This window comes from Vidua macroura, chromosome 1, assembly GCF_024509145.1.
Source record: "Vidua macroura isolate BioBank_ID:100142 chromosome 1, ASM2450914v1, whole genome shotgun sequence".
Classification (NCBI taxonomy): Eukaryota; Metazoa; Chordata; class Aves; order Passeriformes; family Viduidae; genus Vidua; species Vidua macroura.
Window position 1 is genome coordinate 49,229,152 of NC_071571.1, and position 72,089 is coordinate 49,301,240.

Here is a 72,089-nt window from a genome sequence, read left to right on the forward strand (position 1 = left end):
CTCTACATGGCTTTCTCCACCCTGGGTGTCCCCAGAGCTCTGAAAACTGACAATGGACCAGGGTGTGTGTCCAGGTAGTTCATGGAGTTTCTGCAACAGTGGGGCATTACCCATACCACCGGGATTCTGCACAACCCTACAGGGCAATTGACTGTGGAAAGAACCCATCAAGAAATCAAAAAATTATTAGAACAACAAAATGATTCGGCCCTAACAACGAGCCCTGTAGAGAGGTTGTGCAAAGCCCTATATGTTCTGAATTTCATGAACTGTTCGGACCGCGAGCCAAATCCCCCCATACTGCGCCACTTCCATAATAACACTCAGGCGAAGTTGAAAGAAAGACCACCAGTGCTCGTCAAAGACCCTGAGTCCAGGAACATCTAAGGTCCATACCTGTCGAGCTGGTCAGGCTTTCATCCCCTCAGCACAAATGCTCGGATAGCTGGAAAATCTGAGGGTCCACCAGAAGAATGGGAGGGACACCCGGGCTGCTGAAATCCTGCTCGTTTATTCAAGGGATCGCAGAAGGGAAGAAAACGAGGCAGAAGGGAGGCAGGCTCCGAGAGCCCTGAGGGGCGGGGTAAGGGTTCTTTTAACTGCGGGATGGTAGGAAGGTCCAGGGTACAAGGAACCAACAGGGAAAGGGCTAGAGAGTGGGGAAATATAACATCAACCAATGAGGAAAGGGGGAAGGAGTGGTCTTGGTGGGGGAACCAATGGGGAAACAGGGAACAGAGAAGATTCTGGGCAAAGGGGCAGACTGAACAATAACTGACAGAACAGGGGGAGGATACAATTCTCTTACAAGGGGTGGGGAACTCATACAACTGCTGTTTCCCATGGCAACCCTAGACTGCCTTCCTCAACCCCTCCTCCTACAGATACCCTCTAATAATGTGGGGGAGAGGGTATGGATGTGTTTCAACAGAGCAGGGCCCCAGGTGGATTCCCAGCAAATACATCAAGCTGTACCTCGAAGAAGCTAAGAAGGAAAGCCATCCCCCGGACCACTCCCGTGAGACGTCAGCCCCAGCGAAAACCACCGTGGCCTGGAGCTGGAGGAAGCGTAAGAAAGGCGAGCCTGTCAACACCGCGGTCCGAACGATGATAACCTGCCGATACTTCCCACCAGCTGTGACAACCTACCCCATGACTCCATCCCCTACCATCCCTTATCCTTTCCCATCCTACCACTTTCCTCACCCCTCTAACCTTTACACCTGACCCGAAGTTTTGTTTATGTATAACGTTAACTAAAACGGGGGAGGAGGGGACTACCAAGAACTGTTATTCTTGATTTCTGTTCTATTATGTTTGAACTGCCAGAGTACCAACTGTCCAGATGGCACCACCAGCCAGAACACCCCGCTGCGACCAGCTTCCTGCAGCCGTCATCATCTTCATCATATGGCTCCAAATGGCAGGAAGCTGGATTGTTCCACTGCCCAAGGAGAATGTCTGGATCATGCTGGCGAAGTCCATCAGCCAGAACATTTCTGCATGGCCATGGGCAGTGTAGACAACCTGTTGTCTACATGCCTGGTGGGAGTCCCCCTGAAATCTGAAAATGACTACCCATTCACAGGGATGAAACCCAACCCAGCGGACTCGTGGATGGGTTGGATAAGGACACTTCCACAGGCACCACAGGAACCCCAGAAACTGGATCTACTGGGGTCCACTAAAGCACACTTTTGCATTCGGTTCTATACCAAGGCCCCACAGACAAGACCAAATTATAACATCAGAGACATACACCGGCCAACAAAAAATACATAAATGAGTGGTGCAATTACACAAGTCCTGTGCTGTCCAAGTCCTACCCATACCCTAAGGAGCTCCCTCGGGGGTGTGTTTCTCATCTGTGGGGACAGGGTGTGGGCTGGGATCCCCTCTAAGATCAAAGGGGGTCCCTGTAGCCTTGGCAGGCTTACGATTCTGACCCCCAACAAAACTCAAATTCTCAATTGGAAGAAGGATAGTCAATTGGCCCACCAAAAGCATTCATATGGCGAATTCGATCCAAATTGTGATTCAGAAATTTATGACTAGAGCAAAGGTAAGAGGGTCGCTGCATCCATCTTCCTGCCATGGTATGCAGCAGCAAAGGCCCTCGGTGAGATCTCTCACCTGGGGTGTTGGCTAAGCAAGCATGCCAACGCTATATCCGCCACACTATCAGATCTGCTGGCGGACGAAGAAACCACCAGGCACGCCACACTACAAAACAGAGCAGCCATAGACTTCCTGCTGCTTGCCCGTGGTCATAGCTGCGAGGACTTTGAGGGGATGTGCTGCTTCAATTTATCATCGAAGAGCACATCCATTCAGGCCAACATCCAGCGGATCCAGACGCAAGTTCAAGATCTAAAGACTGAAACCCGGGCTGTGGACGCGGTGAACAAGATATTCACGCAATGGGGTGTTCCTGGGTGGGCAGTTTCAATTGTAAAAGGATTAATTTGGATTTTAATTATTATTTTCCTGATTTCTGTAGCCCAGACCATTTTTAAGAGAACTTTGACTAAAATTTTAGGGAACGTTTATTTAGTAAATAAGAAAGGGGGAGTTGTGGGAGGGGTCCCTGCACTCCCTTGGGAGACAACAGCAGTTTAGAAGAACCTGTCAATTACTTGGTTTCACCTGCCTCGGTTAGCTGTCAATCAAAGTTAATGTATTCCTCAGTTCCAGAAAGTTCTCTGTTTCTGTTACCCCCATTGGTTCCTGTTATAGAACCACTCCTCCTCTGTACCCCTATTGGTTTATGGTATATCACCCCATCCTGTCTCCTCCCCTCTACCCTTTTCCCATTGGGTAGTTTGTACCCTAACCACTCCTACTCCCTTTCCCTTATATACCCATTCCCACCTTCCCTCGGTGCTCTTGGAGCCTGCTCCCTCCTCGAGTGCTTGTCTCCCTGTCTCCTCTGCCCGCTCCTATACCTCCCTCACAATAAAGCCTCAAGGATCATAGCAGCACAGGAGTCCTCTCGTCATTACCGGTGGAGCTATCCGGATACCATCGGCCCCTCCCCACGGACCAGTCAGCCGAGGATTTCCCCAGACTGACTGGGCACCCGGGCAGCCCCCGTGGCGGAGTATTACAACTTGAGGTCACAGGACAGGTTACTCTAGGTGAAAGGTCACCTGAAGTCAAATCTGGTTTCACTATAAATCTCATCAGTGCCCACAATGATGCCAGAGCCAAGTCTCAGCACGTTTTTGTCACCTGGATGCTGTCAGCTGTTGTGTGCATGTGTCCCAGGAGCACAGTCCAAGACCAGCTGAGTTGCCAGGTCCATATCCATGTGGTTGCTCACCACCTCAGCCTCCAAGGAAAGGGACTGCAGGCAAGCTGCCCACTTGGAATGGCCCTTCCACTGCTCTGCCTTCCCAGCAACACACTCCACCTGGCTAGAAAACATGCTGTTAGCAACAGGCTACCTTCACACCAGCAAACACTCCAGCAGTTTACCAGCACCGAGAACAGCATTCCAGCACCCAGGAGTGCTTGAACTTGGAAGTGCAAACGCAAACAGGCGTTGCCATACAGAACTGCTGAATGGATTAAAGGTGAAAGGACTGAAGGGACCAAAAGTAGTATTTTGTGGTGAAGCCTTGGTGCTGATTTTGCAATGGCAGTTGCCTCTTCCTTTTCATGCTTGATAGTAAACAGTTTTTCTTCACAACTTGGTTAATAAAATTGGTGGCCAGCCTCTCACAAGGATTTAGAAACATAAAAAAAAAAAAAAAAAAAAAAAAACAAAAAAAAAAAAAAAACAGGAAAAAAAAAAAGCACAGTATAATAACTGAGATACAGTTGTTGGCACCAGGGACTATTATACTCAATTAGGGGAATTAGATGCAAGATTAAACTCATAACTTGAGATTAGCATTAACTCTATGCTTGCCAGTAAGTTACCAGAGTTCCAAATTTGAGTCCAAATCAGAAAAATCTCAACTTTTGACTGTCAGAACACAAAAGCATAAGGGAAAGTACTTAGAGCACTGCAATTAAAAAAATGAATACATTTTTTTTAATCTAGCAGTACTTAACTATCATGATGAACAAGAAGTCATTTATTTTGTAAAAAAAGAAACACTGACCATTTCAAGTATACCTTTCAAAAGTTATAGTAAACCTAAAAAGTTAGTATATTGGGTAATGTTAGTCAAAAGCAGCAAGAATCTCAAATCTTTTCCCATAAACAATACAAAAAAGCAATTTTGACTTTTGCTCTGCTGTAATAGCTCATCTTTTCAGGCACTGAAACTTTCGAAATAGTTTCTTTTAAATGATACATAGTGAACTCTTGAAAATTCAGGCAGTTTCGCTTAATAGTATACAACCAAGACTCAAACCCATAATTGCTCAACTTAGTCTATTTTTATGTTCTGCCAGGATAAATGCATGCCAGAAAACAGCTTCTGAGATGCAAGTCATTTCAGAACTGAACGCTTTTTAGCAACAAGCAAGCACATCTCTCAGGTAATGCAGAGGGGGGAAAAAGTGTTTTCCAAAGGATTTTCTTGTGATTTTCAGCTACCTGACAATGGGTGAGGTTGCTACAGTATGTCAAGGTTCAAATATTGCTTCAAGGTACTTGGAAATAGCAAAGGACTTCATTCAGTCTAATTCAAACTTAATCTCACAAATCAGTTCTAAAAGCACTCAAAACAGTGGGACAATAGTAAAAGAATCACCATTAGCTGGCAGTGTCATATTAGTGGTCAGGAAAGAAGACACTTTTTCCATATGGGCTGAAACCATGTTAATAAAGAAAAAAATTGCAGAAAGACCTGCCAGCCCTGCAACAGTCTGGTATTTCACTGATGATCTGCTATTAGCTTGCTTCCTAAAACTTGCTTTTCTTACTAATTGCATTGAAAGCCTTTATGCAAGATGAAATAAATTCTTGACTGTCACCAGAGGACACAAGCAAAAATGACACATCACAGCTATGGTCACGATGAAAAGACTAATTTATTTCCTCTGACTCCAGCATTTATAGTTCTCAAAAGGTGCCAGTGGATTGGAGGGTGAACATGCCACCTCTCCAACAAAACTGGACAAACTACCAGTACATCAAAGTTCTCTGCCTCTATGAAGGAATGCAAAACAATAGGTTGTTTACAGAAAGTTGTGTGAGAAAGTTTTCTACAAGAATGTAAACTCAGAAGGCTTTAGAAAATCTTAAAAAATCAGGGCAACATTTCACCCTTCTCAGTTTAAAAACAAAAAAAAAGGAAAAGAAAAATGAACAATGTTCAGTGTCCATTCATGGAGGAATCATCAGAGTGATCACTCGCGTCGTCTGCATCCGAGTCATCACTCAATGATTCACCCACTTGATGCCTTTCAGGTTGGTCACGGTTTCCACGTTGCCCGTTGGCCGGATTCTGTCTCTGCAGTTGCAGGTCAGGGCGAACACACTTCGAAGGTACCCAGCATGCCCCAGTATCTGTGGACACACAAGCATACCCGCGCCCCGAAGCGATAAGGTCATAAGGACCTTCCCACTGTTTGGTGACTAAATTCTGCACTCGAACCTTCACTCGAGGCTGATGTGCCTCGTCCACAGCCTGCAACGAGAAATAATGATTCAAAATGACAGGGTTATTTGAATTCTGCTGCACCGTAAGATGATTGATGGTGTACAATGCTTTTTCCGACCAACTGTGCGGGGTTTTACCCTGCATTCCCCATTTTTGTTTTTGAAGAACCCACTTCAGAGTACCATGAGTGCGTTCTACAATAGCTTGACCAGTTGGAGAATGAGGGATACGAAACTTGTGTGACACACCCCACAACTGCAAGAACTGCTGCACCTTTTGTGAAGCGTAAGCAGGACCATTGTCGGTTTTCACAGCAGAAGGTATGCCCAGAATAGCAAAGGCCTGCCTCCAGTGGGCAATGACATCACGGGCCTTCTCTCCAGTGTGAGCAGAAGCCCACATTGCAGAGGTGAACGTGTCCACCATGACACGCACATATTTGAACCGGCCAAACTCGGCAATCTGTGTGACATCGGTCTGCCAAAGCTCCAAGGCCCTAAGACCTCTGGGGTTTACCCCTGGCTGGTAAAGGTGGAGCAAGCGCATGGCAGTCGTCACAGGACTCAACAATGTCACAAGCCTCAGTTGGCGTTAGCTGAAACTGCTTCTGCAAGGTATGTGCGTTCTGATGGAAAAACCCATGCGATGCCTCGGCCTGCACGAGTGTGTCAGGCTGAGGTGCTACCCACTCTGGGTTAGCCAACTTGTCAGCCCTTGTGTTACCTTCTGCCACAAACCCTGGCAAACTGGTGTGACTCCTCACATGCAGAACGTAAAATGGATGAACCCAGGCCTGAATGGCACACCACAAGGTCTTCAGTAAATTAAACAAGGCAGGATTACTGACCTCCTTCAAGACCGAATGACCCAATCGCTGTGCAATGTCGGCCACATAGGCGGAATCTGTGACCAAATTGAAAGGTTCCTGGGAAAATCTCTCAAATGCCATGACAGCAACCCACAATTCAACCACTTGGGCTGAGCCATCCTGATGACCTTCCAGAACCTGCCACTCAGATCCATCCTTTCAAGTAGCAATGGCCTTTCCCATCTTCCCCACACCATCAGTAAAGACGGTGGGCCCTTGTCCTGACTATTTTTGGGCCGCAAAGAAATTTGTGTGGATTTCGCCACCTGCAGTAGCTTGTGGCTGAGCAGATGATAAGTGATCTGCCCTAAAAAGTTTTCCAGATCACATCGCAGGGACACACGTGCAAAGCTCCAGTCAAAGTCCTGCCGGGATACCAGGAGTATAATCTTTGCGGGATCCGCACCCATCAATTGCAAACACCGTTGCCGGCATTTGATTATCAAGCGAGCAAGCAACTCAGCCAATTCAGTTGCCATCATCTGTGGCTGATGGGGCAGGAAAACCCATTCCAAGATGTGCAAGGGATCGGACCATTTGTCACTCCATTGGCCAATGATACCTGTGGGATGCGAATCTGGAGTGGTAACGAACACAGTGACATCAACAGAGAGATCAATGCGATAAACTTGGCGGGCAGAAACAGCCCGCTGAACCTCCTCCAGCACCTGACGCGCCTCAGGGGTCAATGTGCGAGGCGATTTTAGATCAGAGTCTCCTTTCCACAAATCATACAGAGGAGACAGCTGTGCGTCAGTTAGTCCCAGGTACAGATGTAACCAAGTGATGACACCCATCAATTTCTGGGCATCATTCAGCGTCTTCATCGAATGCCCAAATTGCAACTCCTGGTGTTGGATTGTCCGTTCCAGAATTTTGACCCCAAAATACTTCCAAGGAGGTTGTCATTGAACCTTTTCTGGAGCCACCTGCAGTCCATGCGCATGCAAAGCATCAAGCAACCGAGGCTGAATCCTCAACAGCTCATCCTGGGTGGAAGCAGCCACCAAAATGTCATCCATATAATGATGCAGATGTGCACCAGGAAACTGCTTGCGAACTCCAGACAAGGCACAAGCCACATACCATTGGCATATGGCCAGGGAATTGCACATCCCCTGGGGCAAAACTCTCCATTGATATCGCTGTGCAGGCTCAGCATTGTCGATTGCTGGCATCGAGAAGGCAAATTTTGGTCTGTCATAGGTATGCAAAGAAATTGTGAAGAAACAATCCTTCAAATCCACAATGAAGATCGGCCAATCTGCAGGAAGCATGGTAGATGATGGCATGCCCACCTGCAATGCTCCCATGCTTTCCATCATGGTATTGACCTTTTGGAGGTCTTGTAACAACCTCAATTTCCCAGATTTCTTCTTGATGCAGAAGACAGGAGTGTTCCAGGGACTGGTAGAAGGCTCCAGATGACCCTGGTCCAACTGCTCCTGCACTAGATCTCGAAGGGCACTCAATTTATCTTGAGGGAGGGGCCACTGGTTCTCCCAAACAGCTGTGTCCACCAGCCACCATATAGGAGGCGTAGGACACAGCCACCATATAGGAGGCGAAGGACTGCGCCCTTCATCGCAGTGGCCCCCATCAAAAACCCGTCCCAGTGCGCACCCCCCATGCAGACAGAACATCCCTTCCCCCAGACGTTAGCAGGAGTAGAAGTAACATGCGGCCTAACCCAGGCCGTCTGTCCCTCTGGGTTCGTGACTGGCACGGACCGCTGGCTCACGTAATATCGCGCCGTTCCCCCCAGTCCTGCGACAGACGTCTCCACTGTATTCAGGGGCCAGTCCAGAGGCCAGGTGGCAAGGGAGAGACCGTGACGTCAGCGCCGCTATCGAGAAGCCCACGGAGGCAAATCTCTGACGGCGTCACACCAGGGATGGACAGAGTACATGACATCTCGGGACGGTCTTTGGTCAGGACAGCGGTCCATTGAACTTGAGGCAGCCCAGTGGACCCAAAACCGCTGGCCCCACGCGGCCGGTCAGCCGTCCTGTGAACAGAAGACTTAAAAGGTACAAGTTGAGCAAGCCGTGTCCCCTTCGGGATCGTGACAGGGGGGGTGGGTGTGGAAACCATTGCACAAATCTGCCCTGTGAAGTCTGCATCAATGAGACCCAGGTGCACAATGATGCCCTGAAGGGTGGCACTAGACCTCCCCATAAGGAAAGCACTCATACCTTCACCCAAGGGACCAAAGGCATCCAGGGGAACCTTGTGTATTTTACAAGATTCTAAAACAACTGTTGCTGCTGTGCAGACATCCACACCTGCTGAGCCGCAGGTGCTGGCTGCAAGCTGGCTGAGCAAACCTCTATGGGCTCTGGGGTCTGGAGAGGAACTTGTGTCTGGGCATGCTTCCCCTTCGCGCTCCACTTGCCGTTTCCCCTTTTTGGTGCTGGCCCGAGCATTCCCCCACTGCTGCTGCCAGCCCTGCGGCACCACCCAGACCGGCTGTGCAGCAGTATCCCAGGCAGCCATCTTTTGAACCGAGGGGCTGAGGTCTGCACAGGCCTTTGCCATCTGCGAGACAGTAGCTGCACCAGGAAGAGCACGTATGACTCTCTTACAGTCCGCGTTACGGTTGCTCCTGGCCAGGTTCGCAAGCACAAGTCTCCTTGCCTCAGGATCTGCTAACTGCCTCTCCACAGAGGCAGTCAGTCTCCCTGCAAATTTCATGAAAGGCTCATCGACCCCCTGGACAATGGTCGCAAACGGCTCCAGCGGAGCAGCCATTCCCAGGGTCTGAACCAGTGCTGCCAAGCCTAGCGTCTGGCACTGGTCAAGCACAAGGGGACCGTATCCAGCTTGCTCCTGAGGATCAGCATAACTGCCTGTGCCCAGCAACATGTCAGCGCCAACCGCACTCCTGGGATCCTGAGGCCCCCGCGTAGCATTCCTTTGCACTGCGCTGGCCACCAAACGAGTCCACTTGTCCTCAAAAACGTCAAACTGCACAGGGTCAAAAAGAGCACGTGCCACAGAACGGATGTTGGAAGGTGTCCGCATGTCAGCAGCAAGCATTTGGAGCGTCTGCATAACTTCAGCAGATCCAACACCATGCTGGGCAACGGTATCACGGATTTCTTTCAGTATCTTAAACGATAAAGGCTGATGCGTGCTGTGAGTAACACCCCTGAGCACAGGGAAAGCCTGGGGATCCCCTGGTAAGGTTGCATCATCTGCCGTGTCCCGTCCCGTGGGTTCCACAGGGACAGCGGCAGCCGCTTGACTGCGGGGCAGTGCAACGTCACTTGACACCACGGCCCCCGCAGCATCAGCAGAGCCAGAGGAGCCTCCTCCGCGATCCTGCAGACGCTGCGAGGAAGCAGAGTCGCACACCTCGTCGGCCTTATCTAGGACCTCCTGCCAAAACCGCCCGTGGTCCCTCGGACGCACGGTCACCTGGCAGGCGGGGAGGGTCCACAAAGCCGATGGGGAGGATCCGCGGCCACGGGAACCCACCGATCTCCCGCCGGCCGCGTCAGCAGTCGCGCTAAAGGTAAACACCTCAGCGCCCCGCTGCGCCGCAGCCTCAGCCCCCGCGGCAGGCGGGGGAGGCGGAGCCGAACCAGCCGGCAGCTCGGCAGTGCCGTCCACCGCAGCACTGGCAGAGGGCACCGCGGCGGACACAGGCGCCAGCGCGGACCGCAAACCCGGCACCCCCTCCCCCGGCGCAGGGGAGGGGTGGGGTGCAGAGAGAGCCGCGGCGCGCGGAGGTACGTCACCGCAGGGCGACACAAGGGAGTCCGGCACGGCCCCAAGGAGCGTCGGACGCGTGGCGCGCAGCCGCGCAGCGGGCACCGCCCCCGCCGGGCGGAGCGGGGCGGGCTGCCCGCCTGCTGGGGCGGGGCCTGGCGGAACACCGACCAACGCCCCGCCTTCGGCGGCTTACACTGCCGGCGCATGCCCAGCAGGTTGCACAGGCTCAGAAATGAGAGATGATCTCCCCCCAGAAGACGAATCCGAGATCGAAGCGGGCGAGCCCGCTCTCGCCGGCCCCAGGGGGTATGTCGTAGAAACACCGCACTTCGGACAAAGCGTCCTCACCGAATCAGACGCAATCAGAGGCGAGGGCTGATCCACGGGCCCCGCTTCGCCCCCGAGCGCCGGGAAGGCACAAAGAGAGGGCCGTCTTTCCCCCGGCTTACTGCGCCTGCGGCGCGGGGCGGGGCGAGGCGGCCGAGCCGGCTTCGCCGACCGCTCGCTCGAGGCTAGCGGGCTGGGAGCCTGATTCACCTCAGAGGAGGAGCAGTCTTCCGGCTCACCGTCTCGGGGAGAAGGGGAAGCGCCTGCATCCTGCATGAACTCAAATTCCCTGTCGTCCACGTCCGAGACGGACGGTCCCCGCAAAGAGCTCCGAGAGCTACAAAATTCAGACCCCGGCCAAGCCGCGTCTAACATTTTCCATTGCACCAGCAATGGCCCAACGTCCACAGAGCAATCATCAAACAGGGCTTCCATGAGACTGCCCCCCACTTGAGACCACATCTCTCGGGACATCGCCTCCCTAGGGTCGGAAAAGAAACCCTGCTGCCTCGCCCACAAAAACAGCCTTTCAAAATCACTCCAGGAGACGGAAACACGTTTCCTCTCCAGGACATCCCTCCAGAGATCCAAAATCAGAGATTCCATCCCGAAACCGATAGAGGTTTTCACCACTAAAACAGCAGGCAAAACGCCAAAGAGGAGGGGGGGTAAGCACACTCTCACCCGACCTAAGCTGTAGTATACGCCGGCGGCCACCAGATGTCACCAGAGGACACAAGCAAAAACGACGCACCACAGCTATGGTCACGATGAAGAGACTAATTTATTTCCTCCGACTCCAACATTTATAGTTCTCAAAAGGCGCCAGTGGATTGGAGGGTGAACGTGCCACCTCTCCAACGACACTGGACAAACTACCAGTACATCAAAGTTCTCCGCCTCTGTGAAGGAATGCAAAACAATAGGTTGTTTACAGAAAGTTGCGTGAGAAAGTTTTCTACAAGAATGTAAACTCAGAAGGCTTTAGAAAATCTTAAAAAAATCAGGGTGACACTTGATTTCAAAGTCTCTGAAAGGACCCGGTTGTAAACTTTTCCTTCCACACAGCAATTGAAACAAGCATGGCATTATAAAGCCTTTAAAACAAACAAAAAAAAAAAAATTAAAAATAAATTGACTTCTTGGAGTGCCCATGGGGACTGTTTATCTGCTGTTATTAGCTGCCCTTACAATCCCTTTTCTTGCAACCCAGGCTTTAATGCCCATGATGCTTGGAGTCTCGTGTAACCCAGCCTGAACAGGAGTTCACAAAAGCAAACTTGAAATACAAGTTTCTGAAGGCACAGAACCATGAAATCAATCTTAATCATTTTCTCCTCATATAAACAGAGGGAAATACACTCCATCAGCTTTGGAAATAAACACAACTACCAGGATCTGAATGTGGCTGTTATTATTACCCAGCAGCTGTAGCTGATACGCCTTCACCACAGCACAAACATTCTTTGGAGCCCTAACTTGTTTCCATCCTTTGCAAAATAACACTTGTCTGAACCCAAAGGAGTTGAGAGAAACACCATGAAATCAGGTTTTCTAACTGATTTTTTTTTAATAAACTATAGAAGAACAAGGTAACATTTCAACCAAAGTCATGACAACTGCATGCTTAAAAGCAGATACATAACATGTCTGGATTTTTCTGTTCTCTTTAGGAAAAAAAAAAAAAAGAGAAAAACTGAACATAGTGCATAGATTTCTACACATATTCAAATAATAGACTAAAGCAAGCAGAAACACAACCAGAAAAAATGTTTTGACAGCAATTCCAGATCTATGAAATTTTAAAAAGGAAATTTCAGTTCTAAGAATCTTTATGCTGGAACAAATTACTTTTTTTATACAGCATGAAAATAAGTTTTATCAATCGAGGCACTAAAAACAAATTTACACAATAGCTCAAATGCATCTGATTTGTGAACTGAAAAACCTACAGCCCATGGCATACTAAAAATTTGGACTTTAAAAGGTTGCATTAAACTTGCACTTGCACATTGACACAGTGAAATTAGTGGAAAACTACTGTTTTTCCTGTTAGCATAAAATCAAGTTCTGATTGCTGTTTCCAAACAGTTATATTCCTAGCTTTTTCTCATTGTCCTCGCTTGCCTCATGTCCTCTCATCAGGGAAAAAAAAAAAAAAAAAAGAGAGGTTTCTGTGCCACCCCATTCAGCAATGTTTATGAAGAAATGCAAAGCACCTGTCTTTGTGCAGTGGTTTCATCTATGGTGCTGTATTCCCTTACCCCATCATGTTCCCCAAATCACTGAGCTTCTACAGATTAACAAATTTGTTTAGAATTAGGTACTCAATAAGTTCTATAAGGGGTGTTCATTTCTACCTTTTGATCTACATTTTCTACAGGGGTTAGCAAGTATTAAAGACAAGGAGTCTTCACACAGTAACTGGGATGATCACACAGCAAGAGGAACTTGAGACAGAAAGAAAGAAGCTCATATGAATACAAATGCTGCTTTCTTTATGAGGAAGAATATTCATGATCCAGTGAGGATTCCACCCAGATGCTACAATAACTGGCACCTCTAAACACCTACATTAAAATATACCTCGATATCTTAATCAGGCACTTTAATAGAAAAACAAAGGAGTAACTTTTTATAACACAGGTACTGTTATAGTTATTCTGTAAGGCCAGAACATCTTCTATGAAGCATTCATAAAATGTACTGTCCCACAGAACCAACTCTTATCAAGGGCTAAATGAAAGGAGAATCCCTCATTAGACAAGCCTGTTAGAAAGAGAAAAGGCTGAAAATTGGTTAGCAAATATTTGGTAGAAGCCATTAACCCCAAACTTAAGATTCTTCACTACCTTATGTAAAATGCAGTGCAAGGTTATTTATCCCTTGAGATGATGGATCCAAAAGTAAACATTCAATGTGCTTTAACTCATAAGATTTTCTTCCCCCCCCACCCAAAAAAAAGACCGTTTTCTACTGAAAACAAGCTCCCTGAGGGAATACATCTATTTTTTCAAGGGGAAAAAAAGCAAACATTTGAAAAGCAAACTGCAAAGCTCCAGCAATCAATAGTTGCCCTATTTTGAGCCATAACACAATTTCCACCACCATTTCTTTGGAAAACACAAGTTAGAACAACTACTCACTGGTCCTGTAAAAGGACCCGGACCTCCCTTCTTTTACATAGTATCCTGCAGATGAGAGCAACCATTCTTGAAAAATAGTAATACATGTATTTCAGTCCAATGCATTTCAAAGTTATAGGAAAACTACCTGTAAGACTTCATCTACCAACACTTAAAGGGCTAATTATAGATTCTGTCACAAAAATACAGAATCACGGAAAAGAGGTGGAAATTCACTTGTAAGGCTAAACCCTTGAGAACTTCTTTATGTTACGAAAGTCAAGGGACAAATGAAACAATCTACAGACACACAAAACACATTTTTATGGTAATGAGAATGCCAAGTGTTTAAACCGTTCTTAAGTAATTTATTTCTTTTTACTGATGATTTACAAGGGCTTGATTATTAGACAAAATAGCATATTTTAACTAAACTAAAAAAAATACAAACTAATAGAGTATAGAAGGAAATGCTATATGGTTCTGTAGAATAAATCACACCCAGTGCACACACTGCTTTGTTTTTCTCATCTGAACCTATTTGTTACTTAGAGGATTTTTGCAAACAAATATTTTGGTCTAACCAAAATGTACTGTACTGCTTCAGACCGCTGAATTAGGCTCAAATTCTGGCATTAGTCTATGGTCTAAACCACTGCAGTAGATCCTTCAAAGTGTTTAGTGTCATAAAAACTGATCTAGACATTTTGGAGCAGTTAACAAGAGACAGGAGTTATAGCTGCATACAGTTCAGTATGGTACACTAACGGAAGCTAGAAGTTTTAGTACACTTATTGCCAATTTCTCCCAAATTTTAACAAGCAGAGCTTCTTTGCAGAGACATTATTGCTGATAATAAGGCTGTTGAGGAAAAGGGTATCCAGGCTGTTGAGGTGGTGGATATGGTGGCTGCCCAGGAGTTTGATACACAGGTGAGGGTGCATATGGCAGATTATACTGACCATACATGTATGGATTATAGCCCATTGGCATTGGCATCTGGCAATACCTGTGTGGGGGGAAAAAACAGCATACCTGAGTTGAAAAACACCAATGATGGTAATTTGCAAAAAGAACTCATTAATAGATACAAACAGACATGCAGGCTCCACAAATGCTTTCCTTTCATTTTGCTTTGAGTGCAGCAGGGAATATGGTAACTTTCAAGGAGCAAACATGAAAACTATTAACAGTGCAGGGAACAGAAATGCAGACAGAAGGTGGAGTAAAGGCAACTTGCTAGAACTAGAAGTGATCTAAATTAATTCTCAAATCTTTAATAACATTGTGTATATTTCAACATTTGCTGAGCCTGCTACTAGAGGAGAACACAGCTGCCTTTATTTCCTTGTGACGACACAAGGAAGATGGAAAAAAAACATCAGAAGAAAGCACTACTTAACTGGAATTTTCTCTGTATTTTTCAGTATCTTAGTATCATACTAAAGACTTGAAAAATAAGATATGCCAATGTTTTTGAGCTAGCCACCACCAAATGATTATGCAAGTGTTGGCAATAATCAACAAACCACAGTTAAGGAAATGCAGCCCTATTTTCCTTCTCCTTTAAAGAAGATGAACTGTAAACACTTAAAATGTACCTTCCCACAAAAGGTACAAGCAAATGATTCCTACAAGAGTTACATGACTAAAACTAACAAAAAACAAAAAAACCCCAATCCAAAAAAACAAAAAACCCCAACCAGCCAAAAAACCAACCAACCAAAAAATTCCTTCCCTCAAACAGCAACCAAACCTTCAACTTTAACAATGACTAATGTTAAAATGTTACAAACAAGAAAAAGTGCTTTTAAGTAACAGGGTAACAAAAAATCTGCTTAAGTGCTCCCGTAACTTACCCTGGGTAACCGGGATAAGTTGGGTAAGGTGGTCCCTGTGCCTGTGAAGGTGCAGTGCTTGCTGCAGGTGCACTGGCTCCTGGAGTAGGAGCTGGAGCAGCAGCAGGAGCTGCAGCTGTTCCAGAGGGCGCTAATGCAGAAGAGGAACTGCTTGCTGCAGAAATCACTGGTGGTGGTGGCCTTGCTGGTGGCTGTGGTTTAGTCCCCTAACAAGAGAAAGTAAATTAAGTTGGAGCTTCTTTATTGAAGACTTGGAATCAAAAGCTGTGGTTATATGATTAATTCATTTTTATTTTCATTTTAAACAGACATTCTATATTTCCTCTATACAGGTAAGACAAAAGCATCTAAACAAAGCATCTAAATGGCAGTAAGCTTTTAATTTCAAATCCAGAAATGATGAATATGAATAGTACATAACACACCTCTCTGCAAAGCCTTAAAATTTTGCCCTCTATTTCACTTCAACACCTTTCCAACCACACCAGTATACTATGGAGTGATACACACAAATTACAGATCAGTTCAGAGTTCTCAAGTACAGATGCAGTATTTTCAACCCACTAATTCTGCAGCATGTATTTACCACCATGGTTCTCGGGGCTGGAGTGGGAGCGGGCGATGCTGCTGGCTTACTTCCTGCTGCTGGCGTGGTCTGATACGTAGGCAGCGGAATGGAGGGAGCGCTGGGCTCCCTAGCAATGCTTTGCTGCAAATCTCTATTAAAAACAGAAGAGCAAACATGCAGGTTAGTCTAAGAATGGTTCGTTATACACTGCAGCCAGTTAAGCCAAAAAGATGCAGTAGCGTAAGTCAAATATTTAAAGCATGATCACTGAGCTAGCTCAAACTAAATTTGGAGTCCAAATCACTTACACGGAAACCATCCTCTAGCCAACTCTCTGATTAACTGTTACATTTATTTTCTAGTAATGTCTTAATGTTCTAACTCAGTACTGGGTATACATCATAACATTAGCCAAAACAGTAAAAGAGCACAGCAAGACTCAGCAGAATGTTCTATTAACACTAACCCTGCAGCCTTAACACTGAACATAAACATTGTAGAGATGTGAGATAGTCAGACCTCTGCCTCAGTTAGGCAGCCTAATAGCTTCCAAACTACATGAATGTAGGAGGCCAAATAAAGGCAGAAGGTGTTGTAACTCAGACTTTGTTTACAAGTACAGAGCCCAAATGAAAAATAACAATTCTACAAAGGATCAAGTTTGGAAAGGTAAAAATTGAGGGCTGAGCAACTCATTTCTAAGATGGCAAGTACACAGAATAACTGCAGCTTCACCAACCAAAATTTTAGGATCAAGTCATTTCTTATAAAAGGCTATGTGCTTTGCTGAAGAACACTGATTAAATGACAAACCTTTTCAATTATGCTTTCCTCTTAAGAGAAGAGCCTAAAAATCACATCTGAAACATACTATACTAGGTCTGATCTCTTATAGGGGACAATGACATCAAACACTCTTCCTCACATGAAGGACAAAATGTTTTTCTCTCCCCAGAATTGTAAGCAATCCATGTATCTAAGCAATGATAAAGTATGAGACTAGAGCAGACTGCAGAGCAAGTAGAATACTGATGCTTTCCCCCCATCACTCTGAAGACATGGAAGAAATCATACAATGAAGCACCTAATTTCTCAAGCTAAATTGACAGCAGGAGCAGGGTGTGGAAATCAGAAGTTCCTCAAAGGAAAGAAAATAAATTAACTAACAAATGCATGCGAAAAAGAATATAGTGAAATCATAATATGAAACAAATTTGTGCTGAACTGCACACAGGAACAACAGAGCAGATTTCAAAGTATATTTTTCCATTTATTTCTCCTATCACTTTCCTAGGAGAGATGAGAGTAGGACTGGGATTAAAGTAAAGAAGTGATAGGCTTATCAAACCTATTCTTTCTTTCTCATTTCATCATAATAAACATGTCCCCAAAGATAAATTTCTGATAAATACTTTTAACATTTCTGCAATGCTTTAACAAAACATTGAAATCTTACTTGAGCAGTTCATCTCTTTCAGTCTTGCGAGCAAAGATAATGTCACTGCACTTGTTCTGGAATTTCAGCAGGATTTCTGTCAGCTCATTGTAAAACTAGTAAAGAAAAATAAAACCACAATATGCTCAATCAATACTTTCAGACTCTATGCTGGCATACTTCTACATATTGATCCAGTTATAGGTGTTGTACTATTACAGTGCCCAGAACTTGTCATTCCAGTAAGGTTTGCTAGTACATTCTATTGTACTTTTCAAAATCAAAATTAGTCAGCTGCTGTTGGCCCATCACTGTAATAATATAGAATTTTGTGAGGGTGTGTTTGTGGGTGTGGGTGTATAAATACAAAAATAGTTTGCAATAACTAAAAAAATGTACTGAAACCAGAGCAAAACTGGATCACTTCTGGTGATTAACTATTTATTATTGTTGTAAAGGGTAATTGTTTATTTTTAATTTTGTTTCTCTCAATTCCATGCATTTCATTCATATAGATACCTTAGAGGTTGGGTTTTTTCAGTCTAATGAGCTATCAATAAACCAGCAAAAAAATATTTAGTACAGAAGCCATAAGACACCTTCCAGATGCCGAGCGCAAAAAAAGCAAGCTAAATACAGCTCTCCTCATTATTTCTCATGTATGCAGTAACAGCATTTAAAATACCAATTTTATAAGGTGATTAAATACCATGGGAGAACAGATGAAAGAATTTCTCAGATAAAATGGCTCATCCGGGTGCTTCAGCATAATTTACTCAACTGTAATTAACAAGTTATCCTATTGCTCAGAAAAGCTTACTTTTCAGATAGGAACAAAGAAGCATTTCATAGCTCTTGAAACAATCAAAATTCAATCAACTCACTGTCCTCGCTTCAGTAGTAAAATCCTCAAAAATGCACTTGTCAGCTACCATGTCTCCAAAGTTTATTATAATTTTTGATTCACATCTCATTGTACACATAAAAAAGCATCCTTTCAATCCCTTAAGCATTACCATACCTTTGTGCCTTCTTTTAAATTGGCTACAAGTTCCACAAAGTTGTCATTTGCTACAGCTAAGTTCTTCAAGACTTCTTCTCTTAAATTAGATTCGTTGTTTGATTGTTTCATCTTTGAAAAATCCTGATGCGCGTTCTTAAAAGAAGAGAATAAACAGTGCAAATAACGCAAGCTAGTTCCATATAAGATTCTGTATGTTTTGCTTTCTTTTTCCCCTCTTAGTCATTGCTTCTATTTTCCCCAGTACCTGCTTTTCCTCATCTCCCATCCACACTGGACTTCCTTGCTACCTGCCAAGCACAGTGACTATTATAATGTATATTTCAGAACTACATATGTTAACTCACTGGCACTAGGTATCCCCACTTAATTACCTGTTCTGTTGTGGGCTGCCTTTAATAATTCTCAAGCTCATCCTGCAGACTCTCTTTCCAGGGCTATACTAATTAGGCTCTCTCCTGTACTAACTTCCATTGATATTCATAAAATCATGCTGAAAAGTCAGTATTTTTAAGAAGCATTACTTCAAATTTGGTTGACATTGGCAAACTATTAAAAGGACACGGAAGAGGAAAACTTACAGAAGGATCACCTATTTACATCTCATTTCTTTTAGAAAAATAAACAAGCACACTTAAAAAGACTGTTTCAACTGCCAGAAGCCAACAAACTTGAACTCCAGAACATTCAAACATTAAAGTAATACCCATGAAGATTTTTTAACTATGTTGTGCTAAAAATATCCAAATATAAAATCCTTGCTAAGCATGGTGTATATGGTCATTTAAGAAAATTTTTTCCCTTTTGGAAAAAGTCTCCATCATTACTTAAGCTGCCATTATCTTTTCTCCAAGCACTAAGACCTCCTTTTGCCAGATGTTCCAGGTACCAGTCTCTGATAAATTAAGACGGAATTTATAAATAAGAGAAACGCTATTAAGTTTTACTTCAAAGAGCTCTGCACATACTGGAAGTCAAGCATATATTGTAAAGAGCAATTAGGAATAAACCAAGCTGTACTTCAGAGACTCAAAATGTCTTCTACTAGACAGTAAGGACACATCTTCTGTTATCCCAGGAAGAATTAAAATAGAGTGAGTGGGAAAAAAACAAAAACCCAAAAACTTTTTAAAACACCACTTAAAACTTCTTTCAAGGACAAAACCATCTGCAGAATTGTGCCAAGAAAAGGTCCAAGAGAATTTACACTGGAGCTGTAGGGAGAGCCTGCTAAACATTGCCATTTCTTTCTAGTGAACACAAAGACATCACTGTATTTTTTCAGTGATTGAGACATAAAGAAGTATCAACTGACATATGACAGAATAAAAAGCAAAACAGACTAGAAAGCAAAGTGAGACTTCTAAAGTACTAGACAGGTAGAAGTATCATTGCTCTTAGTTTAGGAGAAAAGAAAACATGCAAAGTGTTGTACCTGAATGTTTTTGAGAAGTTCTTCCTGCTTTTTTAAGGACTCCTGCACTTTCTGTGTGTAACTTCCATAAATTCTGTCCAACTCAGTCACAGAGATAGCCTCCTCATTTATAGCACCATCCTGTGCAAGTGCAGTCAGGAATTTGCTTGTCATGTCAAAATTCACAGATTTTAGGTCATTTTCCAGTTGTTCTCTCTCCTTCTTAACTTCATCCAGACTGGCCAGCAAAGTTCTTAAGACATTAACAACCTAGACAATATAAATGTCCTAAGTTAGCTGGTTTAGAGGAACTACTGGGGAAGCATAACCTATTAATAACTTGTTTCCATCTTGCATTCCTCACTGATGCTGGCAATATTTCTGCATGAGTATTTGTTTATGAATGTATTTAAAGGTGAGAAACCAGGACAAAATATAACCAAACAAAAGATCTTCAAGCATTTCTCAATCTATATTCTCTTCTACAGGTTTGCTTTTGCTGAATTACTGCAAAATGTTGGGTTTTTTTTTAAGTTGACCAGATACCTTCCAATAGGATATTCTAAGATGGCAGCAAAAACCACTGACATAAAATCATTACTATGAGAAAAATAGTAATATTGCTGTATATGAGCCATTAACTTCTTGGAAAACAAATTGGTGTAATTGCCTAATACTTCAAAATACTGACCCATGTCTTATGTTGTCCCAAGAACCCGAGCACTACACCCCACTCCCCTACATAACAAAAATATTCATTGCTCCTTTTATTACAGTCAGCCAGTCTTGGTGTCCAAGGTTATTGACTGCTCACATTAAATGTAACAAATTATGCTCAAGAAGATTTTAAACATGAAGACAACTTCTTTTCCAAATGTTAGTTACCTCATGTATCAACTGAGACAGAAACAATTAAATTACCAATTCATGCACATTTACTTTGTTAGACAAATAGCACTTCTATTCAAAATAGACACAAATTTCACTGTTTTACCTCATTTCCCTGTAGTGTTTTTGCTGGGTTGGCAGAAGGTATGGCTGCGTTGAGTTCTGCCTCTGGCTTACACAGAAGTGCAATTGTATCCCGGTGAGTCTGATAGCGCTCCTTCACCTGCCCATCTGCTTGCATAGCTTTATTCAAAATATTATGGTAATTGGCTCCCTCTGGGGGCAGGAGGAAAAAGAGAGAGTTTATATAATTTCAAAATTTGAGCAAGCCATCATACATTTTTATAAGCCTGCACAATTTGTAAGACTTTTATATAAACTTAATCTTCCAAATTATGTTTTAAAAAGTGCATAAACTAGGCACCTATATTAATTCTCCCGTGAAGCATACAAAGGTATATGAATGAACGCTGCTTTGAGCTACTCTGCAGAATTAAACCCCTGTAACTTTGCAAGACCAAGTCAGTAATATCAGTCCCTTCTTAACTTCAAAAGACAACACATATTACGCACACAGAAAGCCTGATACAGTGATGGTTTTAAGTAGTTTGTCCTAACTTCTGGGGAAACAAAAAAAACCATCAAATTAAAGAGACAACATACTGATGGAAAAAAAATACATTGACAAAGAAAAATACTTTGAAGTATTTAAGAGGCAATTGAAATTAGATCCTTAGAAGGGCAGACGTTTTTAATTTAATTTGCTTTCGGAAACTTTAGCGTGCACATGTATGAAGCTAAGTGACTCAGAGTCCCCAGGCAATTTCAAGGGGAGCTGCTTTATTGCAAAAACCAGGCCTTTTAAAGAAGTTAGCCAGTTATCAGTTTATATACTTTAAGGCACAACAAGCCCAAGTCAATCAACCCCCATACACCACGATGTTGACATGTGGCAGTCATGCAGAACATCTCTCATGTCTCTCTACCCCTATTCCAGCTGAGTCACTCTCCCAGAGTTCCCTTCTACTTAGCCTAAGTAGCCTGAGCCATGATTTTACAAGTGTATCAAGGCCCATATTTCCTAAGATTTCACCTATATGCAACATGTACATACATGCCAAGAGTGCAAAAGCAGCAGCAAATTCCCTGTCACATCCATTTTCAGCTCCGAGTAACAGTGCAGACTGTAATCAGGATATTTTGGCATAGCCTGCCTCAGACTGAAATTGGTATATTTATAGATAATATCAGAGCACTGAAAACTACTTTAATTTGCACCACGGACATTTTTAGAACCCAAAGCATGAAACATGGACTGTACCTGCTCTCAGAGGCTTATAGAGTTCATTGGACGGTGTTCTCTGCCAGCGTTCTTTGAATTTTGTTCGCAGGTCATTGTCTGTAGCTTCTTCTTCATCTAATAATCTCAGAGACTGCAGGAGTAAAATGCTACATGCATTATGAACTGTTTTAAACATAAAATAGCTTCAAAATATGCAGCTAGTGTAGAAAACAAAAAGTGCCTCTACATTCTTTTACAATATAATTTGACAAATAAAAAACAGGCATGAAAGAGACAAATCACTCAAATTTCTTTAGAATGTTTTCCCAATGCTTCCCCCTCTCCACCAAGATTTTTAAAAAGAAAATATTTGTAAGGAAACATGGACATGCGACAGCACAGTTTCTGTATGGGCTGAACATTTAAAGAGCATATTTTGGAAGTGTTATTAAAGTAGAAGCATTTTAGTAATTGTTCACTTTTTCTATTGTCATTTAAAGTGAAGCATTCAGTGGAGATGTATTTTAAGAATGTTTAATGTAGTGGTTTTGGGCTTACTTCATCTAGAATTTCTTTGTTCCTTTGCAGCAGTTCGGGCAGATCTTTGATCAGCTGATCAACAGTCTGAATTCCCCCCTGCTCAATCACAGACTTAGACTTGTTCAAAATAGACTGAGGAACGGTATCACCAGACACGTCTTCAATAGCAGCAGGAAGATTAAGGGAAGCCAACACACTGAAAAAGTCAATATGTTAAATAAACAACTTTTATCCTGAAAATAACTCTTAACAAACAAACAACAAACAATTACACAGTCAATTATAATGGAAATGGAGTGTAATGTACACTTAGGCTGAAATTTCAAACATACAACTCACTAAAAGTACATTTCAAAGCTCTTAAAAACAAAGAAATCCTAGTCTTTTAGCACTTACAAAACATGGCAAACATTTTAGGTAGTGACTGGTAGACAAAAGAAACAACTGCTTTAAGTTACATTGCTTTTTCTCAGCTTGGTACAATTTTTTTTTTAATTATTTATTTTAACAAACTATTTAATAACCATTGGATATGAAAATTCTTCTAGATTAATGGTACTGGAACGTTTTCTGAGTAAGTGTTGGACTCCTAAAAAATGAGGAATGATGGCAGAAAAATACATACTACTTGTTTTTAATAAGCATTCAGATTTAACACCTACAGAAAAGTAGTTCTAAATCCCCCTGTTATGGTTTAAATTTGCCAGCCTACCATACAGTAATGAAATATCACTGCTATAATCTGGATATCTGCAGGCTGCAAGACACCAGGGCTTACAAGCTGTGTACAACCTCTCTTGAGAAACTAAACAAGAAGCATATTTACCCATTTGCCAGATTTGTGGCTTCTCTCATCTGGGCTATTGACCTGTTTACCAGATCTGCCTTCCTCTGGTTATAAACACTCACAGATTGTTGCACTTGCAATGGAACCATCTTCTCAAACAGGTCTGCAATTAGAATAGTATAAATTACACAAGGTGCATTATGAAAGTAAAAGCACAAACATCTTCACAGCTTTTTTGTACATGTTGTACTACAGAGACTGACCTAAACAGTTTAAAATACTTTCCTCCTACTCCCCAAAAACAAAAATCTAATGCCTTAAAAACAAAAATCTATTTTTAAAGGCCTTTAGATTTCAGTTTTTAAGGTTGAATTGAGTTTGAAATAACTTAAAGACAACATATTTACACCAATTGTAGAGTTACAAATTAGATTTGCCTTACGGCTTCATTTCTAATTTTGTTTCATTCAAGGAAAAATATGAGACAGTCAAGATAATTTTTTCACAACTCATCTGTAGAGCCAACAAACTGAAATTTTTCAACTTTATAGGAGACCAGCAACAAGGTTAGTTAATACTGTATAACTTGGTACTGTCCCCTACAGAACTTTTCCTTCTGAAATTAAAAAGATTGATTTAATATAGAAAATACAATTGCTGGGAAAATCTTAGAAAGATCTTTAAGAGAATTGTACATTTCAGGTAAGAATTTTCAACCTCTTCTTTATTACACTTATCATCAAGAACAACAACAAACTGGAGAAGAAAAACAGCAGTTTCAAAAACACAGATTACCCTTAATAGAATGCAAAAAGTGAAAGTTTATTTTTGCATGGTACAAATGAACTTTGTTTCACAAGGTAACAATTACCCTATGCACTCCACACACTTTGCTTACCAGTGAATTTCTGACTGAGTGGAACAACAACTGGAGTAGACTTCACAAGACTGGCTTTTCCAATGGACTCCAAATCTTTCAGGTCAGGGACCCGGTCATGGTAAATGAAGTCGTTGTCTTTTTTGGCAGCTGCAAGTGCACGGTTGATTTTGTCAACCAGATCTTTAACGTTTATATATTCATCATAGCGAGATGCCACCGTTTTCACCAAATCTGCTGCATGCTAAAAAAATTTAAAATATAGTTAAAATAATAAATTTTCTTTCTCCCTTTCATATATTCTTAAGAAAACAGATGAGCATACAAAAAAGAAGTTTCAAGCTCCATCCTGCATAAAGGTGATAAATGCATAGTGGTAGCTTTCAAGATGTCAACAAGATCATCTTATGTAAGTCTGTCAAATTTCCTGCATATCAGTAGATAGACAATGCACATGGATCTTCACTATCAGTTGAAGCAGCATTTCACATATCTATTTTCCAAAAGATCAGGGGACTTGAAGGAAGTAGTTCATTTCAGCCTTTTTTTTTTCTCTACTGTATTTAAAGTATGAGACGACCTTATTCATTACAACATCTAAATCCCCCTAGAAACCAGATACATGGGGAAAAAACTATCATGACTAAAAAGAGAACTGTTTGTACAAATTTTAAAAATTACTCAGATTTAAAGCAGGATATCAGCAAAAGAACAGGTAGAATTTTAACCTTTGGGGGATTTTTATTAACATTACGTAGGAAAATTTATCAACAAATCTGTCATATTAGCTGTACTTAGATATGAAGCTTATGCAAACACAAAGATAAAGATTTAACATGTCAAGCAGTATCAAATTGCCCAAAAATCACTAAAGCACATCTTTACAAAAGTTATAGAGGTGCCTTTCATCTTTGCAGCTGATAATAACTCAATTGATGTGATAAGCATGCTGAACAATTTCTGAATACATTTCATTCATAGTTATTTGGATTTCAGAACTCCAACTCAGCTTTCCAGGATTAAAAGTTTTTCCATATTTTTCAGAGAAGGAAGTTACTCACCTGTAACCTCCCAATTTCTTCACCAAATTTCTTCTGTTGTTTTGCCAGGATAGATTGATGATATTCTGCATTGGCCTGCATAATGCAGTGCTTTGCAGCCAGAACAGGAAACACCTCCTGGAAATAAAAATACTGACCAGGGGAAAGTCCAACCACAATAACCACCACAGACAACATGGGATGCAGGAAGAAAAAGGAAGAAGAAAAGGAAATTAGAATCACCCAATTAATGGTTTAGATAGGTTAAAACATCAGAGGTAAATGTCAGAGATCATGTGGCTTTGCATGGATTTAATATTTTCTTTAATCTGCTGTTGCAAAATTCTTGGTGTTCATTATTTTAAATGAACTATGATTTAAATCCAAGCCATGAAGTCACAACATTTACTTCAAAGATAAGAAATGCATGCATGTAGTGGAAAGGACAGTTGTAAGAACATACCCAAATACCCCCAGACAAAGCCAAGACAGTGTTTTTAAGAAATGGAGGTGGGTAGAAAGATAGGTCTTCTAGGGTTTTTTTTGTTTGATTGGTTTTTAATTAAACAAACTAATTACACTTAAAACAGCAGCAGGCCTATTAAGAAAGCAACTACAATTATAAAAGAACAAATAAAGAAGACCAGTGACTACTGACATGGAAAGCAACTTAAAAGTCATTTTTAGACTTTATATAAGTGCACTTATCTTTGCAGGAGTACCAACCAAGACATGAAGAAAATATTACGCTGCAGCGCACAGTACAGACATGGTCTTAGATCAAGGATTTGGCCTTACTGTTTTATTTCTTAAATCAAGGAGCACTGAAAAACCAGAGTGATGTTTTAAAGACCTCAGTATACAAAGACCTGCTTCTTCACATTTCTGCAAATTTGCTGCTCCCCCAGAGATGGAAAAATAACATTTAAAAAAGGGTTAATTGGGAAGACAAAGCTGTCTGGAAGGCCTTGCAACTGGAGTCCGACGCCTCCAATCAACCTTCACGTTACACTCCTAATCAAGTAACTGTTCTCACAGCTGGTGTTAACCAGCAAACCTTATGTTCTTTCAAATAATCTCACTTGACAGATTACTTTGCAACTGGAACGAGGAGCAGATCTACAGCTTAGAAAGGTACACAACAACAAAAGATAAAGCAATGGCTTTATTATAGCTCACTGCCTGTCAAAAATCATCATGAACAACGTAACACCTATGTGAGAAACATTCAAGGAACATGAGAAAGATCTTTCTATCTCTTCCAAAACCAACAGCATTCAAATTACCAGTTAAGATTAAATCGGGATATTTTACAAGTATCAAGATTGCTTTGGGGTAGTGCAAGAGAATGCAGGCAGAAGACACACACTGACTTCCAGTCAAGTTTTTCACTAACAGGTGAGTGAACAGTACCTCTGTATTCATGCTGTACTCAACATGAGAGCAAATTTCACATGGAAACACTGAGACAGAGAAGCCAATCAAGCCCCAATAGAAAGTATTAGTTTGAAAACAGATTTAGTAAGGCATTAAGTTCTAAGAATGCATCCGTAAATAACACCATAACCATTTCAAGTTCACTTTAATGAAATGCATTACAAATAAATGCACTGCATGTAATAAGATCTTATTAACAAAAACCCACTCTTTTGCCCCCTCGATTCTTCACTGTTTTTCAAATTATAGATTCATTTCCCTTAAAAGCAGCAATATGTCAACTTGAGAATATATATTGTAAGTGTCTTTCATTAAGTACATAGTAAACAATAACAGTTATTCACAGTAACAACATATCCCACATTATTTCCATGGGTTACTAACCTTGGGCAAAGTATCTTTATATTGACACTGTTTGTAAGCATCACCATAGTAATCTGCAGCTTGATTTGCTAGTTTAGCTATGATACCGTCTTTCATTTTATCTGTGGGGAGAAGGAGAAAAAATAAAGGACAATTAAGATAATAATCAATTTTTACAACTGAACAGGTGATTATTTCATCTTCAAACAGCAATAACTGCATTTTAAGTGTACAGCTTTACATTTACATCTCAAAGGTGGGATCCCATTCTTCCCTCTTGACATCCAGCAGCAGTTTCCAGAATTTCTACTTCAATTATGACACCCAAGGTTCAGTCAGTAGTACAAGAAATCTTTTGGCAGCTGCAAGCGTTTATGCAGGATTAAGAGTGATACTTTACCTCAAACCAATGGCAAGCTGCCAATAAAAGCCACAACAGTCCCACTCATAACTCTGGCAGCTTGATCCCAGCCCTTTCTTGTGCCAGCACAAGCATTTGTGCAGCCATAGTCAAAGAATTCAGCTGAAAACTAGTTAGCAAAATATGTTTTATTTTCAGCAATATCTGTTCCTAGCCTAGTTCCATGTCAGGATTCTGAAAAACTGCAATAGAGGAGAAGGGACTGGTCATTTCCATTGCAGTCTACACCACTGTCAGCTTACAGCAAATACAGAAACACCACTCCTCGACATAAATAATCACAGCTCCTCAAAGTCATATCCACTACTTCCTATCAGTGCATGTGCCTATCTGTAGTGGCATCCCCTGCCTCACATCCTCATCCTGCTCCTGAAGCCAAAACTGCTAGAATAGAAACATTCCGCAACTCTCTATCTCCTTTTATAAAGGAGATATGCACTATTGGTAGTGCAGGCTGGAGGTTATCTCCTTTTATAAAGGAGATAAAGATAACCACCAGCCTGCACTAGCAATTCAGCCTTCCAAGAGAAGGCAGGCAATCAGTGCAAACACTGGCTGTCCACTCTAAATAGCTACCCTTAGAAACAAGCACACCCTGCCTCCAGTGACCCTTCAGTAGTGACGTAGTGATAAGCATGACTGTGGACTATGGGGAGATTAGGAATTCTGCAGAGTATGTTTATCTGCCAAAATTCAATCAAAAGAATTCCCAAGTGGTCTGCTCATACCAGCATATTCACACATCGATCTACAACATTTCAGACATGAGCTCTGATATACTATATACTACAGCTTCTATGAGGTAAATATGTTTAAGGTATTCCAGGAAGATCTTTTCACTGTGGAATAGGACTTAGAGGACACACTGGGAGAAAGTAACTTATGAAATATATCACCTTTCTTCTTTGCTAGAATGTTCCTGTCTGGTGCAGTACCTATTTAATAAAACCAAACCATACAAAAAACCTAAATAACTTTTCTTTCTAGCCCCACGAAATGTGCAGAAGTTGCACCTCCCTATATAACAGTCCTATAGTTGGACCATTAAGAAAGGAAAAAAATACTGGCATATAAACTACATTTCCATTAACAGAGAAAATGTTACGGGAGACTCATTTGTCCATGCAGACAACTCAGAACATATCTTTCACCATCAGAAGCTTTAGTTTTTATTCAGGTATCTTTAAAACATTGCAGCTACAAATGTAAGCCTTGATTCAGAACAGCAAACATGTTCAGACTTAAAGACACTTAGGAAAGGCTCAGAAATTAAAATAACTGGCCTGTAGTTATGTAATGAAGTTAATTATGACTGACCAATTTGGCTTTTGCCAAACACTTCTGCTTTTTTTTCAACTTCTAAATAAACTCAGTTCTATCAGAAATACCATTGTAGCTGGTAAGCTGATAAATGGACTACCTCACTTGACACAAAACCCAGAAAATTCCAAGTAAGGTAAACAGTCAATGCAGCAAGAAGCTTAATTTCTGTTTTGAGATCTAACTTTGAAGGATTTGCACTTGAAAAATAGGTTTTTGAAGTTAATCATGTTGTCAAACATGATTCTTCACAAAATGTCTTTTCCCCCAGAGAAAAGAACCTAAATCCAGCAAAATCTACAGCCTTCATAATCAGATGATTATTAACCTTACTGTCTTTAAAACACTGTCAGTCTTGTGGTCTTAGGAGTAACCACAAAAATCTTCAAGTCACTGTGCACGCTTGGGGTTTGGATTAGCCTTGTTTTGTCTTTTACATGTTTTGGAGAAGAAGAAATCAAGACGATGACAATCTATTTGTCACACAAAATGAGGGAAGCATCTGCTCCACTCCTGAAGGAAACATTTCAGGCGTTTGTTGTATAAATTTTTTTCAAAGCAATGTCCGAACAGCTAGAGACTAAAATACTGCTACCAGCATGACAAAGAACAAACATAATTTATCAGTTGGCTGAAGGATGACAGTTTCTTGTTGAGATTCTCCTAAAGGCAGAAAGGCTACAAGACTTTTCAGGTATCTTCCCTGTGAAGACAAGAAACATCTCAGTTCAGATAAAACCCACGTCTTCCTCCAAAGTATTCCAAATTATGTCAGGAGAGAGAGCCATTTGTGGGCAATCACAAATGGGCAATCTGTGTATTTAGTTCTACTTTTAAGAATCTAACTTCTAGACCAACAACTTTTTCTGAACAAAGAGAGAAGAGCAGAAGAGTAAGAAATTTTGTATCAAAGATCAGATCATTCCATGGAAAATTTCTTTGAAGCCCAAGTTCTCTAATAGTTGTATTAAGATAGCTAGACTTTGAATGTGTATTTCACAATCAACCCTTATCATCCAGGGAAATGATTTTTTGTTCTACCTGCAGAATTTGCCTTTCCAAGATCAAATGGGTATTCTAAAAGAATTGGAGTTTCTCTGTTAAAAGCAGGAGCAACCAAACAGAATTTGTTTCCCTTCAACTCTTAGAAAATCCCCTTTGTTTCTAGCACAGTCATTTATTTCTAAATGCTTGTGAAATCACTCCCTAGACAGAGGAGTAGGGGAGTACTTGCAAAACCCCTTATGCACCATTTTTAGTACTCTCAGTTATTTCAGAGTCTTTTGCCTTCAAGGGAGGAAAGAATAAATACAGTTCAGTAATATAATTTGTAAAGATGAAGACTAATGGTTTTGGACATAAAAAAGCAGGTAGGAGAGCTGCACTGTCAGGTGAACCTTAGACAAATTCTTAAGCGACATCTGTATTTTTTGTTTCATGACCTGCAAGGAGCATGGGGAGGATCAGAAAAGGCAAACATAAAAACCTCTGAAACACCCTTGACAGGCTCTTAGTAACTTAAAACACTTCTAAGTTTTTGGGGAAGTTGTAACATGCACTTTAAATATATAAGCCAAAAACTAAAATATACCTCTTGTTGCTTTCAAAAAAAAGACTTCCTGGGCTTGAGCCAGCATAATAAGACTGAGAGTCCCAACTGTGTCTGGAGAGATGTCCACTGTAGGTTCTCGATTCAAGGCTGACAAAACTGTGTCTTTAATGTGTTGAAAAGCACCACTAGCAAACTAAGTGAAACAAAATAATGTATTATCATCCATTCTTTCCATATACATTTTCTCACCAACAAATATAATACATATAATTTTTTAAATTTATTTATTTTCTTTGGTGTATTGACAGGGCTCACCCCCAGATTGGGGTGACCCCAGGAGGTGGTAAAGTCTCTCCTCCAACCCGGGCCTTCAAAGAAAGACTCAGTAGTCTTCAGTTGTCCGGTCTCAAGGTAGTTTATTGCGTGTTATCTCAAGGCACACACACTCCCTGACATTCTCTCCGACTCCTTCTCCCTCTGCGTTTCTCTCTGTCTCCCTCTGTCTCTGTCTCTCCCACCCAAGGGGCTGGTGCCATCTTTTATATCACACATTATGTATTAAATGTTTATAGTTTTTCCCCAATGCCTATCACCTATATTGAACAGTGACCTTCTACTCTAAACCAATCTGTGAATGCCAACATCACCAAGTACATGGACGACAGGAAGGAGAAAGAAGGAGGACAGGGCACGCCCAAATCCCTCCATCTTAGAACTTCTGACCCCCATGTACAAAACTCAGACCCCTCTGTACAAGGCCTAAAACCCCCCTGGTACAGCACTCAAAAATCCTTCCTTTCACTTTGTGACTACTTCTATTACAATATCTAAACTTTTGTGATTTCTTGTTCTTCCTGCAACGTTGGTAAATTGTTCCATAGATCAAATTCAAAACCACAGGGGTTTCCGGCTGCCTGCCAGGGTCTCAGATGCTTCTGACCTGGACCCAGAACATCCAAGAGTGTCTGAGAGACACCTTGGGTTCCGACAGTGTATGGTCTCCCATTTATTGTTTAGCCACTAGAAACAACTCATTGTGACCTCTTGTAGCCACTTACAATGAGACCCTTATCATGACAGACTATAAATAATGGTATATTATGGAATAATGGTATATAATAATATATATATATATATATATATATATATATATATATATATATATATATATATATATATATATATAAATAAAATATATATATAAACACCTAACAGCCTAAGATTTTAACGCATTCCAGAAAGACATAAGAGATTATTACTCTAATACTTGTGAAAACTAAAATTTATACTAGCTAAAATTATTAAATCTTAAGCTGAAGGTTTAGTTACCAACTCACTTGAAGGAAGGAGTACGGGGAACTGTATAGAATAATATCCTCCAAATCTGATAAATAAATAAGACCAGGTACACAACCAATCCATCTTTGCAATTAAGAGCAGGAAAATATGTACATATATATTTTTTACATGACTATATAGTTTTAAAATTGAGAGGTATTTGTTTGATGTTTTAACAATATGAATTCTGAATTCATAACCAGAAGCAGGGAGCCTCTGTACCTGATAGTGCTTAGCTGCAGCTTTTAGTCCTTCATCGTTATCCAGATTCTGTTCTGCTGCAATCTGGCTTGCCAATGCTCCACAGTTGAACAAAACACAGGTCTTCTCATATCCCAAACTTGCCAGAGCTGCAGGTAAGACAGACAGTTAGCCAGACTGTTAAGAAAATAAACTTCAGTTCTCCAGCATCCTACAGATGAGGCCAACACTACTATTATCAGTAAAGGTATTAACAGTTTCAAATAAAAAGAAAAACAAAATCCCAATCTTATTGAACTTTTCAAGTTGAAGTCATCTTCAATCTGAAGGCTTTACAAAGTCTAATTTAGTACTACCACAAAATGTTTCCATGTGAACAACTACAGAAAGCAACACAAAGCATAAAGCAGTAGCATGAAAATGTATACAAAATAATTTCAAAGTCTTTCTAACTAGAGTGCAGCTTTTTGGGTCTTGAAGCATTACTGAGTGGTCATCTGAAATATGAACTTCCACACATTAATCCCTTTGTACTAACTGACCAATTATGAAGACATTCACATGTTCTGTTTTCTATCTATTGAAATGCAGGGAATTTTTCACTTTTAAAGCTACTGTTCCAGGCTGAAAATGCTGAAAAATATCTTCTTTATACATGTTCTGAAACAGTTCAGGATTTACTTAGTTAAAGCCTGATCTGACTAGGCAGCAGTATAGACTGTCCAGAAGCAACTCCTGCAGTACTTCATAGGCCCATAGGATGGAGCCCACAATTCTAGAACTAGAAATACCTGAACAGGAACCATTTTGAATATTAATTGCTTTCAGAAGGTTAGCTGTCCTACGCAAGTGCTTGAAAAGAAACAAATACTGTAGATATTAGTTCCTACCAGTGTCAAAAAGTACCTAGACAGTCCTCTTGGAGAATACAGGAGTGACAACTAGTGAATTTTCAATTTCACAAACCCAGGTAGCTATCCTGGAAACATGAAGGTACTCAAGATGTACATTTGTTTCATTTCACTGACATCCAGCCTCCTTAAACAGCTACATTTTTATCTAACACCCCTCTGAAACTTCTATGTTAGTGCTCACTAATCTGCACCAAGTTTTCAGCAAGCAAGCAAGCCGAAATCTGACATGCCATTTCTCCCACTTGTTTCCAAGTGAGTTACACTGTCACAGTCACTATTTTACCTAGATAATCTCCATTCTCTAAATTTATTTTCCAGAATTTTTCCAATAATAAGGTCTTGAACTCAGATAAAAGGTGTTTAGACTTGGAAAACACTAAAACTCTAGACAGGACAGAAAATATGGCTTGAAAGTTTCTGAAGTGCAGAATTACTTTATACTCTGGACCACCCCTCAAGTGTGATTTACTATAGCAATGCAAATTTTCCTTATCTGTTTACAGCACTACCTATTAACTTAGTCAATATATTTCAGATTATGTGTCATGCTGTGAACTCAGTCACTTTTCAAGCAGTCACAGTATCTGTTAGCTACCACTGTGATACAGACTTGGGATCCAGAGAAAGGTGGGAAGCTAACAGTTTGGCACCACAGCAAGAGCCAGGACTCTAAGTTGCATCCCTTCATCATAAATTTCAGGAGTTTTATGCTGAATTTCTATCTGGAAATTCATCTTAGAAGTCAAGAGAAAGTTTGCTTCCTTGATTACTGATAGCTTTGCTTTACACTGAGAAAACCTCACCACCAATTTTGATCTCCTTTTGTTAATTTCTTTCCACCAAGACCTGCTTTAAAGTTTCAAAATTACCCTTATCCCATTGCTTGTTAACTGAGCATTACTCACATCTCAGTTAAAAAACTTCTTTGATATTTGACACAGAACACTGCATAAATCTGTGGCCATCTACCTCACAGATTATTTAGACTAGTATATAATTAACCTGCAGACAAGCAAGCTTCCTCAAGCTGCAGTAACACCACATTTATTCAAATTCTTACAGTAATTATCATTGTTATGGTTACTGATTTTTTTTCTCACAATTATTACAGGTCTCTAGTGATTCACAGACTATCTTTACATCATACTAAACATTCTAAACTTTACAAAGAAACAGATTCAATCCTCATTAAATGTTAGGCTCAAAGAAGAAAGAACAAGCCAAATCCTGAGAAAAAGAACCAAAGCATTTTCAGGAAGGTTTCCAATTATCCAAGACTTCTTAGAATAGTTGGAACAGAAAGCAAGGATCACCAGAGTATGCATAGGTATATTGTTACAGATATAGTTCACATGAGCACAACTGTTAGCATATGTATTCAGAACATAGAAAACTGCAAAGATTTCCAGTAGTTGCTAACAGAGAGCTGTATAAAGCTGGCAAAAACTTCAATAAAAATAAAACCAGAGTGAAGTTCAAACATCTTTTTCGGGCTTTATCTGGAACTTCAAAATTGCAATGCTCATCTTGCAATGCTGAAAATGACAAACATTTCGGTATAAATGGAAATACTAAAGAATGATGACACACAACTGAACCACTCCTCACTTACTCAAAGGATTTAGTCTTACTTACTTCTGTATTGGAAAACATTCCAAATCCATTTCATGACCCTGAATTTGTGTGCAGAATTGTCCCTCTATGACTAAATAAATCAGACTCAAACTCATTATGTTAATGGGAAAAAAATACAATTTTTTTTCTTTCCAAGTGTTTAAATCTGTATGAATATATTTCAAAAAGAAGTGTTAGAAGGGTAATTTTAGAGCACAGGCAAATAATTCTATTCTCTTGAAAATGTGGTATTAAGACTAGGTTACTAAAGCCAGCTACCATCACTCCCCTTCTGGAGTGGACTCACTCATTCATAAGGACTCTTCACCTTACTCATTTAGAACAGGAAGAGCTGCATTACCCAAAATCAAGTGGATCTTAATGTTAACATGAACAATTTTGATTAATAACAACCGGAGTTGTTCCCAGAAAACAGACGAGAAACAGACAGTACAACTACTATCATACTCCACATCCATTTGTGCCTCTGGAAATCTAATATAACATCTCAATTTTGTAAAAACTCTTTGCATGGTGCTTATTTGTTCATTATGAATCTTGAAGTGACTAATCTATTACCAATACAGTTGAATTCATTTGAAAGCTATGTTGAAAATGCTAGAAAGACATTAATTCGACTACATAAAAATATTCTCAAAGCATAGTATTCTTAATACTTGGGTTTTTTGGTACATTCACATACCCAACTTGGCAGATCCTCCAAAAAGTGATCCTTTATCAAAAGCATCTTTCCACGTAAATGTTACACAGACCTGGAAGTTGTGAAAAACAAAGATCTTTACCTCTAAAATCAAATATAATCTGAAAATACCCCAAATCTATGTATTTAGTCCTTATATTCTAATTGCATAAAACCTTTTATTTACTTCTTGGAACATTACAAACATTCTGGAAGTTTCAGGAAATGATGAAGAAATATTCAAAACAAAACTATGCTACATTTTTTCCTTCCTATTAGTTAGCTCAAAACATTTCAAGTAGACAAAACAGAAATTGTCAGAATCATTTTTCAGCTCTGTTCATATTCTGAGCAACAGATAAATTTGTTTCTGAACCAGATACTCCTCTCCCCTAAGTCTGATGGGTTGGTATAATCACAGTTTAAGGAAATCACCCCACCAGGCAGTTTCCAGTGTGCCAAATTACCCATGTATTTGGATCTGTTGTGCAATACCAAAATCCACTCATTATTATGAGTGAATTCAATAGCAGCATTATCAGGAAATGTCCTCAGGAAAGAGAATGGAGGTAGAAACAGTGTGTTTTATTTATACTTCAGAGGCAATGCAAATACTTCATTGAATCTGCTTTCACATACCACAATTCCTTATTCAAGTAATTGTAGGCAACTGGTATCAAACCAGAAAAGATGTCAAACTTCCTCAGTTTAAAGTGCTTGGGGAGAATCACTTCAGAAAGGACAACAGTACTACTTGATGATGTATTTTCCTCTAGCAGCAGTGCTAGTGCAGGATGTTCCGGTCCCCAGCTGCATTGCTGCTTCCACTGACTACTTCTCCCTTTAGGTGGAACAGTTTACAGACATGCAGATCTTGCTAAGTTTTCCAATTTTCCTTGTCTCAGGGTTTGTAGATTACCATAGCAAAGGATTTGCTCACTGAAAACTAATGTGCAGTTCTTGGCTGCAAGCAAATGCAGCTACATGCAAAACTCACGTAAAAGTTAGAAACAGATTAACATTACTTATAACCTGTAAGACTGAAAGAAACTTCTCCTTTTAATCATAATATTACCATTTAAGTATGATTTGTTGCTTTGATAAAGAAATATAAATTCTGCCATATTTGTAAACATATTGAAAGAAAACCCACACCTTTCTCCAACAAAATACAGGAGCCTACAGATCTATTCCAGTTTCCTTCCTCCTTGAAGAAGCCTTCAATAGGGAGAAGTTCAGCTGAATTTCTCTCTAGAAACATGATTCTAAAGAAATATGTCAGGAAAAAAAACCCCAAACTCTAATGAACACCATACCTATCTAAAAAATATGTCATGCAGAAGCAAGAATACAGTGATAAGCTCTTAAATGGATTATTCTGTTGTGAAGGAAACATATCTCCTGCTTCAAAAAACAAAGATCATATTCCATCCACTTCTATAGGTTTTCGCACAGAAATTAGAAATTTAAAATCCTTTAGAACATAGCATGAAATAGACTTCTTGGAAAGCAGAGAGTTGAAGAGCCCAACCCCTTCTGCCCTAGACCACAGTGATCACCTACCCAAAGCCAAAATACTTCTCTATCTGTAAAACAAAGCCAATTATGGCCACTAGAGTTGAAGTTTCAGCATAGACTGTATGTGAGTACTGACTAGAAAATAAACAGAGATTAGGAAAATAAGGCTCAAAGAGATTAGCTGTCTTGTTCAATAAAAGTACTCATTAGAAGATTAGGTACAGGCTTGAAAGTCACACATCGTAGGTGCCATGATTCAGTAACTGGTTTGGTAGTCTTCTTACCTGATTTTCAGAGAATGGAAACTTTGGTTCAACTGAACACAGCTGATCATAGTATCTAAAAAAAAAAAAAAAAAAAAAAAAAAAAAAAAGAAGAAAAGGAACACACAGCTATTAGATTAATGAAATTAATAGTTTTGGTTTATTAAACTGGCATATAAGGTTGGGAGAAAGGCACAAAAATCCTACACACAAGTAAGTTAAGAAGCTCATTTGTAGAAATGGAGGATTTGAAGGATGGACAATTTCTATCTAAAGGGATTTTTTCAGTAGAGGAACAAGTTCAGCAAGAGGCAGTTTTTCACAGATAACATGGGAACCCTCTCTCAGTCAGAAGTAAAACAGTATCACAGACAAAGCTGATCCAGATATCACTACCTGATGGATGGTGGATTAGAAAAGAGTACCATGCAAAGGAGTCCCTGTATACATACAGGCAGAGAACAAGCACGTTAAATCATGCTGCAAAAGTAAATTAAGTACAGCATTTAACATAATATTAACATGCTACACTGTACTCTCCTTATCTTACCATTATAACCCAATTTCAACATATTTGAAATAAATGCCATTTGCCTTGCACAGTACCAGCTGGAGAGACCAATCATTGATAAAATTCTTTAGTTGTAAACTTAATTTTCATTGGAATATATTCTAGTAGTCACAGTGAATTAAACCCACAGTTTCTCCATGCCAGTATTTTATCTAGTCACAGCGGAAGATGTTTAGGAAAGGATGCCAGAAAGATAATATACTGAGTATAGCACAGTCCCTCACACAACCTATCCAGGCTACAGTAAGGAATTCCAAGTTTTTCTGAGTAGTGCCCTACACCTGTACCATTTGTTAAACATGACAGGCTGGATGCAGAACATGAAACCCTTAAATTGCTAAGAGTACATAACATATGAAGGCTGTTTCCTATACTCTTCCTGAAGCACTGACCATAGAGCTATATGCTCAACATTATATTGGTCAAATTGTTTTATAAAAAAATTATATTCCCAATATACAAAACACCTTGCAGTAATGGTTTTCACAGTCTGTGAAAGAGGACTAATGTTGTTCCCAGTTCCTTTCACTATTAAATACTGATCACAACAGATACAGGCATGAGATGCATGTACAAGACGTGTGTTGTACAGACAATAAATGTTTGTTTAAAAATTCAAGAAAAAATTTCAAAACTCATATACAGTAAAAACAGTAATAGTGTATTCTTCAGTTAATAGTATCTGCCAAAGTATATCAGACTACAGGTTTCTGACTTCAAATGAGCCACTGCAATTTAAGACACAATATACCAAGCCATGTCAAAAGCTACAATAATCTGCAACAGCAACAGGACTTCCAGCAATAACTGAATTGAAATAAATTGCTTGTAAAGTTAAAAAAAAAATATAAAAAATTCCGCAAATATTTACTGTGATGGCAATTTTATCAAGATTAAACAACTTATCAACTTTTTGAAAGGTATAGTTAAAAATAATAACTAGTCCTGAAGATTACTGCAACCTATGTATTTAAATATACTCCATTGCCTACATCTGGTCTCAACACACTTGTTTTAACATAGTATCACAAGGAAAAGGAGACTTTGCATGCTGTCTCCTCTTGACTCAATTGAATTTGGTAACCAAAAGCCACCACTAAAGCCAAGCTGTCTTCCCACATTCCACGATTACACTGTCCTCATCTGCCATGAGGATGGAGTAAAGGACCAAAGCTTGTCAAATGTCCTTGTGAAGCTGGGTGTGCCCAAGCCTTGGCTCTCTGCAAACAGACTATTCTTTGTGTCAACATAACCACAGACAAAATAAGCCAGAGAGGTGTATACTCCTCCTAAAAAGGGCTTTTTGTTTGGTTGTTTTTAAACAAGCTCAGAATTTATGTTACTGTTTTCTTTACTATTTTAAGCATGTGATGTTATTTCTTCTTATTAGAGAACTTGAAAATCTACTCAAAATTTAAGAGCTCTTTAAAACTCTGCAGACAAAAAAAACATCCCAGAACACAACCATGTAAAGTTTTTTAGTTTCATAAATATAAAGGGTATAAATATAACAGTATGCATAAAACTAAACATATAAAAATGGTAAATGAAGATGTTAACCACAGAACAGCACAAAACCAGAAAGTAACTACAGAAGGAAAAGCCACAACGGATGCACAGGTCAATTACACAGAAAAGATGACACTAAATACAAAGGTAATTTAAAACTAAATTTACAGTAATTTAAACTATCAAGATACAGATACAGAGCACAACACAGAGGAGTTTTATGTTTGGCTGTGCCAGTGAGGAACTACAACTGCAGCAGAGAAAGGAGGGGCACATGTCAGCAACACAGATCTAGTGCTCAAAACACAGCAATCTCTCATCAAAACCAGCATTATACTCTCCTAAATGCTAGTAGAAAACAGCCATCAAATGAGAAAGAAGTCAAGGTTTAAATTAGAATTTAACTAAAATATATGTACTGCATTAAACTCAAATACTGTGCCTCCTCCAAGGAATCAGAAAGAAAAATCTCCTTCAACAGAACATCAAAAAGACCAAAGATCTGTCTTTGCTCTTCAAGATAAGAACCAGAGTCCTGAACTCACAGCTGGAAACCACAACTGCAACTTTCAGCCCTAAGGGAATTTGAGCATTCAAAAATAAAACCATGCACTCCTCCCACCCCCTTCTTTTTCCTGATTTTCTTTTTTTAAAACAACTGCAGGAGTTATTCGCAAAATTAAACCAATTAAACTTGCACCAATACTCCATGTCTCCAGAAAAAGGAAATAAAATCCAGGCTATCTTTAATATTGGAGGAAGCAAGGAATCCCTTGAAGCTATAATTATACTCAGAACTGAAAAAAAAACCAAAACACCACTAAATCAAATCTGCTATGACAGAATTTAAGGGAAAACATCTGTACCAAGCTCACCTACATCACCTTCAGAGCACTCAGATTCTCACAAAACAAAGAAAGCTTGGAAGCAGGCTGAGGTCTTTCCCAGTTACCCAGTGAAAAGGAGCATGGTCTATCTCAAATGCTTCGCCAAGAGAAGCATTTGCATTCAGTAGCTGAACAGCAGCACACCACATGCTTTCAAACTTTATTGGTCAATGCTTGTCTAGGAAATGTGGCTGTTAATTTCTTCCATAAAAGACAAAAAAGGTCTATAGTGACTATTCAGCAAAATAAGGCTTCTAGAAAGCCTTACAAAACCGTGGGCAAATCCTAGATTAGTTGGCAGAAGACTAAGCCCTCATTTCTTAACAGTTAAATGGTCTACAATGCTCTACTAGGTATTACGGTCTATAAAAAGCCACAAGGAAGCAAAACTATGTAGTAGTAGCCACGCTCTAATTAGTTCCTCTAACCTTACTTCACCAAAGTTTGAAACTCCAACTTCAATGAAATTAAACATTAAGACTGAGTATTGCTCTTAAATACCAACAGGAAAACACTGGAAGTTGGAGAGGCAAGGAGATTTTCAGAGGAAACACAAGGCATTTAAGCACTTGTGTATCTCAGCTGGACACTTCAAACTTCTGGATGTGAAGACAGTTTAAAATAACTGTGCCTTACAGAATAATTAAGAGAATATATGTCAGAATAATCTTACAGAGTAAGAGCAAAATCATTTTCTAGCAAATGTAACAAATATAAATGGTCAGACATGGGCCAAACATTCATAACTTGTTAGAAATAAGGGAAAACATACAGCTGATTGTTTTATCTTCTCTTATTAACTTATAGTTAATTCAGACCTTCATATCATCTCACTTCCACTATAAAAGCAACCAATATTCTCAAGCTATACAATTAAAAATGCAGATGTTTTAAGAGAGGAACTTCTGCACAGGAGGGATATAATTTCATGTTTACATCAGTTCAGAGCTACATTCAACAGCTCTTATCTACCGCAATAGCACCTGGGCCAACTAAATTCATCTGCTGATCACCAATCAGCAGCAGAGAGAACACAGCACTGCACATGGAATTGACTCAAAGCTGGTAATTATGCAATTGTAAGTGGTTTCCCTTGATTATTCAGAAGGAAAATCTGAGGTGAAGTTGCATACCATGGATAATCTGCTGGCTCTGTAAGAGGGAGGTCCTGCTCAGCCTCTTGGCTTTTTGAAACACTACTTTATTATTTTTGCACCATCTCTGATGTTTATCTGACCCTCCACTGAATTCATTCAAGTTGCTCAGAATGCCATGCATACATTTTGCCTTCCAGAAAAGGTGTAAGGCACAGAATTGAAAAGTGGGCTGCCTTCTTTTGGTATTGCAGAGTAAGTGTTAGGGCGAAATTGCACAACGTGGCTGGGCCAAAAACAGGGATTTCAGACAGAGACTAACAACAAACCTGACTGCCACCTTCAGAAAAGGAAGCTCAATTCCAGCATGCAAGGGAACATAATAGTATGCTTTTCAATTTGGCTAGCAAAGTCCCTCTTTCAGTTCACAGATGCTCACAGTTTCTCCAACCTTCAAAGGCATAAACACAAGTACCTTCAAAAGCATACGCAGCAGTAGACAGAAATAGAACAGGGAACTATAAAGCTACTGTAAAATACAATCAGCATAGTCAGAGCTTTTACAGCCCAAAAACCCACGTGAAGGGTTGACAATCATCAGTAACTTATTTCACAGAATTTGCCTTCTTTTTGGCAAGGCATTTGTTAAGCTGGTTTTGAATGTCTCCAGAAACGGAGACTCCACATCCTCCCTGGACAATCATGCTCTGTCACCTTCAACATAAACAATTTCTTCCTCATGCTGAGGTACAACTTTCTGTGTTTTAACTTATGGCCATTGCTCCTCATCCTGTCACTGGCCACCACTGTGAAGGGACCTGCATCATCCTTTTAAAACTCGCCTTTGAGGTATATATTTGCACTAATACAATCCTTTCCAGTCTTCTCCAGATTAAACACGCCCAGCTCCTTGTAAGAGAGATACTCCACAGCCCTATCATCTTTGTTGCCCTCCTCTGGACCCTCTCCAGTAGCTCCTTCTCTTTCTCCTCAACACTGCAATCCCTAAGTGTTTTAGGGAGATAGGACAATAGAGCTGTTAGTCCTAATGCAGGCTTTATGCACTTCACGAGGCAGAAAGCACTGATTAATCTTTTGCTCATCTAACCTCTAGTAACTCCAGCACTATAGAGACTCCATTAAACTTTCTGATAGCAAACTAACTGTGTTAAGCAGAAAAAAAGAAAGGATGCAACTTTGCAAATACATTAAGAAGCTGCTAAACATAGAAAACAAAAGGAAATCATGCTGGTAACAAAATACAAAAACAAACCCACACACAGAACTGAATAGGAAGCGAAAACAAAGCTGTAATAGCAAAAGGCAACACTAAAGAGAAAGAAACACCAACCCTCTATGAAATTCTATCAACCAAAAACAATAGGTTCAAATTGGAAGAGGGGAAATTTACATTCAAAGAAACTTCTTACTGTGAGGGAGGTGAGGCACTGGCACAGAGACTTCTCCAGGGAGGCTGTGGATGCCCCAACCCTGACATTGTTCAAGGCCAAGCTGGATATAGGCCTTGAGCAACCTAGTCTAGGGGGACATGTCCCTGCCTATGGCGGGGTTGCGGGGGGTTGGGACTAGATGATCTTTAAGCTCTCTTCCAAATCCTTAATGTTCTCTGGTTTTACAATTTCTACCTACATCTAAGAGCTACTGGCACGACACAAACACTGGGAAGGAGATGTTGATGGGGACAAGGCCTCCCCGTCCCTGCGCTGCCATCATGTGACACCCCACGACACCCGAGCGGCGCGGTGAGGGCCAGGGACCCCGGGATGCTGCTGGACGCCGCGACACCGGCATCCCACAGGCCGCCGGAGCCGGCCCGGCAGCCCCGGCCGCTTCCTCCCGGCAGGACAGGCCGCCCACACCTGGGCCCGCCCACACCTGACTCCAGCTCCGCCACGCCCAGGGCCCGGAGCTGCCGCCGAGGCCCCGCGGGGCTGGGGGAGATGGAGGAAGGGGGAGATGATGGGGGTGGGGGACCCCTACCTGAGAAGGGTCTCCAGCGCGCTCTCGTGCTTGTCGAGCGGGCGGCCGAGCGCGCTCTTGCGGAGCCTGCTGAGCTCCTCGGCGGCGCGGCAGTGCTCGGCCTGCGCCTCGGCGCCCGGGTAGCTCTGCTGAATGAACTTGCACAGCGGCTTGGCCAGGTCCACCTCCGAAGCCTTTTTCAGCTGCACTGAGATGAAGTTCGTCATGGCCGACGCCGGGCGGGCAGAGCCGCCGCCGCTCCTCGCCGCAGCCTCGGGCTCCCCTTCCCGGTCTGCCGCCGCTGCGCTTCCGGGAGCGCCGCGCACGCGCGCGCCCCGTCCCGCCTCCCGCGCCGCTCTCCCGGTGCCGCCCCCGGAGCGAGCGGCTCCTGAGGGGAGACGCTCCTGAGGGGAGCGCCCTGCCGTGGTCTGCGCCAAGCGAGGGAGCAGGTGGTGACGCGCGAAAGGCGGGGGCTCACCGGTCATCAAAACTTTACGCTATTTACACATATTAAGAAAGAAATGCATCAGCGTTTACTGGTTCTAAATTGAATAACTTTCTTATTAATTAGTACTCCAGTTACGATTTGCTGGTTATATCTGTCGCTTGTGGCGCGGTTCTTCCCTCCATTTGAGTCTGGGACCTGCTGAGTTCTGCCGTCTTCACTCGTGGTACCTCTTGTCCGGACAGACCATTTTGGGATTATCTTCTCTTATTCTCAAAACAAAGGGTTAGCCTAGTGTGCAAACAGACAGAACGACAGGATCGTTAGGGTTGGAAGGGAAATCATCTAGTCCGACACTCCTGCCAAGGCAGGGTCACCTAGAGTAGGTGACTTAGGAACATGTCCAGGTGGGTTTGGAATGTCTCCAGAGGGGACACTCCATGACTGCCCTGGGCAGCTTGTTGCAGTACTCTGCCACCCTGAATGTGAAGTTCTTCCTCCTGTTGATGTGAAACTTCTTGTGTTTTAGTTTATAGCCATTGCTCCTCACCCTGTTGCTGGGCACCACTGAAAAGACTTTGGCAGCATATGATGCTCACAATGCAATTACTTAATCATACCTGTCCCGCTACAGCTACTGATTAACAATTTCAAAAAAGGTACAAAATTTAATTCAAACCTTGAGGGACTCAAATCTTGATGGGCTCAGTATCATTCCCCCCTCTAAGACTATCTAAGACTATGAGATGCAGGGTTCGGTATCCCTGGGACAGCTGCCTAAGGGGAGAAGGGCACGATGCTCCCTCCCCAGATAAACCCCTGGCTGTCAGAGGGTCAGCACATCCAGTGGGACCCCAGGAAGGCAGTGACCTCGAGTACTCATGATGTGACTGTGGAACTTGGCTGTGGCAAGGGAAAACCTCAGCAGCTGGGAATACAAGCTGTGACATGGCAGTGACAGTGGTGGCCTTGAGAAAGGTGGTGAAGCAGTCAGGCATGTAATGCCTCACAGGGTCCTGTTCTCAGCCCACCCTAAGGGTTGCTGCCTTAAAGTGAGAAGTGGCTTCTCTGTAGCATAAGTTGAAAATGTCTCTATTGGCAGCAAAAGGAACAGATTCTCGTGTTGTATAATCATGGATCAGCCGTTCACATCACACCTGCTTTCTGCTGACTCAGCCCAGCATGGCTCAGACAAGTGAAAGAGGCACTCAGCCTGCCAGGCTGGCTGGGGACCAAAAGGGAATATTCAGCCCTTGTGATCATCTTCCCCTTTCTTCTGCCCCTTGTTCCAGACAGCTAAGTCTCCAAGCCCGATATTTTCATAAGCCGCCAGGTGGTGACACCATAAAAGGAATGGTAAAAGTGCTTTTAAAATTACATATTTGTTCTCATGTTGTAGCAGACCACGAGTTTTGCTGTAAAGCAGAAGATCACTCCATACTGAAAGTGTTCTGTACTAAGTAGAGGTGTCTTTGTCATCTCGTGAATGTCTAAAGTGGTGTGGCATAAGAGGAAAAGGGTAGAGCCTGGGAAATCAGTCTTAACCACTCCTGTCACCACTGGGAGGGGCAGCTTGTCCAGTATTAAACGTTCCTGAATGCAATCCAAAGATGCTGTGGCAACAGCAGCCAGGCCTTCACAGGCATGGGGAAGGGGGTGATGGAGTTGTCCTCATTCTGCTGCATCCAGTCACCTTCAGTGGGGCCCAAGTGGGTATCCTTTGGAGCTCTGCCAGATTGCTTCTGGTACAAACTTTGCTGTAGTCACAAAATGTGACTATACGTTATATAGTCTATAGTTTATATATATAGTCATATAACTATATGTTAACAGTTTCTAGCACCCCTGCACTGAGTAAACCCCCAGCTCAATCAAAACCACGTTGTAATTGACTTAATTTTACATTAAAAAAAGGTACTTTTATCCTACAATGAATACAAAAATTAGGCAGTCATGCCATACTCATACCTGGGTGCATGAGTTCCTCAGTGCTTGTTTTACCTCAAGGCTTTATTGCCCACCTACACTTGCAAGCATTTTGGTGTCTTAGCTTGAGTTAGCCTTGCACTGGGCGCATTTCCTGTTCAGGGAAAATCTCCTCCCTCGTAAGCTCACATTCTGATCAGTCTTAAGATATACTCCTAACTCTGGGCAGTTTCCAATATCAAGACCTTCTGGAGTATAGTTAGCTTACACATCATTACAAGATATGTGGCTGCTTATATATGGAAGATGGAAGCCATCAATACCTTCCAGCGTAACACTCAGAAACACAGAAAGGGTGTGAACAGGGAAGGGCAAAAACTGCAGCTATGAGGTCATAGTTCTACTTTAGAACCCCAGTGACCTTTAGATGGCTGTTGCTTAATGAAGAGAATGACTGGTACTTTGCATTCCTGAATGTCCATCAACACAGCAGAGGATTTTTTTTACTTTGTCTTAAAACAAGTTTCCAGAACTTCAAACAAGTGATTTGCTTCTTTCCCACAGATCTCTTAATAAATCAGTACTCCCAAAGGCTTTATTCTGATTATTACAATTACAATGTTATAAGTAGTAATAACTTGTCTCCTTGTTACCTATGTCTAGCCAAGTGCTATTTCCCAATTTAAAGATGAGGAAGCCACAGTCAGTAGTTGTCAGTAGAGGGAGCATAATCTACATCCTCTGACTCAGAGTCCTGTGCTTTAAACAACAGACCATACTTCCTTCTTCAACAGATTTATGATAGTATCTAAGGGAACCACTTTAACACAGGTTCCCTTAAAATGTTTAAAGTCATGCAGCATAAACACATTATAGCCACATTTAAGCCTTACTATGGTCACTGATTTAATTTTAGTGGGCATTAGATGTCCCCAGCTTTCCTCTTTTTCCTAAATAACCATTTTTATTCTGCAGAGTTTGATCATGCTGATTTATTCATAGTGTAAGAATTGCCCTGTAGCAATTGCACTAATTGGCAAAGAGATGCTAGAGCAAATAAATCAAAAATCAGAAGAGAAAGTGATATGTTGTTCATTGCATTAAATCTGATGGTCCTCTTGCCTAAAGTTTTATTTTATCACTCAGATCCAATCCCATTTTAATACTCCTAACATCATCTTTTGGTGAGATAGGGTAAGGACTAAGTATTTTATCACCATTATATTTTGACCATGAGATTCAGGAGTGGTTATCATCATTTACCAAAATGAGGGAATGCGGAAATAAAGTTATCTATCTGATTTGATCTGGATAACCCATATAGTTCTACTATCCATTTAGAAGAAATTGTGAAATTCTTATGACCTATGAATGAATTTTCTCCTTAGCATCCCATAATCAAAAGCATGAGGAAAACTTCCTACTATTTCCTTCAAATTTGACACTCCTTTAATCTTTGTTTCAAAATTTAGAGGCATTGTTAATCCTAATTTCCTAATTTTTAATTTTTGCTTATGAAAGTTTTGTCTTTCTCATATGTGAGGAGGGACTTGCACCAGGAGATAGATTGATAGCGAGCTCAGGTGGACAGGGCCATGCTTATCTGTGTGCTTGTAGAGCTGCAATCTCAAGAATGCTCAGTATGTCATCCTACCCCTGTTCCAATGCTAAATAAGAAAAACACATCTTCAGTCTACATTCCAGAAGTGATACAAGTCAGGATAAAGAAGTGAGAGGCTGGAGAAGTGGGAAAACATGTCTAAGTCAATACTGTTGGAACACTTACTTAGAGTATATTGTAGCAATTACAACCAAGTTGCCTTTCAGCCACAAGCTGAAGATAGTGACTATGTCTGATTTTTTGAGGAGAGAGTGCTGGCAGAATGGTCTAGAATGAGAAGAGCATCACATTCTTAATGCCTTATAAAAGAACATTGATGATGTTTATAGAAAGATATTTGACAGACCTGGAAACTGTTGACCTAGGTAAATAATTTTACCTGCTGCATTGCTCAGCATGAGCTGGCGATGTGCACTTGCAGCACAGAAAGCCAACCTCATCTTGAGCTGCATTAAAACCAGCCTCAAGCCAGCAGGGCAAGGGAGGGGATTCTGACCCCCTACTCTTCTCTGGTGAGACCCCACCTGGAGTGCTGCATCCAGCTCTGGGGCTCCCAAAATAAGAAAGGCATGTATCTGTTGGAGCAAATCTAGAGGAGACCACAAAGATGATGAGAGGGCTGGAGCACCTTTCCTATGAAGACAGGCTGAGAGAGTTGGTTTATTCATCCTGGAGAAGAAAAGGCTTCACAGAGACCTCAGAGCAGTCTCGGTACCTAAAGGGGATACAAGAGAGATGGAGAAGGACATTCAACAAGGGCATACAGTGACAGTACAAGGGGTAATGGCTTTAAACTGACAGAGAGTAGGTTTAGATTAAATATTAGGTAAAAATTATTTACTCTATGCGTGGTGAGACACTAGAACAGGTTGCCCAGAGAAGCTGTGGATGCCCCATCCCTGGCAGTGTTCAAGGTCAGGTTGAACAGGGCTTTGAGCAGCCTGGTCTGGTGGAACGTGTCCCGGCCCATGACAGGGGGCTAGAACTAGATCAGTTTTAAGGTCCCTTCCAACCCAAACTGTTCTATGATTCCATGATGATTGCAGATGAACTAGAGCCAAGCAAACAGGGAATCCAACCAGCATTTGCAATATTTTCCATAAATGCTTACAAGAATATTAACTATTAGGTCAACTACAGCACAGTCTAGAATTTTCCTCAAGTCTCATCAGGCTTTAGAAATATTCTATATTACTTATCACATAATGAGAGAGCCTGTGCTTGTTAATCATATACCACACAAACATGAACAAACAGCTCTTCACTTTCTCACATCATGGTTTGTAGTAGTGGGTCTTCATATTACGCACCATGGCATTGCTAGTGTGTTTTCATATATCCTATTAAAAATGTTATTATTTTTACTGCTTAGTCTATTCATATCAATGTAGCTCTAGAAGATCTACAAAGCAGAAGAGCTTGTGGAACACAATAGCAGCTTATAGTTCAGTAGGAAATAGCTGAGATGCTGTTAAAACATGTTTCCCAAAAGCTGAAGATCAGAATTAGTTCAAGATCTGTGAATACAAATATGAAACGTTTTTTCACAAGGTATTGCATAAAACTGCTTTTAATTAGCTATAGTACTGTATGTTAGCATGTGGTCATGCTCTACCTGCAGATACACAAAAGACAATGATTACAGAGGCAATTGTCCTGAAAGAAAACAAACCATAAATGTGCAGTGCTGTAGATTTACTGATACAAGTCAGGTGAGTAGAAGGCCCCAAAATGGCCACTTCTACTCTGAATGAGAGCATTTGTGAGGATATAAGTTTATACCCCGTTTCCCATCTATTGGTAACGGGACAACTATGCATAAGAAAAAGTGGGTGTAATATAGAATATCAGTGGCATTTAATCCTGGGCAGATTATACAGATTACAGCTATTTACTGAAACATTGTGTATAAGTTTCTGAAAAATCCAAAGTCATGCCTGAATGTTTAACTTATATTTTGGCATGAAAAATCTGTAATCAACAGATTTAATTGCACGGTTTGTGGTGGGCTGTTAGAAAAAAATTCAGAGCCTTCCAGGTTGGCTGAGGCTTTGAGCAACCAGTTCTAGTGGAAGGTGTCCCTGCCCATGTCAGGGGTCTTGGAACAAGATGATCTTTAAGGTCTCTTCCAACCCAAACCATTCTAGGATTCTATAATTCTGAGTTTGTTGAAATGAAGAAAAGGTTTGCTCTACTTTTGTTCAGTGTTGAACCACTGATATTACTTACTAAATAATTCATTGTAGTTTACATATGTAAATTATGGAGTTTTAAACAATTTTTATCCTTAGGAATGGAAAACAAAGGACCTGCCATATTGCATTAAAAGCAGATGAAAAATCAAACATCTGCTTTTTGTGATAATGGACTAAATTTTCCTTTACTCTGCACTTATTCTTGCTATGAACATTTCCTTGAAGTGTCATAGGATTTCAAAAGCCCCAACAGGAGATGGGTAGTGTTCTAATGTTATCACATCTTTAATTAAATGTTTAAAGAAGAAAGGATTAATGACTTTGAAACATAAGAGTTTTACAATATAGCCTACCCCTAACTATGCTGTGTTTTGTTTCTTCTATTTTGAAAATAATAAATGACTGAACCTATGTATGTGATTCTTTATTCATTCTGGAAGAGAGAAAGATTTTTTTTATTTTACAAATTGCTCTTACAAGCTTTGATTAAGCTAGACCTTAAGAGCTGAAAGTCACAAAGTTTTCACTTAAATTCTGTATTAGAATATATATAAATAATGCAAACATCAGTAGTGGAAAAATGCAAACATCAATAGTGGAAAATAGCAAAATACATGAAAAATACTTGGGTAACTTTGAATCTCTTAATTATTGCATATTAGGGTATACGTAAAGTAACAGCTTCCGTTTATTCACTTTAAAACACTGCTTGCTTTATTTAAAGCGTTGTATTTCATATTTTATAAAGAATTTTGTTCAACTATGTCATCCATTCAATCCAAATACTTTTTGAACCAAAGGACAGAGTAGCCTTCAAAGATGCAGAAATTAATATTTGTCCTTTGTTGGTATTTTACAATATATAATTAAATTTTTATTAGCTTTGTCTGTATATTCAATGCAAGAAAAACACCTTTCTCCGTTTATTACACTACAATTACAAGGCTTGGCTTGAAAACTGTATAATTGTATACAGTATTGTATGCTTGAAAACTTGTATAATTCCAAGACTGCTAGGTATACTACACTGAAGATATGGAAGAAATTAAATTGGGTGTAATTTTGGAAGATCCTTTCTACATCGTCATTGATGTAGCAGATACTTCAACTGTATTTTCTATTCTGAAATAGCTTATAAAATATTCAAATAGAAACAATTTTATTTAGTTTGCAAGATGTCTGGATGGAGGAAAGGAATTAGGTAGTCAGTCATTATGCAGAATAATGCTTGCTACTACAGAGACATCACTTCTTGCTACATGGAACAAGCAAGACAATAAAAAAGATCCCAACAGAAGTACCTCCACTTGGTAAATTTCCCTAAAAAACACTGCTGAAATTCAGTTCTGTCGTTTAACTGATGCCTTGTATAGCAAGAGAAGTTAACACCACTAAGTAATCCTCTCTATTGGCAGTGAAGTTTTTATTTTCAGCATCTTAGATGGGAAAGAGCCTGTAAGTTTCTGTTCAATTATCTAGAACTCCTTTATTACACACAACAGCAGGTTTTGAGAAGACAGTAAAATAAACTTTTTCCCTCTTATGGGCTCTGTGCTTGTGCTCCAACAGAAAAAATCATGTGTGGAGTGGGAAGCATCTGTCCTTTGGCTGAAGGCATGTGCCTCTACTCCTGTGCCTGTAGCAGTGGCTGCCCAAAGAGGCAGCTCATCTCTTCACACACTGCCAGGTTATTTGCCACCTACTCACTAATCCAGATTCAAATGTGCTCTTCCCACTCAATAAAGGGTGTGAGGGGTTTTGAACCAAGGTGAATGGAAAGCCAGACATACTTTTGAGCACGCTTGTGTGGGCCGATCCTCCATATATCCACATCTGCACATATTGCCACTGTCACTGTGCACATGGAATCTATTCTGTGAAAGCACCTTGCAGTCAGGAGAAGGAATTTGCCATTCTGCTCTGGACAGAACAGAATCACTCTGCTGGGACATGACAACGTGGGCCAAGGCCTAATTTTAGGTTCCAGGGGGACGATGAGCATGTAAGGAGGAAAGCAAGGATGTGATTTAAAAGCTGTCAAGGCAAAGTTTCTCCTTCCAATGTGAGAATTGAATGAATCACTCCCCAGGAGCCTAGTCCAGGAATCACAGCTGTGGTCCTTATTCTCTGGAAACAACACACTCCAGTGCTAAACACTCTGAGACCTTACAAAAAATTGGAAGATCAAACAATGAATGGAAGACCCTGAGCTCAGTGTTGTTCCATGGTCCATACAGGGAGGAGTTTATGACTTTTCCCATTTTAAGACACCTCCTTAACACACATACTGATGGTTTTACAAAGAGCCACCTCTAATAACTTCTGAAAGCTGTGAAGATCCTCATGTCCTGCTAATAAACCTGTGCATAATATGAGGTTTTTATCTTACACATGCCAAATATAATGAATAGGAACAAAGTTCCTCTGTTAAATAATGTAACAAATGCCAGTACAGGCAGCTCTTTTGAAAAGTTTGGTTTGAGCACAAAAATCTGGGGATAAAGAAATGGCAACAGGATTTGCTGACCACACTGCCAGAGGATTCCTCCTAAAAATACTTGTTTTGCAATGTTCAAAGGAGAAATTATAGACAGACCTGTACTAGTGCAATCTGCAAAAAAAATAAGATGCAAAAAATGTTGTTTAGTCTCCTATTTCATTGTTCTCCTGACTGCATAAAAATGTATGTGGTGCAAGCAGGCAACAAAACGCAGCATTAGTAGTGTGATTTTGAACAAAAAATGGAAGGAAAGAATGAGTTGATGAAGAAAATTTTTACAATACTTGCCTTTTTCTAATTTTTTTTCCATCAGGGGAAGATAACTGTGGCTCACATTGTTTCTCATTGTTGTAGGACGTCCACAGGACATCCCATTGTCTGACTCAGACATTAAAGAGGAGAGTTTGAGAGACACTGGATGAGCCAGTTTGTGGTATGACACTGCACTGCAGTCAACAGCTTTGTAAAAGTTACATAAATTAGGGCAGATTTCAGTGTACCATTTCTCATATATGATTCATCCTGGCATAAAGTAGCTGGACAGGGCTTGACTCATGCTAATATGTAAACCTTACACTAAGGAATATATAATGCAAATTATATTTTAGAAGCTCATGAGTTTATCCCTAATACTTACTTCATGGATTCCCTCTGCAGGTCCAGAAAATTCTTGGTGTCCCAAACACAGACTGAAATTTTTGGAATGAGTTCCTTAAGTGGTATTTCGTTCTGTAGAATCCATTCAGCTGATTTATACATGCAATTTTCATTCAGGCTGATGTGTAAACTACAGTGTTGCATTCCTTTCAAACTGGTGTGTTGTAGGCCTAGGTACTTAGCACTGTTTCCTCTCCTCTCAGATACAGAGGTGGTGACATACACAAATAAGATAATTCAAGGAATATGAGATAGATTACTCCTATTTCCAATATTATGTTTAAATGAACACTGAATTACTATCCACTCTCTTGCAAGCATTGACAGGCTTATCAGCAGTCATTTTCACAATCAGCTGGCATTACCTCCAACCTACTTAGCTAGGAATTTGACTATGACTAGGCAGAAGTGACATTAAATTGCCCTTGGAATCATTCTAGGATAGCAAGTGAATTTCACAAAGTTAAAATAAAAGGCTAACTACTTCTCTACAGGTACAATCCTTCATGGTTCTGTAACTCTGATAACATCAGATGTGCATGTGTCTGTCTGACGCTGTTGAGCAGGACGGGAACAAAGAACTCTAGAACAGAAGGCTAAGAAAATTAGCTCTCCTCTTTATTTCAAATGTACCGCTCTATATATAGAGCACATCAAGAAGACTAATTTCATTGGTCTTAGAGTAAAAACATCCCACACCACTGGTGGGCAGTGAATGACGCACAGTAGCAGAACCTATCTATAAACAATATGAATAACAAGATAGATTAGAGAATTATTTACATTCTTTCCCAACTGTTTCCCAGGCTGTCGCCTGGTTAGAAAACCTTTCTCTTTCTCTCTGACTGAGCTGAGAATACCCACATCTGTCTACTTTCAGGTTTCTGGTCTTGTGCATCCTTTCTGTACCCCTATGTCTACACGCACTTATAGCATCTGCTCCCTCCACTTTTCACAGGCTTCAAAGAATGTACTTTGGATTGGTTAGCTGGATGTGAGTCATCATAGCAGGTCAATTCATTTTCCCATGGTGTGTTTTGTTCCACCTCATGCATGTCACTTTTTCCATTTTGATCTTACCAGTATTACCTGCTTGGCATGGTAATACTTTTATCAGTGCCTGTTTGCAGGGATGAAGTAGCTAAAGAATTTCTGCTCTACCATGCAGATGACTCAATATGACTTTTCATTCAATGCACCTAGTGTTTATATGCTAATTCTTTAAATGTTACATTTTATGGGCCAGAAATGTATGCAGTGATTCAATGGTAGCTCTCGCCTTCTGTATAAAACTCATATATAATGAGTTTTAAATACATGCACATCAAAGTAAATGCCGAAAAAACCAGCTCAGTAAGAGATGAGAAATTTTACTTCAGATGTATTATTTGTTAAGAGCAAACGTAAAAATGAAAGATGAAAACTTAAGGCTCACCAGCATTTTTTTTAGCAGTGCTATAGTTGTACCCAGTCATCTCCACTCTTGGGCTGTGACGGTTTGCTGACACCATATTTCATCACTGACAAACAAAAAGGTTGCTTCAGCTCATTTCCTCTCCTCTGCCCTCCCTTGCTCACATGGAACAATAAACCATATTTGAGAATGGCATATTAAGTAGATTATATGCATGGAAATGTAAGAATTAAGAATGGTGACTCTATAGGAAATGGAAAAGGGAATACTGTAAAGAATGGAGGACTGTAGGCAATTCTTGGAAGCTGAGGTGATGACACAATACTTACGAAAAAGCAGCAAGCTTAAGGTGTCCTGAGTAGGGTGAGTGTAAAATTTTTAGGGCTTTTGGATGTTCAATGAGGGACATAAGGAGCATGGTTTTACTTGCCATAATACCTAATAAATAAGCATAGATGCATGCAAGGGTCTTTGCAAAGATTAAGAACACTTTGTTAGACAATAATTGTTAGACAATAATTGTTAGACAAAAGTTCGACAATAATTGAAGCAATTATATATTAATAGACCTATCATAAACATACCAGAGAAGTTATTTGCCAGAAGATAAGCAAATGCTAGAACCAGGGATTTCTTTTGCAGTAGAATTTATTACCATATTGTGGACATTAGCTGTCCCTGACTTTCCTCTTCTACTTTTCTTCACATTCTACCTGCGCCAGAAGAGATCTTCTGGAAAAAAAAAAAAAAAAAAAAAAAAAAAAGAAATTTCAAGACTGGTAATATTTGCTAAAGATCTTTCCATGTTTGAGCCAGCATGAGAGCTGTCTGGGGTGTGGCCAGAATGTTCTTCAGTACCTGTCATGCAGAGAGCTGAGAAGTCCTATGGGAAACACAGCAATTATGGTACAAGTTAGGGCAACTCTTAGGGTAGCTGGAATTTTTCCAGGAACCAAAGTGGCCTGTGGCAACTTTGGAATGGAGATAAACAGCTATTCCTTCCACTTCCTTTCTGCTCTATACTACACCTGAAGGGAACTAAGCTGTCTGACACTGCCTCACTTTTGCAGTGTTCTCAATATTACTGTGCTGCAGAGGAAGAACACAGGTGCATGAAATAGTGCACAAACAAAAAAACTGAAATTCTGTTTGAAGCACCATATAACTGTAAAGAGCTAACAGATGAAAATAGGTGGAAATGTACAAAAATGTCACTTACTTAATGTGCAGTGCAGAGATTCCTGAGGCAGCCCCAGCAGAAGTACTTCTCAGAGCAAAAGCCTCTAGAAGCACTGCTGCAAGCCAGTTAGCTCTGCATCACAGCACAGAGGCAGCTGTCACACCACTGTCACTGTACAACACACAATGTTGTCACCATCGAAGGAAAGAATGCACTTTTCTCCTTCTAACTTAAAAATTCACTTTTAGGAAGGAATGAAAAAAGTTTTAAAAATAATTACCATGGGAATCACGTTTCTACTATTACCCTCAGCTTTGCCTAAATAAATAGGGGATACTGATAAAAATGATAAGGAGCTCATTTTCTTCTAGCCACAAGATAAAGCTAAAAGTAATAATATTCATGCCATGGTTTTGACTTATTTCCCGAGAGGAGTAGTGTATCTCTTGAATCTACTACCAGCTGCAAATGCCATGCTGATAAAATTAATCTCTCAGAGTGAAAAGATTACACTGTACAGAGCTGCTATGTAATTTAATATTGGATTTTCTCCTTGTTGCAGGATTAGCTCTCTTTTTATATTACTGACACATAAAATAAAGAACAGTGACCAGAACACTTCTAAAATTAAGTCAGATTTTATCATATAATGGATGTTTATCAGAGTGGGAGAAAAACAGGGTTCATAAAACCAACAGCTAGTTAGTGGCTATGGAAAGAAAGTAAATCTGCAATTAAACTATAGTGGTGGTACATTAAATAGAACTGAGTAATGGTAGCTGAACTTAGTTAATTACAGCTGGAAATATTTAAAATAGCTGGAACAGTTTTATACTGAAACTATATGATCTGCTTTGGCTTGATTGCTCTCAGAAGGCCTGTTGCTGTACAACCCTTCAGGCAAAACACCTGCTGAGATTTATATGCTTATAAGGAGAGATTATAGACATATTTTAAAGCTGATAAAGATTGGATTCAAACAACAATTATATAGCTATTGCCCTGTTCTGTGAAATATAATTTGAATTATCTTTCCTCTTTGTGGAAAAATGTTGTTTGGATTAGCCATTCACATGGACTACTGGACACAGTTATGGCTCAGGGAAACTTTTTGTGATAATTGTGTTCTTGGCTTTTCATGTAATGGCCATGTCTCAGCATGGAAGGTAGAGTATATTTAAAACTAAGATTTCTGACAGAGGTTTTTTGATCTCAGTGTATTTCCATACTAGACTGTACACTGCCTGAGGCCAGAACCCCTGACTGTACATCATCAATTATTTATGCACACCCTGAGGCAGAGAGGGCAACCTCAGCAAGGCAGCAGAAGATGCTCCCCACATGTTCACCAGTGCGTGCGAGGGGGAGGTCTGGGCCCTGCTGCAAGGACAGCGACAGGGCCACACCACAGCCTGCACCACCAGCGCCCACCTTCACCTGCCATGTGCTTCTCCAGTATCCTTGCAGCACAGGTGAGCTATTCAGCTGTCCTGTGTGCTAGGCTGACTACACAGCGAGAAGGCACAGGAGAGGAGGGCACACTCCAGCTCCAGAAGGTCCAAGTGATTGGTGACTGTTGGAGCCAGAGTCTGCCCCGCACCTACAGTGACAAGCACAAAGCAGTGTTGGTAGCAGGCAAACACAGCCACAGCAGCTATACATGTTCTCACTTTGGCTTTCACCTGCAGCTGCAGACCTTCCTCCAGCAATGTCAGCTGAACACCAGACCCTGGGATCCCAAGCCCTGCCTAGCAATACGCTCTGGAGCTGACTGTGACAGGCTCTGGCTACAACTTATGCTAATGAGAACAGGAAAAGCATTTTGTATTGAATAACACTCCTTGAATAAAGCTCCTGGCCTGGCCAGGAATACGGCCACATAACCATACAAATACTGTTCGTCCTGCAACACTGCCTTGAAGGCAGCTTTTGGTCTGCACAAACATGCATCTTGAAACACATCAGGTTGCACAAATGTGCACTCAAAAATGCTTTCAAAGCCAAAAGGTCTGGTTTCTCTTTCTGATACGAGCATATACATAGCATATCCCTATGTATGGACATCCCTGGAAGCACGCTGCAGTCAGCAGTGTGAACATGGATAGAGTAACCTCAAATGGAGTATAAACATAGCCAGCGTATCTGCTTCATTCCCTAGGCTCAAGTTAGCACTTCTTGAAACAGCATCAAGATATCGATTACATTGCATCAAAGAAGGAGAATGTTGCTGGTCTTATCTGACCCTGTGAAACCCAGAGAGTACAGTCATCATGCAACTTCCAGGGTCCCAGGGAAAAGAAAGTAGTGCTACAAAATGAGAGAAATGTCTAAAGTTTTCTAAAAGGCTTTTCAGTAAGCAAAATCTGATTGATTAAAGTGTTTGCTTGAAGAAGTAAGGTGAATTATTGGAAAGCACTTTAACCATATGCTTCAAAAAATAAGGTTTGGAGAAGAAAACATTTTAAGTCTGCCTCATTTTTTTTTTTTTCCAAATATACATATAACTGGATGCTAGTTTTGAAAATGTCAACATTCTCCAGGATTGCTTTTACAAATATGAGGAATTGTAGGCATTGCCAAGATGTGCTTCATTCCTATTTTTGGGCATACTTCAGAAGTTCATACTTGAGCAACTCACTGCACTCAAGGGATGTTGTGCTTAGGTAAGAACTAACATTAAGCCTCATCATAACAGGATTTTCTGGATTTCTGAATCTCAATGAAAGTCTACAGCTAAAGTTTTGAAACTAGTCCTTAAACTTCCAACAGTTCTACAGCAAAGCCACAACGATGAATAAAAGTGAACTGTGGGTGGAAAATCAGATTTTATGTTGAAATTTTAGACGTTGTCATTCAGTTCCATCTCAAATCCACAGTTTGGATGGACTGGTTCTACTGCTCTTACTCCTCCTTTGCCATGTAGCTTTTTGACAGAAATGGGATAGAAGTTCTACATTCAAATGTTTAAAGCATTTAAGGCAAAAGAACATTGCCATTTTCATACACATAAAGAAACGTGTATTTTACACTTCAGAAAACAAGAGAGTATATACAGAGCTAAGAAAGTAGTCTATTTTAATTGCAAGCAAGAAGTCAGAGACCACAAAAATGCCATTAAATCCATAGTATGAGGATCCTTGAGTGCATTCCCCCAGCAGAGGCCTGACTGACTGCCTGTGCTGGAAGCCAGCACTGATGTGGTATAGCTGCACAAGCTTGGATGACATGACTGTGAAAGGCTGATGGATGAGAAAGAGCTGTGAGAAGCCCCTTTGGAGGCCTCTGTACTTCACTTGGGAGCACTGCTTAAGCTCCATCTGTTGCCCTCAGCAGAGGTACATGGTGTGCCCACGTCAGACACCTGTCTTGACCTGGAACCTGCTTTGTGACCAGTGTGGCAGCCCCCAGCTGCTGGCTGACCCTGGCACTGCCAGGGGACAGCTCTGCTCACCTTGCTCCAGCACAGGGCTCAGTGGGACCCCTACTCCAGCTTGCCCAGCTGGTGGCTTTCCTTCCCTTACAAAGCAGCCTGCTCTGGCTGCAGTCCTTGCTGCAATGATCCCTGTGCCGTTCACAGGATTCAACATAAACCTGCAAGAGAATCCATCTGCCTCATACCAAGATCCTTGAATAAAAGTTCCATTGTCAAGACCTAAGAACAAAGAACATTGTTTTATTAAAAAAACCCACAAGCTACTAAACTGGTCACTAAATTGATATTATTTTAGCAGAGGTTGCACAGTCTTTTCCTTCCAAAAGGATCAGGCTGTAGATTGGCATTTAAACTAGTTTAAAACAAACCAAAATGTTTAATGTAAGCAGATATCTAAACTGAACAAACTAAAAGTCTGGTTATAGATGACTTTTTTAACTAGTCACCCTCACTTCTACACATTCTTGGTTTGCTATAAGTGTCTGGTATGACAACTATTAGAGTCAACACAGGGGATGGTTCAGACATCCACTGCGAAGATAGGTGTGTACCATGCTGGGGGTGGTAGAGCTTTCCCTCTGCTGTCACATGCTTGCCCACTTATGCACAGGGTGTATGTTCTGGAAAATCCATAGCACAGGGTACGTTTGTGTGCAGAAACACTCGTAGGCAGAAATTTTTATTTCAATAGGAATTTACTTCTAAATAGGCTAGTTATTGTCTTTAAATGCTGGCAATGAATACAAGAACGTCTCTGTGGTGACTCATGCAATATTGAAAAAAAAAAAAGGGAATTCATAATTGAGACATCACAGACATCATCATTACTCAGTCAAATGCAGATTAAAAAGAGTCCACTGTTGCTGCCACAAATTTGCATGATATTACTTGGGATTTTATATTTTAAAAAAGCTATGGTACTTCCTATATTGTGACATATTTTTATTGATTCATCTTTAGTGAAATAGTCCCCGAGACCTATGCAGTGTGGATAACTGAGTTCTCTTAGTGGAAAAATAGAGCCTCTAAAATGGAAACAAAACCCCTATTCATAATCTGACTCTAAGAAATTTTGTCTCTTCAAAGTGCCTGTGTTTCCAATCTGTACATTCACTTCTCTAACTATTTCCCTTCTAGAATGTAGAAATGGTAAAGTACCTATTTTTTTTAATAAAATATCAATAAACTGACACCTAAGCATTGGCTTATGGAAGTTCTAACTGCAACTTAATGGATTAGGGCAAATGAATATCAAATTCCTTATATGGGTTTGTAGAAAGGTATCTGCTAACAGCAAGTAATTTAAAATCATAGCATCATTTAGGATGGAAAATAATTTTAAGATCATCAAGTCAAATCATTAACCCAGCACTGTCAAATTCACTACTAAAATTAGTGGCTATAGGATTTATTTGGAAGTAAACTGAAAATCTACATAGGTTCAATAAATGCCAAAGAAAAGTCTGGAGGCTGTTCTGAGTAATTATTTGAAACACAGTGGGTTTTTAATTAAATTTGCACATATATGTTTATATAACAATTTCTCTTTTAAGTTCTAGCAATTATATTACATTTTAACAATTACACTACATTTTAATTTTAAGAAAGTTTTCTGTTACTTTAAGTAATTATTACTTATTTCCACATGCTTTCTTTAAGAGATCCCATCCATACCTATCACATCAGTACCTCATCCTCTTTCTGCAAATAAACAAAAAAAACTCAAAATAACAAGCCCAATCCCTGATACTGGTCAGTCATAGGATCTGAATCCAGTCTTAGTTTTCAAAAATTGTGTGATTTTGAGCTGCTTGGATTCATGTGGTTTTGTTACTTGTGTTCCAGTTAGATAGCCTTTAGATGCGACTAAAACCTATATTTTCCTGGCAGGGTGATCTATTTATTGATCATTAATACACCATGAATTCAACTACTTGTAATTTAAACAGTCCAATTCAGAACCCACATACACAGAAGCAATCCTCCTGTCTTCCCCTTTAATCTGCCTCACTTTTCCCACTATTTACTCAACTAACATTGCTATTATTTTCAGAGCTGCATTTATAGCTATTTATCTCATTCAAATATTCGGTCTAAAGTGTATAATTTTACATATAATATAATTTTATTTTTATAATTTTTTTCCTCCCACCTGGCTTGGGAGATTTGTACAGGCTATCACTTTAGCCTTAGGAAAACAGGGAGAATTGGTGCACTCTGTGCATCCTTAGAAGCAGCCCTTACATGGCCGTGTGTCGGCCGGTGCAGACACCAAAAAGCTGTGACTCAGCATCTCTCACAGCAGACACAAAGAGCCGGCTGCAGCGGCCCCAGCGCGGTGTGTGAGGGGTTTGCAGCGTTTGTGACTACTGCTTTAGCCCGTCACGCTGCAGAATGGGTGACAGTTCTGAGCTGAAAATGAATTTAATAAAAACACACCCTTGTACACAGATCCATAATAGCGGGCATTTGGTCAAAGCTGCTGATGTCCGTAGTAAATACAGTCTGTTTTAAACAGCAGGTTCGGCAGCACCAGATACAATAGACCCTAAACTATTCTAGAGATGGACAGTTATTTACTCTTTTCAGGGGAAAAAAAAAAAATCATTACAATTTTTTCCCCCTAGAATACAGATGAATACTTACATTTCTTTCATATGTATACTCATTTACAGAAATTCCCCCCCAAAATAAAAAATTGATATTTGCATCCATACAAACCAGTAGCTTTCTATGTGAGAAGGGTGAACAGCTAAGCAAAAAAAAACCCCAGATGATCTGCAACAACTGCAAGCTTGGCTTCTTTCTTTTGCTGCACAGCGTTATCAGTAATAGATATGGTAGGTAAAGTTCCAACCTCATGCCTTCGGTCGGAATTCTTGGCCGGGAATCTCTTCAGAGGAGAGTTCACCACGAGAGGGAGCTCTCAAGCAGCCAGACAACTTCAGCAAATTCCAGAGGAAAAACACGCCAGAATCAGGCAACAGCCAAAAAATTTCTGTCAGCCTAATCCCAACATGTAAATGCGTACAATTCTTTATGGAAAATAAGTAATTTTAAACTATATGTATGTAAATCCGTCTGTATGCGTTAAACCACATGTATGTTTAGAAAATTTTCTCCCTGTTGCAGGAAGAACCCTGCACTTTCTTACCTGAGAAAACCTTCCTTGCAAGGATCAATACTGCTGATGTAGGAGTTCCATGAGTAGTACATTACTGCTGAGTCTGTCCTATTTATAGAAGGACTTGCATTACAGAAACAAAACCAAGCCCAACTAGAGACCAACAAATCAAATATACGTGTTTTTCTCTTCCCCTTCTCATTCCCATGCAGTGAGAAGTGGGTTGCTTTGTGTAAACGGGGGCAGAGTCTGGCACTGCACTAGTGTTACTAGGATGAGTATTGCTGTTCTGCCTAATTTGGAGAGTTGTTTCCATGTAAACAGAAAGATAGCATTCTGCCTGTTTTTTCATATTCTTCAGTGCATTCACTGTCTTGCAATCTTCCTGCAGATAATAAAAATGCCATGATTTGTTTTGCAAGAACAGAGATTTTGCCATTCCAAGGCCAAAATGCACCCAGCTACACGTCCCTTGATACTGCTCTGCAGTACACAGTGTGCTCACCAGCTTTTACTTTTCAGGTCAGATGACACAAGTAGTTTGGATCCTTTTCTAGTTCTTTCATGGTGCTGTTACAAAGAGTAGCATTACAATACAAATGTAATTGCATCTATATTGACATAGTTCTCACAGGTATTTCAACTATAAGTTTTATTTATTAAGTTTAAAAATTCAGAAAATTTTATATCAATGGACTATTGCATTCCAGATTTTTTCCAACATGACATGAAATCATTATACAGCAATTAAGGTCTTACACAGACCACTGGCATACTATATTCCTCCATAGAAATTTAAAGATAGAAAATCCTAATTGATAAAAGTCTAGCAAATAACCTGCTGCACAAAACAGAAACAAACCTTTGCTTGGCAAACCACAGTCAAATTCTTCTATCAGATTCTTCTATTCAAAATCTTCTAAAGACAAGTATCTCTGTTGCTGTGCAAAAAAAGGTGTAAAGGATGCTAAGTTATGCACCAGTGCTTTGATTAACTATATAAGGCATAGTAGACTAACATAATGAAAGAGAAGTTGTCACTTACATGTTAACTCTGACACTATTTTTTATTACCTGTAGTTTTAATTTGTTCTTCTTTCTCTGTATCACATGAATCAAGAAAATTAGCAAATCACTCATAAAAGATTTATCAGGGTGAAGTATCTAATTGCAGTGTCTTCATGTTAAAACATATTTGACAATAAGGAACAAAGCAATGCCTTGGAGTAATCCAGTAATCAGGCATCAGATTGATCTCCCCTCATACCCCATTTTTGTGATCAAATTAACTTTGTATGTACAGGAAAAATACCAGACTACTAGTTTCAGCTCCTGACTGTTTTATAAATAAGCATATAAAAGCAATCTCTATTAAATATGTCATTTCAAGAACGTTCATGACACAAGCCTAAATGTAGCTGAGTTCACCAACTACATTTTTAATACAGTTACATCTGATTTAATCTTTTAAGAGTTGTGAGAAAAATGGGCAAATCTTCAACTAGCTTGGTACATATATTGCAATATCACCATCAGAATATTCCTTCATTAATTATTTATCTATATTTAAAAGATATTTATAACTTCATTATTCTGATATTGTTAATCTCAGAGGGAGGAATCCAAATGATACTTTAAAGTTATCAACAGTGATAAATTCAGCTTGAAAGGATACATATCATCCTTTTGCAATGAATGACAGAAAAGATGAAAAATAAATACCTGTATAACACAGATAACAAAGTCTGCCACATTTCTGTTTAAAATAGCACAGTCTTTTACCTCTTGACAGTATTAAGACTCTCAGTGTACTGATCTCAAACTTATGAAAACATAAAAGCATACGGTTCTTCCAGAAGACATTAAAAAGGTGGTACATGACTCAAGGACACTACATCCAAGATGGAATCTGAACATTTGATTCGAGTCACCCAGGGTAGAACATGTTGAAGTGCTGACCCAGCTCCTGGGGAATCCAACAGGAAGGACAACTTTCTCATAGATTTCTTCAGTGTCAACCTAGGCTACATCAAGTGCAATTTCCAGAAATTTTCTGAGTGACTCATGTTTAAATTCACTCTATTTTTATTATTATGGCCCATGTCCACTATTTGTGATGAAGAGAACTTTTTATCAGAGGCTTTTTAGGGGATTTTTATGGTTCTTTCAGCAATGGGATCACATCCTCTGTGTGGGAAGGGTTTCTCAGAAGGGGAAGTCAATCTGTGGAAGTAGCTTTTCTGCAGCAGTGACTGACAGGCCTGCTACAGGAGATCGATAACCAGGTTGCATGAGCTCTGAGCCTCTTAAGGCTTACTGCTAGCAAAGGAAGGAGGGTAGAGCAGAGCCTAAAACATGCTATATGCTTTCTTATCAGCCAAAGGAACAAAGAGCACCGCATCCTCCCTCCCCAGCCTGCTGGTACGATTCTTGCCTTTCTCAGAACAGGATAATACGTGCAAGAATTGTGCAGCACTCTTGGACGGGCTGGGGGCGTAGAAACAGGTTTGGTGTGCAATTCAGGTTGGAAATGCGCCTCACTGGATTAGTGTCATTTACCTCGGCTCCTGCTGTAATTGCTCTGGTTGCTAGCAAGTCACATTGAGAAGACTGAAGGAAATTTTGATTCTGCATTCAATTACGGGGCTTAGTGGCTCTACAAAATATTATGCATTGTATGAATACACAAGACTAGTGGATTTATGCTCACATGCTTGCATATCAAAAAGAAGATTGCATTCCAAAGGAAACAATCTCCTTAACTGAGAATAAAAAGCTTTAAAAGATCTTTGGCTTGAATGAAAATGCCTTCATTTTGGAGCCTAGCCCACATCCCTAGGTATAAAGTCCACTAGGATTCTGTGAGAATATCTACAATGAAACCATGTCCTTTGCCCAAGCTGAGGGACTGCTCTGGATTCAGTGTTGGAGTGCTACTCCTGCCTTGCTAAAAAAGGAAATGAACATCCAGAAGTTCTATTTCCCAAATCCAACAGCTATTTGTTTGCAGAGCAAAATGTCAACCAACATTTATTGACATCACCAAAAAAAACCAAACCAAACCAAACCAAACAAAAAAAAAAAAAAAAAACAAAAAAAACCAAACCAAAACAAAACAAAAAAAAAACAAAACAAAACAAAACAAAAAAAAACCCAAAAAAAACCAAAAACCAAAAAAAACACCCACATTCCTCTCAGTGCTAGCTTTTAAATGAAATTGCCTTAGTATTAGCAAAACACCTCAGGAATAAAAAGGCTACCCATTTTCTGCTGTTATATCAGTAACAGTACATCAGAACAGTGTACCTATAATCAACAGTGTATCTATAATCAATAGTGTATAAAGGCACTAGTCATGGCAGGTAGTCACAGGATGAAATAGAGTGATTTTTCCTCTGATTTTAATCCTCTGATTTTACAGCAAGGTAATTATTTTCTGCTGTGGTTTTTAAGAAAACACTTATTACGTGAAATGGAAAAAAAAGAAAGGCCACATAGCCCAGCATGACCTTCTGCCCTTAGCATAGCTTTGCAATGCCGTCTTTGAGTTGACAAAATAGTTTTGATATTTCAAGTGCGTGTCTTATTATACTTTACTCTTCCCCCCAGTTTCAATGCTAGTCAACAGCAACTGGATTACCTAATCAGTGTATTTGTTTCTTGAATTGAGAGAATTTCAAAAACGTAGTGCCACGAGCTTTACCCCCTCTTTTTGCTTAGGATTTTCTTTCTTCAGAGATTGAGCTTAACTTGGACTGTAATGAAAAGTGAATTTTATATCACTTGTTTTCTTGTTTTTGTTTTTTTTTTTCCAGATAGTTTGGACAAGAACAGAAATTGTTTCCAGTTGTTAGTACTCCAAGAGTCCAGTAGTATCTACTTAGATCTTTTCTATTTAGCCAATATTATTAGGTCAACAATTACTTTTAAAACTTACATAGCAAGATATTTGCTTTTTAAACATACAACACCAGTGAATCAGTTTCTAGTGCACTGATAAAAAATGTTGCAATCCAGTTTTTCTGAAATTTATTCTTTCACTTCCAGAAGCTTCTTGGGTCCCATTTTCCTAGAAAAGCAACCTGTAATTCCATATCTTCATAAGTGGCAGTGCACACACAAGACAAGAACTATTCAGCTCCATCAAAAAATCCTTTTTTTTTCATAAGTGCACAGGGAAATCCATTGTGAAAACATGATGAGCAGTTCATAATTTTCTTGTAAATTATGATAATAAGGTCAAAATAAATACAGTTTTAAAGGCATCTTTAATCTTTTTAACCATATTCATTATTGTAATGGCTAGGGATTGATAAAACATAGGATCCTCAATTTGCTGCATCTCACCAAAATCAACAAAAGGCTGCTTGTTGTCTTGCCTCCTGCCACGTCTGTGGATGGACAGTCTTTTTTTTTTTTCCCCAGATCAATGGGACAAAAGGAAAGTGGAGAATTCCTGAGAAAGGGATTTGTGAGAATCAGACAAGTAGGAACACTGTAGCACCAATTTAGTTTGGTTTACACTGCTGTGAAGAAGCAATTTGCAGGTGTGGTTCCTCAGTGTAAATCCAGCAGCCAAATGAAGGGAGTATCTCGCTTTCCTGCAGGTTCACTCTTCCCCAGTGTAAGAACTAACAAGGCAAGTGAGACAGCCAGACTCTGCTGTCTTGAAACTAAGCTGAGCTTTCACAACATAAAGGCTCTCTTGCCCATCTATCTTCTAGCTCTCTGCTTCCACTTTATCTGCTCCAACTCTGGTACTTGCTTAACCCCAGAGTGAGAAAATTTAGGAATCTGAATCAACAGAAAGCTAGTTATATGATTTTAAAAAAGGAAGAAAAACAAAAATATTATCTTTCTGAACTGTTTAAGTGAAGATAAATAAAAACTAGCTCTGGTGTAAGGAAGGGAAGAATTGTATACACAACATCAGGGAAGAAAAGGACTGCCTATCAGCAGTGGCCTCTGGTTTAGCATAAGGTGAACCCTCCCAGTATCAGAGGGGCAGGAGGCCAATGTCACTGTTATGCTTCCCATCTTCCGAGTCCCATGCTTCTGTCTGTAGGACTCGTGAGCCAGCCCAGCTCACTGACACTAGCTCTGTCATTTAGCCCATTAAATCAACCCAAGTGGTCAGTGTGTGCAGGGTCTGGGCATGGGGGACAAGAAGGTGGCCAAGTGGAGCACCTAGGGTGGGAGAAGGGGAAGAGTGACCTGTGCTTTCCTTTCCCTGCATGTGAAAGCCATAATCATACTTCAGAAGCCTCAGAGGACAATGCAGAGGGATGGAGAGGACACGACTGCCTCTCCCACCATCAAGGAGACTTGGACCAGTTTAAACTGGCCCTGAAACAACACCTAAAGCCACAGCCCCTCACTTAAGAGTCTCTGTTTTAAATCAAGTGGATTTCTGGCAGTCTGCATGTGGGTAAACCATGCTGGGGCTTTACTTGGTAAATTGCCATCCATTAACTTCTATATGCAGTTCTGGGCTTCTCAGCACAAGAAAGACAAGGAGCTACTGGAGAAATCCAGCAGAGGACCACAAAGACTTTTAGGGGTCTGGAGCATCTCTCTTAAGAGAAGTGACTGCAGGTGCTGGGCTTGTTTAGTCTAGAGAAGAGAAGACTGAACAAGGATCTCATTAATGCAGATAAATATCTCTAAGGCAGATGCCAAGAGGATGGCGCTGGACACTTTTTCGGTGGTGCCCAGCAACAGGAGGAGGAGCAAGGGCCATAAATTAAAACAATGGCCATAAAATATACACAAGAAGTTTCACCTCAGCATGAGGAAGAATTTGTTTATGTTGAAGGTGGAGGAGCCCTGTATCAGGCTGCCCAGGGAGTTCATGGAGTCTCCCTCTCTGGAAACATTCAAAACCCATCTGGATGCATGCCTGTGTTACCTGCTTTAGGTGATCCTGCTTTGGCATGGGGTTGGACTAGATAATCTCCAGAGGTCCCATTCAACCCTAACTGTGGTTCACTAATTTTGTGTAAGTAACAGCGCAGAAAGTCCGGTCGGTTATGCTGGATTTATGGAATAGCACTGAGCACCCAGCCTTGAGCAACTTTGAATTTAATAATCCCTCTCTGGAGTGTTGTCGCACTCCGGGTAAGGAACGCGATTTTGCGAACAGCAACTCAGCAGAGCCAACCACACCGGGAGTACTGGGATGGCTCTACGGTGATCTCCCCAGTTTACACCTGGGCACTGAGCAAGGCGGGAGGGGTTACAGGGCATCGCTGGGCAAAGCTCGGAAGGGGGAGAGAGGAAGGGAGAGCACCCAAGCATCCCAGCACTTGTCATACCTCTTCCCCCGTTCTTCCAGCAGTTTCCCTTTCTCCCCAAGGGCGTCGGACCGCCACAGCGGCGATCAGCAGGGTGGAGGGCGCATGCGCCTCCCACTGCCGCCGGACACGACCCGCAGGGGTCCCAGGGGAGCGCCCGGCGGGAGCGCGCACTGCCCGTCCTCTGCCTTCCTGCTCTCCCGTCCGTCCGTCCGTCCATCCATCCATCCGTCCGTCCGTCCGTCCCGCCGCAGCGCGGGGCGGGAGGCGGGCGCGCGCTCTCCCGGGCGAAGCGGGAGCTGCGGCGGGAGGCGGGGCCGCGCGGGCCACGCCCTGTGTGTCCGCCTGGCGCCGGCCGGGGCGACAGCGGCGGGAGGCGCAACTTCCACGGGACGGAGGCGGCGCTGCCGCCGCACAGCCCGGCGGGGGAAGGCGCGGCGAAGCGTGAGCGGCTCTCTGGGGAACTCTCCCGGCCCGCCCCGGCTCACGGTGGAGGGGAGCGGGCGGCGCTGAGACCCGCTGGGACGAAAGTTTGGGAGGCCGGAGGCGGATCTCTCATGCTCCTGACGCCGCGGCCTCGCCAGTGCCTGTGAGAGGCGGCCCGCAGATCTCTCCTCGGGTGGGAGGAGAGAAGGCAAAGCGAGCGAGGGCGGCAGCACCTTCCCGGGGGACCCCACGAGCCCGTGGCCAGGGTGCTGCGAGCCCCTCCAGCCGCAGCGCCTGTTCTCGAGCTCTATTTCCCGTTCCCCGACGGGGGAAGAGGAGGGGCGGCGGCGGGGAGCCCTGTCGGGCTCGGGATCCCTCGGGACGGCGCGGAGGCGGCTGGCAAGCCCCGAGCAGGAGTAAGCGGCTCCCACCGAGCCCTGCGCAGCGCCGCGTTCCCTTCCCGCCGGGGGCTTCCCCCTGCCGGGGGTGTGAGTGCGCATGGGGGCGGCGGGCGCGGAGCCGGGGCGGGGAGCGCCGGGAGCGGCTCCATGAGGACGGCAGGCCTGTCCGCGCCCCCGCCGCCCGCCCTGCCCTGCCCTGCCCTGCCCGCGCTTCCGACCCTGAGGCCCTCGGCTCGCCTACGAAGAAACTTTTCCGCAGCGTCCGAAGATGGAGCCTGCCGGCATGGATTATTTCTGCGAGCAGGTACAGCAGAAGGACGTGGGCCGCAGGATGCAGGTCGGCCAGGAGCTGCTGGAGTACCTGGGTGACCCGGCGAGGTCCCCCGATCTGGAGCAGGATCAGCAGCGCCTTGACAAAGTGATCGACGAATTAACAGCGTGGGTCAACTCCAGTAATTTTAAGGTAAGGCTGCTCGGCGGGGCTCGGTACAGGAAGATCATGATTCATCATGGTAGGAAGGTAGAGAGCCCCAGGTTACTTTTTTAATCAGGTAAGAGCAGAAGTAAAACTATATTTGTGCCAGTTTTATCCCTCCCCGCACAAAGGGAAATTCCGAAATTTTGGAAAGGTGGTTAATGTTTTATTGTTTCTATCCGTCTGTCCTTAAAGAAGCAGTAATAGGGGTTTTGGTTTTGCCTTTGTCGTTGGCTTGGTGGTGTTTTGGTTTGGTTTTGGTTTAGATTTGAGGGTTTTTTTACGGCATAATGTTAACCACCCCTCCCCCCGGAACTATATTACACACTCGGGTTGTGTTTCTTACTCAGAAACAAGATAACTGATGATGATTTTTCTTATTTTTTTCTCGCTACCACTCCCATTCCATGGTCTCTGTACTTGGGTGTAATGTTTCATGGGGTTGCCATCGTTTTCTGCAGGCCGTGAAGAGTGCTGCTCCACCGGGTTTGTATCACGCTGTGTGTATTTTAGACGATTTAAGGAATAATTGGCTTCTTGGGGTTCCCACTGTAAGTTTAAAGTTGTTTGTAGCGTCTTTAGGTGACTTTCCCGTACCTGGGAAGTTATACAGTATCCTCACGGCGGCCCGATGATGACTCACGTTTCGCTTTTTCCTGTGTGCGCGTGTCTTTTAGATGGAGCCACGGGAAAAGAGCGATCGCTGCCTCACACAGCGTTAACAGTTGCGAGTTGTTCTGACGTCGATCAGCCGATAAGGCGATTGACAGCGCAGTTTTAGTGCCAAGGACAATCGTGTTCGCATTGGCGATTTAAAAAAAAATTTATTTATTTATTTTGAATTTTCCCCTCCCCGCGGTGCGTGTGCACGGTGCGGCAGGCCCGCGCTTCCGCCGCCGGGAGGCGCTGCCGGGCCGCGCTGCGTCCCCGGGGCTCCCGGCCGGGCCAGCTCCGCCCTGCCCTCCTAACGTGATCGGCTCTTTGGACCTTTAAACTCGCTGCAGTGAGCTTGTTCTCGCTTTTTTTTTTTGTATTTTTTGAGGCACAGGAGGAGGGCGCAGAGTAACCTCGAAGGGCAGTACGTTCCTGAAATGGATATATTTTTTTCCCGCCCTCCATTGACTCTAATCTGCCAGCGTTTGCGTGTAGCAACTTCTGAGTTTGAGGTCTGAAAATAATAAAAGCTTAACTCCATTTGCGCATATGATTTATTTACTTTGGAAGCATGTTTGTCAGTAAAGGTCGGGTTAGCTTGAGGAAGTAGCTGGACAAATATAATTTATTTGCCTTTAAAGTCATCATCTGAGAGCAGCTGTTGGTGATAAAATTGATTAGTGCAAAACCTAGACAGGTCTTGAAAAATACTCTTTTTCATTAAGAGGGCCAGCTACTTACTTAACAGGGTAATGTAAAAGTTTCTTCCTGCACTTGTAAAATAACAGAATTAGGCATTAAGACTGGAAATTCAAGTTTCAATATGTGTTTTTCATAGTGCAAGACAATTTGTTTGCTTTTGATGTAAGGTGACAGAGCTCCTGAGCGCTTTGAACTGTAGGATGAATTAGAACTATGCAGTGCTCCACAAGCATCATTTACAAAAGTGAGATTCACCTAGTCCAGCCTCCCTGCTTAAAGCAGGTTCATCTAGAGCAGGTTGCACAGAATCACATCTGGGTGGGTTTTGAGTATCGCCAGAGGGGACTCCACAACCTCTCTGGGCAGCTTGTTCAAGTCGTCTGTCACCCTCAAAGTAAAGGAAATTTTTCCCTTGTATTCAGATGGAACTTTTGTGTTTCAGTTTGAGCCTGTTGCCCTTATTACATGGCTAGATACCACTGGGAAGAGTGATGCAGAATAAGAGCATTACAAATTCTATGAATTTTTAAGATAGCTTGCAAAATCATTAAAGCATTTTTACATCTTCTCTATGTCCACTTACTGGTGGCTCTTTATTGTGTTTCAAAGCACATCACATATATTAGAGCATAGTGTTAGTCACAGGTTTGATCCCTATAGGGCCCATCACTTCAGAGCTGGGCTTGATGATTCTTGTGAGTCCCTTCCAGCTCAGAAGATTTTGTGATTATATTAATGGCAACAGCACAAGATCTTGGGTGTTTTGCTCACAATCAGTACCAGTGTTCCTGGCTGTGGTAGTGACTGCCAGCATGTGCTGCTTCAAAATGAAGATTAATATTCTAGAAAAATGGCATATGTTTTACTTGCATATTTTGTCTCATGCCAGCATAGATGTTACACATTTAAATGTTGCATTCTCTTTTGTTATTACACTCACTCCCTGAACAATAGAAAGTAATGAATGCCACAGACTTACGTGTCTTCTCAAAAAAAAAGTAGTGATTTTTGATTGCTATATTATTTAACATTTTGTTGGTCACCCTTTACTGCAAAATGGATACATAGAGCACTTAAACAATTCTGCTTATCATCTTTCTTTTGTATCTTGCTAAAGGTTTTGCATGTCTCCAGAGTCCTAAAGTAATGAATCCCTCCCAGTCGACATGACTGGTGATATCACAAGTAGTGATAATGGCTGGAGACTCAGAGCTGCTGAGCTAGATGAATTGGAGATACAAGTGAGGAATGCTGGAGGAGTTTTGATGGCGAGCATTATTTCTGCTCATGGTGATGAGTATGGATAATAAGGGGATAAGTAATGTGGCTTGCCCTGAACATGCCATATTTTTTATTCCCACTGAAAGCTCAGTTCTTGCATGCAGTGTACTCTTCTGACTGTATTGAAAGAGGAGATGCATGATCTGAGAACTCTGGTCTAAACTCTTAAGCTGTGCCTATGAAGAGAAAACTTCCTATGATATGCCACTCTAGAAAGTTTTTGGCTCATGTAACCAGAAGGGAAAGACTGGAGGAGTAATAGGAGGGTTGGCTTGGCAGGCTTGATAATGAGTGGGGGAAAAGAGAATAAGCATTCAGTAAACAAGTTGGACTCAGTGATCTTAAAAGCCTTTTCCTAAATGATTCTATAATTC

The 72,089-nt window shown here is 41.1% G+C and overlaps 3 protein-coding genes across 10 annotated transcripts in view; 1 reads left to right on the forward strand and 2 right to left on the reverse strand.

Annotated features, from left to right (window-relative positions):
- Window positions 1–4,967: 4,967 nt before the first annotated feature.
- Window positions 4,968–10,100, reverse strand: LOC128803701 (uncharacterized). Its single transcript, XM_053970910.1, has 2 exons — window positions 7,725–10,100; window positions 4,968–5,464 (listed from the first exon to the last, which is right to left on the reverse strand). The coding sequence occupies exon 1, from the start codon at window positions 9,478–9,480 to the stop codon at window positions 8,218–8,220; it is 1,263 nt and encodes a 420-aa protein (XP_053826885.1). The 5' UTR covers window positions 9,481–10,100; the 3' UTR covers window positions 4,968–5,464; window positions 7,725–8,217.
- Window positions 10,101–11,235: 1,135 nt separating this feature from the next.
- PDCD6IP (programmed cell death 6 interacting protein) lies at window positions 11,236–43,283 on the reverse strand. 2 transcript variants are annotated; one of them, XM_053970834.1, is made up of 18 exons: window positions 43,010–43,283; window positions 36,969–37,023; window positions 35,170–35,239; window positions 31,960–32,087; window positions 30,439–30,592; window positions 27,128–27,228; window positions 25,328–25,444; window positions 24,288–24,510; window positions 23,429–23,552; window positions 22,621–22,798; window positions 22,102–22,213; window positions 20,887–21,056; window positions 19,914–20,162; window positions 18,479–18,613; window positions 17,479–17,573; window positions 16,041–16,173; window positions 15,455–15,660; window positions 11,236–14,604 (listed from the first exon to the last, which is right to left on the reverse strand). In XM_053970834.1, the coding sequence occupies exons 1-18, from the start codon at window positions 43,213–43,215 to the stop codon at window positions 14,439–14,441; spliced, it is 2,622 nt and encodes an 873-aa protein (XP_053826809.1). In that variant the 5' UTR covers window positions 43,216–43,283; the 3' UTR covers window positions 11,236–14,438. The 2 variants fall into 2 exon arrangements, with proteins under 2 accessions (XP_053826809.1, XP_053826799.1); XM_053970824.1 differs by having other exon boundaries at window positions 25,328–25,459.
- Window positions 43,284–68,212: 24,929 nt separating this feature from the next.
- CLASP2 (cytoplasmic linker associated protein 2) overlaps window positions 68,213–72,089 on the forward strand; it is a 144,892-nt gene continuing 141,015 nt past the window's right edge. For 4 of the 7 annotated variants that reach the window (XM_053970759.1, XM_053970768.1, XM_053970767.1 and 1 more), the window contains exon 1: window positions 68,215–69,066. In XM_053970759.1, the coding sequence (XP_053826734.1) occupies window positions 68,872–69,066 (195 nt within the window). In that variant the 5' untranslated portion in view covers window positions 68,215–68,871. Of the gene's footprint in view, window positions 69,067–72,089 lie in introns of all 7 variants that reach the window. The other 3 variants (XM_053970743.1, XM_053970750.1, XM_053970809.1) reach the window with 3 other exon arrangements.

Excerpts from the sequence above, each read along its gene's own strand:
- PDCD6IP (XM_053970824.1), bottom strand. The coding sequence starts at position 43,215 with ATGACGAACTTCATCTCAGTGCAGCTGAAAAAGGCTTCGGAGGTGGAC. Across the intron at positions 18,614-19,913 it reads AACTTCTCAAAAACATTCAG|AACGCGCATCAGGATTTTTC; the intron begins GTACAACACTTT and ends TCTTCTTTTAAG. Across the intron at positions 15,661-16,040 it reads CAGCCCCGAGAACCATGGTG|GGGACTAAACCACAGCCACC; the intron begins GTAAATACATGC and ends TTCTCTTGTTAG.
- LOC128803701 (XM_053970910.1), bottom strand. The coding sequence starts at position 9,480 with ATGCAGACGCTCCAAATGCTTGCTGCTGACATGCGGACACCTTCCAAC.